General features: G+C 48.4%; 2 protein-coding genes across 2 annotated transcripts; one reads left to right on the top strand and one right to left on the bottom strand.

Moving 5' to 3' along the window:
- Positions 1-28,879: 28,879 nt before the first annotated feature.
- Positions 28,880-31,422, bottom strand: LOC135812828 (uncharacterized). The gene is made up of 3 exons (XM_065326044.1): positions 30,252-31,422; positions 29,877-30,146; positions 28,880-28,968 (listed from the first exon to the last, which is right to left on the bottom strand). Exons 1-3 carry the CDS (start codon positions 31,420-31,422, stop codon positions 28,880-28,882), a joined length of 1,530 nt encoding a protein of 509 aa, XP_065182116.1.
- Positions 31,423-41,436: 10,014 nt separating this feature from the next.
- LOC135812827 (uncharacterized) lies at positions 41,437-45,407 on the top strand. Its single transcript, XM_065326043.1, has 3 exons — positions 41,437-42,964; positions 43,030-43,804; positions 43,931-45,407. The coding sequence occupies exons 1-3, from the start codon at positions 41,437-41,439 to the stop codon at positions 45,405-45,407; spliced, it is 3,780 nt and encodes a 1,259-aa protein (XP_065182115.1).
- Positions 45,408-72,089: the final 26,682 nt, after the last annotated feature.

The raw sequence follows: 72,089 nt of genomic DNA, 5'->3' as shown, positions 1-72,089 counted from the left end.
TTCGTAACTCACACTTCCTGTGAATCCACACAGGCATATATGATCTTACCGGCTTTTGAAACTCGGGTATTGAGCCACTAATAAAAGTAGAAAGGAAAAGGACATATGGAAACGAGTTAAGGGGGCACATCACCCAAAAATTTCATATGGCATTCAATTGACCGTAACTTTGGTGTTTCTCAGTGGATTTGAGTGAAATTTTGACCACACACTCCTGCCACTATGCTGGCCCTCAGGACATGATTTACAAGTTCTTGCGCCTCACTGACAGGCTTTCCAGGCCGGAAAAACTCAAATTTCCGGCATAGTGCCACGGTGTGCGAGCCACCCAGGAGCCAAACAAATGCATTTACATTTTTTTCACATTTTCGTGCCCATTCTGTCCGTGCGCGGGACCCAAACCTAAAACAAGTCCAGAAGCAGCCATGGGTAGTGGGGTAGGGCCCCTCAACGTGGCCCTGGAATCTGTCACAACGGAACGAGTGGGCGTTCTCTCGCGGACTCCCACAGGCCCAAGTCAATTTTTGAATTTTTTTAGGTTTAGCACGTGCTACGAGGTCGTACCTTTGATACAACATCCAGTGCTGGGACCTCCACAGCAAGCCATTTCCACAGCGCTGCACACCAAATCCAGGATGCCCTCAGAAACCGGCAAAGACTGCCACTCACGTTTCACTACTGCCTAGTACTGAATCCTACCTGACTTCTGACACGACTCAAACTTGCCAAAGTCACTAAATCAACGTCAACTACAATAATCAAGCCACATATCTGCAACGTCACGAGGGTGCTGGCAAAAGTCCTGCTGCACGGCGGCGGGCTGTAGAACATGTACAACTGTATGGAATTTGAGGCGAACAGCCGGATTATTCCAATTTTATGCGATTCGTATGCAATCTGCCTCGACTTATGCGATTATTCGATTTTGGTAGGAATTATGCGAAAACATTTTGCTAGCATAATCTGTCAAGGCCTAGTGATGTTAGTGGATATTATAGCGTGCCTTGTAATTCCTTGGTCCTTTTCCTTTTTATAAATTTATGCTTTGCTCTCCATCCGAGTCCATGCCTGTAATCATATTACAATATCAATACGGACGTATGTTTGTGGACGATTATCTGCTCATCTCAACTCCAACATACATATACATGTATAGGACAGCCTACGACACACTGGCACAGTAATACTGAGAAGAAGGACATACTAAAGGCTATTGAACAACATATCGAAAGGTTGCACTCATAATTATACTGATGTACAAGTACCTTCAACTTTCTCGTCAGTTCTTTATATTTTGCATCCATCTTCTCCGGCAGTGTTACCCCGTTCTTGTCTCCGAGGAAACTGAACTGGCCCATTGTTCGTCATTACCATTGATTGAAATTTCTTACCTACACGAGAGACGAAAATCGCGAAATGGTTGTTGCTGACAACCTTTGTGCCCTGCCGTTTTCTGTTTACTTCGCCTTGACATCTGGGTGACCTATGGCTGCCATCCATGCATTTGGAATTGTCACTGCATTAAAACTACTTCCAGTAGGACCGCAACCCCACCCCTCCCTCCCCCATGCACGCCTATCGCCGCCACCACCAAAAAATTTAACCAAATGTTTACCTGCCCATGTTCTTCCAGCACCTAAGTGGTCATGTCTGCTGCCAAATCTCACCGAAATGGCAATTATGAATCTGGAATACAAAGCTTCTCACGTTAGGCTGAATAACGTCACCTATTTGATGTTATGTTGGTTGAATATTACTGCAAGGCTGGATATGATGTAATTGGGAACAAGGTTCAAGGATGCTTTGGCAATGAAAAGGAACCACTCCTTCCCTCACCGCCAACAGAATGCAGAGCTGTTACATGCCGAGTAGCTGACGTGCTTGCATGCCCCCATTCCAAACCACTCAATGTCTCGTCAAGATTTGATTATGATTCCTCGCTACCGATCACGTGTGCATCAGGATATTCGACCACCAGAAAAGGAAAAGCTACTTGTCAAGCTGATACAACCACACTAACAATCTGCCCAGACTGTCAACGTAGGTATTATTTTGATTAAATACAATAACAATGATAATGACATAGTGCGCGTACAGAATTAAGAGGATTTTTCTGTAAAAACCAAAACAAATCTCTGCTCAAGTCCATGCACTTCTGCCCATTGAGTTCTCCTCCGCGTGTCAAGCCGATGTCTGTCAACGTAGGTATTGGAAAGAGTAAACTGTGTGTGGTCGGTGTTTTGCCTTTTGGGTGCAGCGAAGAAATTAATCCAGACGTAATTTGAATGGTCTCTAAATGAATCGAATATCAGTTTATAGCAACTTTATCACAGCCTGACCACTTTGCACATTTTGATGGTTGCACTCGTCTTGCATCGTTGGTTGGTTTTTTAATTTTATTTTACTTCGCACATTCAAACGGGATGACGACCCAATAAAATGCTGGCGAAGGCTTATCCTAGAAGTGGCTATGGAAGAACATAGTAAAGCCTATGGAAGCACATAGTAAGAGATTACATAATTGCGAGTAAACGGGGGGGGGGGGGAACAGAGAATACGATGTATCTGTGATACTACGCATACAACACAACCACCACGTTTGGGATACTTAATACTTACACCGGTACTTCTCTTCCGACCTTCACATGTTTGTCACTCTTGCTGGAAAATTCCGCAAGAACCACGACTGTCAATTGCTTTTGTAACGTGTTCGATATGCAGGACGGCACAAAAGCAAGATGGTAAAATAATGGTCCCCTCCCCGTAGGAGTGTAGTGTGTCTTCGGGAGCCGACTTCGTAGTCCAGGACAGCTGCTTTTTTCCGCGCTCTGCTATAGTTTTCAGAGGAACTCTCCTTTGCTTGGATACCGTATTATCTCTAATATAAGCACGGTCCTTTATTTTTTCAATGTACCTCCGCCCCGTGCTATTAATGGAGACGTTCCTTTATTGGAGACTGTTCCATTATTATTTCAACCTCATTTCAGAGGCATGTTGCCATGCCAAATTCATGTCAGACACACACATTTCAGGGTTTTTTTCGCCAGTACAGATAATGAATTCACACAGTGTGCTTATAATGGAGACTGAGCACTTTATTTTTTGAATGCCGCCCCAAGGTGTTCTATTATTGGAGACGTGCTATTATTGGAGACTGTGCTTATAATAGAGATAATACGGTATTAAAATTAATAAAAAACTCTATTTACCTGTTTCTAGTACTTCCTCCACGTCATTAAAATTGCCGCTTCGCCCATCGCAATCTGCTTTTTTCCGCGCTCTGCTATAGTTTTCAGAGGAACTCTCCTTTGCTTGGATATTAAAATTAATAAAGAACTCTATTTACCTGTTTCTAGTACTTCGAAGTAAACCTTTCCCGCGATATTTCGGAATTATTTCTGCGCAGGTTTCTGTACCTGGACATGACCTCTGTAGACTGTAACTTTGCACTCTTGTTGCACTTTGCAACGTTACAACCATGACAGCACGTAACATTCAGCAGGTTTTTTCCTGTAACATGCCTACATATGCCTGGGGCATTAACTTCAGCCGGCATTGTAAGGTTATGCCGACCGTCTGGTCTCAGAAGTCCGTTTATGGAGGGTATAATTTTTGGCCTAAGCGAAAACTAGCCAAGCTTGCTTGGTTTTGTCACCGCGAATAGGCGGATAATAATATCAAGAGTGCATTAACAATTTATGGACTCTTGAAAAATATAGTATGCAGTCATTTGTGGCAGGCCTCATTTACTAATCTCCCACTGCTGTTAAATTAATTAAAGAAACAACCATGGCATTTTTATCCTTAACAGGTGAGAGTCGTGTCATTCCTACTGATTCAGAAGATTTCACGTGAACAGTGAAATTGATTTTTTTTGCAGCTACTCCGTGCAACGTGTCAAATTTCCAATTGCCCGCCAATGCTTATACAACACAATCGGGAACAATTGAAGTTTCCAAGCATCTCCAAATACACTGTGTGAAGGGGTACAAGCCAAGTGCAATCAACGTGACGTCATCAGCAGAGTGCCTATTCGGACCATTATGGGAAAGTAGTGGCACAAATTGTGAGCTTATCAGGTGTAATCCACCTCCACAGGCACCGAACAGCAATTTCACTCTGAGCAGTTTAATGTATGGTTCAACAGCTGCATATTCCTGTGCCAAACACTACATCTACCTTGCTGGTGACATAACGTTGCAATGTGATGCAGCTGGATACCAGGGAGTGTGGAAAGGTACACCGATATCGTGTAAAGGTGAGGTTAGCATCAGATGTATGTATAACGCATTGAATTGTGTCCCAAACAGCAACAAATCAGCACCGCATGTTTTCTGATGAATTTGAATTCACTACTGAAGTAGTTTGAGTGCAGCCTATTGGGGTAGCCCCTGATTTGGTTGACAAAATATGTAGATTTCCACAGAAAATATGCTCCCACTCGTAACCGTCATTTATTTTATAAGCATTTTGAGATATTGTCATCATGGCAATACGGAAAACTCGGCCTCCAGCCTTGTCACACATGAACGGTGAAATGTTTGTCGGCATGACAATGCTATGCTGCAGAAGATCACTGTTCAATCGCCCTCAGGCAAAAAATAAAAATCTTCATCAATTTTATCACAGAGTTATGAGTAGAAAGCGTGTGTCTGCTTCGAACGTCGGGGCTCGCGCTTCCTGCCTGATGACTTGACACTGTTGAGGGGTGAAGTCCCCCAAATCACTGTGTATTGAGCAGGGAGTGGTGCTTTCTTGCATGTTTGCCGAGTGGAAGGTTCTACAGGCATCTTGTGTGCTCCAGACGCATTTGTGAGTCAGTCAAGTGTCAAGTCAGTCGGCAGGAAGCGCGAGCTCCGACATTCGAAGCAGACGCTTTCTTCACTAATCACCGCAACATCTTTCGTAGATTTATGGGTGTTTGAACAAGTGAATTTTCATCAATTTATATCGAATACTCAACTTTCAAAGCATTTCAGTTCTGTTGTGGAGCCAGTGAGCGAGGCCGGGCATCCTCTGCTGAATGGTCATTTCGATAGGGGAACGATTGCTTTTCAAGTACACTTGGTACCATAACCACGTAGCAAGCGGAAAACAACACTGAAAATGCTGGAATATAACTACGTCGTACATTGCAGGAGAACCTCAAGCTGGTATGGAGTTTGCAATTTCAAGTGTTTCATTTTACTCTGCTTACAGCTAGTCCATGCAACGTGTCAAATTTCCAATTGCCCGCCAATGCTTATACAACACAATCGGGAACAATTGAAGTTTCCAAGCATCTCCAAATACACTGTGTGAAGGGATACAAGCCAAGCGCAATCAACATGACGTCATCAGCCGAGTGCCTATTTGGGCCAAATTGGCAAGCAATAAACACCACGTGTGACCTTATCAGGTGTGGCCCGCCTCCAAAGGCACAGGCAAATAGCAATTTCACAGTTAATGGTTTCATGTGCGGTTCAACAGCAGCATATTCCTGTGCGAAACACTGCACGTACGTTGATGGTGACACAACGTTGTACTGTGATGCAGTTGGATACCAGGGAGTATGGAAAGGTACACCAATTTCGTGCAAAGGTGAGATTGCGATAATTATGCTTTGAGGTTCGATATTGAACATCTCGCCTATTTTGTGTATCCATGACAGTAAATTAAACCTGTGAAGGCGACCACTCGGATAAGGCGATCACCTGTCCTAGAAGACCACTGAAACCAGGACCAAGGAATGGCATTTCCAGTCATATGACCCTGGATAAGGAAACCACCTGGTAATGGAGACCACGTTTTGAAGGGTCCCTGGAGCGGTCGTCTTAGATAGGTTTCATTGTACTCATCTTTACTGGTTGTGGCCACGGCACACCCGGCTGTAGACGAAGGAGTGCATTATCACCTAGGAATCATGCTCACTTGAGCTAGACGCGCAGCAAGGTTGGGGACGGAAATGTTTCGACCTGCGATTGCCGTTTCCCATACATGTACATGTACGTGCAGGTCCAGGTTGAGGTACAGGCATACCTGCATACGGCTTATAGCAAAACTACGTAATACCTTACTCTTGCTGATAGGGATGCTGTAAGCCGCACTAGCTCTAGCGCCTCTTACCTACATCATCAGAATTGACCATGGGTCGCTGTAAGGCCACGTAAGGCTATGATCAATTTTGTACCTGGTCTTTATATCAGTACTCATGACGCACACGAAGCCGACAGCGGAATAGCACATGTGACCATCGTGTGGTTGTTGTCCCATGAAAACGACTTTGTTTCAAGCAAGTCAGCAGCTGGAACGTATAGTGTATAACATGAATACTGGCTACAGTACAGTACAGTACAGTACAACACATTAAGAGATTACCCGTTATACCAGCGAACAGAGTTCAACACAACAATGCGCAGCACTATTACACTTTGCAATCTTCTGCTTACTCTGCAAACATTCTCTGCGTGTATACTGTACAGTGTAAATGTATTTGGTCAACGGGTCATGTTCATAATCAATTTGCGTAATGGCCTACTGGTAGATCATGGACACTATTGTTTTCTTTCACTTTCAGGTCAAGACTCAAGCGCATTTGGCCCCACTGAGCTTAGCAGCGCAGTAGTTGGCTCGCTATGCGGTGGATTTCTGATAGCTGTTCTACTCTGCTGTTTCGGTCAAAGGCGCTCAAGGACAGCATCAACTTTCTCGCCGCTATGTTTGCAACAGACCGCTGCTACATGCAAAGCTGACAACAGCAAACGCAACAACAACACAGTGGCAACAGGCAACCAGGAGCATAGAGCAATGGTGGCAGATGTCAACAGGACCAATCTTGAGGGTACCATCACAACAGGGGATGCACATAGAGACAATGACATCTGGGAAACGGAATTCCAGCTAACAGAATGCGATGCGTACGGGATTGTAGCTGCCAATCCGATCGCTTCTGATGCTATTCTCGTGCAAAGTGAAGCGTATGGAATAGTGGAAGTTACTGCACAGCCACAGTATGAAGTAAGTAGTTGTTCATCTCGAAGTTCCGCTCTATCTACTACGTCACTACCAGGGGAGTATATAGAGCTCGTGTGAACGTGATTTTCGCATCAGCTCTACCCAACAACATAACGCCGCCTTCTTGAAGCAGTATAGTTACCAACAGCCTGAGTCTCTAACCCCCCCCCCCCTTCCACACCTATCGCCGACACTTCGATTTGAGAGTAGCCCTTGCGGCGTCCGCCAACTTGCTCTCTGCAAAAGGAACATGCACCCAGAATTTCCTGCAAAGCAAATCCAGCACGGGTAGATTCTTTCCACAGCGCTATTATCTACAATGAAAGCCTGCATTTACTTGTATTTACACGGATAATCTAGGTGATGCGTTGTTTCAACATGAGGCATTTATGTACTTATGTATTTTACTTAGATAGTCATACACATGCATCTACCCATTGTCCTCGTTCCTCACTATTATTCATTTCCCCTCTTCCTCCCCTCCTCATGGTTTTACTGCAATATGGCGCGTTTTGTCTGCGTAGACACCGAGACCTTTGAGGTCGGCAGATCTGCAACCCGCCACCACTTCTCGCACATATTCGGGAATACTGGTGACTTTCGTATAAAATACAACAACATTTTGGCCCTTACTCTAGGTGGCTTCAATGCACCGGTTTCCCTATCTTCTAGTTTGAAAGGCGATAGCACATTGATTTTTGCCTACACACGAGCCTGCGATCACAATAATTCTCAAGGCCATTAACGAGTGAATGCAATGTATTATAGCCGCATATTACTTCCGTTTCTTCCTTGCAATCAACAACAGCATCCGTGCAACAATACTTCAAGCAAGATCGCTACAGCATTGCATTCTGGCGCATTTGCTCATCATTATTCTGCAGCCAGTGCTCGCCTGCCCCCGGCCCCAATTCCCAAAGCCAATACAGAATTTCCGCTCTGAGCCACGTGATGTGGTCCAAGTGCATTTTGCTCCATGTTACTTAGTGTATGATGATGTCACATCATTCCTTGCTGCATCGGGGATTGGAATTCTCCTCCCATGACACGCATGCTATGCATTTCAACAAGTCCATTCATGTGCACACGTTTTATAGCGTACAATACTTGCAGTTTCTGATACTTTATGCCATTTCTTTTCGATTTTTTTTAGAATTCCTGACCTTAATTAAAAGGTTAAAGGTTGGAACATTAAAATTACACATACATGTAGATACCGCATTGTATGGAAAGCGCAGTCATCGAGGGACAACCATAAATATACATGTACATGTACGACATCACCAGCTATTACCGTAGTAGCTGGCTTCTTGATGCATTGTTCGATATGAAATGTGTATGCGTGTGTGTATGTGTGTGTGTGTGGGGGGGGGGGGGGGCGCGCGCGCGTGTGTGCGTATGTGTGTGTGTGTGGGGATGGGGGGGGGGGGGGGTCTAAAATTTTCAACATGTCCCGAATATGAGTGTACAGTGCTGTACATGTATACACTAGAGAGGCTGGGCAGAGTCACGTTATTATTAACTATTATTATTATTATTAACTTTTATTTTACTAGGGTGTTTCCCACAGACCTATGGTCTTCTTACGGGAGCCCCTAGGAAGGTTATGCATGAGCGAATAAATGAGCGGTAATCGGTACAAGTACGAACAGTGGAAGGCAGCATATTCCACCGGTCAGCAGCGAGATAGCCAATCCGAGAAAAGCCAGCCGTACTCTGTGCTGGGGGTAATGCCAAAGAAAAAGACACCTGGGATCTCGTAGTGGCAGTGGTGTGAGAGCTACAGCAGCGGCTGGTAAAGATTTCTTGAAGCAAAGAGCTGCATGTTCCGCTATGGATGCACCGGAACAAAAGAATGAACAATTTCAAATTGACGCGCACCGAAATATGATAAAGGCTGTAAAGGCTAAGAATGTGTGAAGCACTGGTAAACTTATCAAAACCAAATACTATTCTGAGGGATCTATTGAACAAACGGACATACTTATCATAGTTCATAGAACTTAGGGAATGGATATAAGCGCTGCTTGCATACTCCAAGGTTGACTGAATGACACTTAAATAGAAGGTACGCCGAGCATGGTATGGCAGAAGATGGCGGGATAAGCGGTACGCACCAAGTTTCCTGTTGACAGAGCCTACAAGGTTGTCTATTTGTGGGCCAAAAGTCAAGTTTTCGTCAAGTACAATACCCAAGTAGCGAGCAGACTGCGTGCGGGGAACATGGACACCATCAATGGTGACATAGGCAGACATCGGGACATCGGTGGTCTTGCGGTGGAGCAGTATGAACTTCGTTTTAGCCGGATTTAATTTCATTCGCTTTCCTTTCAGATAATCCGATAACTTAATAAGATCGCCGTTCAATTTGTCCACGACTTCTTCAGTAGTGTCACCAGCTGCATACATGTTGACGTCGTCAGCGAACTGAAGTACAGATGAGGCACTCACACATCCAGGAAGGCCTCTTACGTAAATGCTGAATAGCACTGGGCCCAACACAGACCCCTGCGGCACTCCTTGGCTGCACGATGCACGAATCAGATTGTCCGGCGCTATGAGCTGCTGTGTCCTGTCACTCAGGTAATCTTTGAACCATGCCAAAGCCGCATCACCAACTCCACAATTAAAAAGTTCGTTCAGTAGCAGCTGATGGTTGACGCTGTCGAACGCCTTCCTCACATCTGCGAGAACGACGCCAACGACCTTCTTCGAATCGAGATCCCTTTGCCAGCTGTCGATCGCAACAGCCAGAGCCTCTTCACATGAGTGATGCCGTCTGTACGCAAATTGTTGTGGCGGGATGATGGTGGGGTTCTCCAGTAGGAGGTGAGTAAGCTGGCGATATACATGCTTCTCGAGGACCTTACTAGCAATGGGCAAGAGAGAGACGGGTCGGAAGTTTCGCGGCTCTGAGCGGTCTCCGCCTTTGAAAAGGGCTCTGACGGATGCGTGTTTGAACAAAGCTGGAAACTTGCTCTCCTCAATGGATGCCTTGAAAATTGCACACAGTGAGCCTGCTAGAACTTCATGGCAATTCTTAAACAGGATCGAGGGTATTCTGTCCGGCCCCGGAGCCTTGTGCACGTTCAGAGTGCGAAGAATCTTCAAGATGTTGGTGACTGTAGGCTGCGGTATGGATAACATTGACGGCTGGCGATGTGGACCGAATGGACAGAGAAGTGGCAACCTATCAGGATCAGTGACAATTTGTTGGAAAACCTGTGAGACTCCTTTGTGGTCGATTCCTTCGCCACTGTCCTTAGCCTTTCTGCGGAGCAATGCATTCATCAGGACCCATTGGTTCCGGGGCTGTTTCTTCACCGACATAAATTCATTCTGGTAATACCTGGAGCGGAGACGTCTGTTCAATAGCGTTCCTTCCCGCCGCACCCGACGGTATTCTTCTAAAAGGGCAGGATCGTTTGATCCTTTCTTTCTGACTCGACGGTGGAGGTACTGTCGCCGTGCAAGAAGAGACCTAAGTTCTCGAGTAATCCATGGCTTTGGCGATCGTTTAATCAGTTGAATGTTTTTCACTACATGTGGATCTAGCTCGTCCAGGACATCATTAATGCTGCCATGCCATTTGTCTGCAAGGTCATCAACAGTAGTGTCAGCGGTGATTTTTTTTCCAGTCTCCGTGAGGGCTGAACCAATTCTTTCTGACATCTCTTCAAAGTCAAGTGTGGAGAGAGGCTTCTTTCGAGTTCTGACACGGATATGTTGTGGTCTGTCCACCTGGCTTCCTATTTCAAGACAAGCCTTTACAGCAAAGTGATCACTAATGGGATCTGGGATGACATTCACATTAACAGCAGTGATATCGCTAGTAATGCAGATTACATCCAAACAAGACGTGGAACGGAATCTGGTTGGCTCAGCCACTACATTACGAACATTGTGGGCAGCACACATATCTCTGAAGTGGGAAGGAAGTGGATCGGATAAACAGTCTACATTTAGATCTCCTAGAATGCATAGCGAACCATGCTTGATTTGGCGAGTCACATCATCAATATAGCTAGTAAACTGTTCCCAGAATCCTACTCTTGACGACGGGGGTCGGTACACACAAACTATAGGCAGGCACCACGTGATGCGTCCGGGTCTGCGGAACTCTAGTACCACACTCGCTGCCTCAAGCTCGCTATCATGTGGGCTTAAGGTGGCAGTTCCCCTTTTCCGTATACTACACTCTTTGGACCAGAAGTCATGAACAGCTAGGAATATCCAAACCAAACTTGGCAGTGATGTTGAGGGTGTTCATACCTAGGTTCAGAATCATTTTTCACACATCTCACATATCTTGAAGTGCCGAACTTGCTCTCAGCCAAAATGCGTTCATATCGCACGTACAGGGCAAGGATTGAGCCAAAAGAGAACAGAGGCTAATGGTACCCAGCAGTATTAATTTGCTCAGAACTCATGCAGACTGACAGCTCGAGGTGCTAAACTAGACTAAACCTTGCAAACATATGTACAGTGGAGCATTGTGATTTTCAATTTTACAGATCAGAAACGCGATGTTTACAGATAATTCAGAGGCATGCCAGTTGAAAGAACCTCGCTGGGATATTGACAGTTCTGTTTAGTTTAGCACCTAGCAAATTTCACGTAGATGTGAATAATGCCCAAGATTATGATTCTATGACAAGTAAGCCCTGAGATATGTTGGCTCAAGCTTGTCGGAGTCCATGAAAAAGAGGGTCAAATTCAGGAAAAAGTACACTCCAGTTTCACCTTTCGAAAGCCACCAGCAGCATATGTTTCTTCTTCCTTGTGCTGTGCTTGATCCAGAAACCCTTTCTTCATTGCTCTGCAATGCTTCCTTGCCTTTTGCTCCTCTTCTGACGACTTTCTACGCTTGTGGTACAGTTTTCCTCTTGAAAGACACCTAGATTTCTCTCCAACGACGAACTAACAGTGCACCCCATACGCTGTACTACTTCGGCAAGCTCACTGCGGTCTTCATTGAACACGATCACTGCCAGGAACACAGCAGTCTCAACAGTTATGGAGCTACAGAACGATTCCTTTGGACAGAGATGTCAAATAGTGCCATTGAGTGCTTCATTGGCATTCTGTGTGGCACGGCGAACACAGCCCTGTAGGAGGGATTTGTCGGCAAGATGGACATATACAGGTTTAATTTCTTCAAAGACTGCAACAGGGATAGTGTTGTTTGACGATGAAGAAACTGCCACAGAAACATTGCCATATCCACACTTCTATTGCTGCCACCTGCACCCTGAGTCCTTCTGGGCAGAACTGATTGCATTTCTCGGCATCCTTGGACTGTACGTTGTGGCAAACAGATGCCCAAATAACACGGGCCATCGCTGTGACGAAGCCTGCAATCCTGCAGATAGCATTTCCAAAATAGTTCCGTAGGGAGTCTCCTTCCTTGTGCAGAAAGTACAATAGCGGGTCAACACTTCCACGTCCACAAAATGTGTGTGTCTCCCAAGCAATCACAGTCTGCATGCCATATAAGGAGCTGTATCCTCGTCGCATCCATGTTCCGTCCGCTGCGACGGCGATTTCGGCTGGTGATTCCTCCCCGGCTGCAACTCGTTGTGTGAACCCAACTTCAGCAGCATTATTCATGCTCAAACTTGCAGTAGCTTTAGCAGCTTGGTGAAGATTCTTCACGTGGCGCTGGTAGTTCTTCTTTGCAACCCGCGCTGGCAAATCGAGGAATGCACACAATTTCCGGAAATCCTCGCGGCCTCGTTCAAGCAGGCGCATAGCCAGTACGCTCTTTCTATTCAATTCAAAATAACTGGATGTCTTTCCCACTGCGGGCGGTGAAGCAACAGCAATGCAGTAGTTGCATGCAACTTCAATTATGGAGACTAGGCCAGCTCTTACATTTTCTGCAAACTGCTGATGTGGACAATAAATTCTGCAATTAAATTTAATTTCTGCAAACTAAAATTCCGCTTGTCAGAATCCAGGACTTCATCACTCTCCTCACTCGAGTCTTCATTGGAGTCACCAGCGCTCTCGGTATCCTCATCTGCAAGTAAGTTCAGATCGCCAGCCAAGGGTTCACAGCTACGAGACGTGTCAGGTACTCCCAATTGCTCAGAGTCACATTCAGTTTGAGCACGAGATGCAGACTCGTTTTCTTTCTCCAGATCTCTGCGCTTGGGGCTATGGAACTGGTTCCCGTAGAAAACACGCTTCTTGGCTCTGTAGTTAGCGGACTATCTCCTCTTATTGCCAATGACCAGAAGACAAAAGCTACAGAGAACAGCGGCCACGCCAATTTCCAAATTTTTCTGTACTTCCTTTGACGCGGATTTGCATTTTTTTTGTTCGTGCTGACAGTGACACCGTACCAGTGCTGACCTGCTGACTGTACTGCAGAGCTGAGTAGATGTACGGGTCGGTACGGGGTACAACTAAAAGCCAACACGGCGCGGCACACACACGCAAATAGCTGGCGGTCTTGGCACCCTCCGCGATCCACGCAGTGAACCGGAACGAAGATTGATTGCGCTTGCGAACTGCATTCAAAGTGGAGATCAGCTGATTTTTTACAAATTCGCAGTGGGAGTTGGTTTGAATTTTTAAAATTTCCCAACCGTCGTGTTGTTTACCGCATAAAAAATTACACCAGCGGAAAGTTCATCACTTTAGGAGGAAAATGAGCCGGATATGGCCTCATTCTGACAACTTTCATTTTTTGGTCCTTTTTTTGGACCCAAAAGGGGATCTGCCACCTTAAGTGAACGAAACCCATCCGTATTGTTCTTCGAACATACAGCAGTACACCACCTCCTCCCTTTCCTCCACATCTGTCCCGTCGAATGAGTTCAAAACCAGGCCGTGAAATCGTCGAGTCCGCGATCGACGCATCCAGCCAAGTTTCAGTAATGCATAAAATGTCCAATGTATGTGTAACGATTAAGTCATGTATATATAAAAGCTTGTTCCTAATGCTGCATATATTAATGTGGCAGATATTGAGAGACATGCACGTAGATCTACATGTACGTACCGGAACGACGGATGCATCGTCATCGTCAGGCAGGGCTGATGTACACCTTGAATTGGGCAAAGCGCGCACGCGACAGCTGTTCACTGTGTCCGGGCCCGCCATGTCCGCTGCCAAACCACCGTCGCACCCCTACGGAGATCGCGATAAGACCTGAGCGATCTCCTCATCGGTCATTGCTTTCCCCTTCAGCATGATAGTATACCTAGGAAGCGTACAGCGAATGTTGTGCTCCCTGAGCTTACGGAACGTAGGCCACACATCGTTGCGTTTACTCTGCTCATCACGGGTAAGATCATGTGCAACGTAAACCTGTGTGTCGCCAAGCGCTGCCTGATGTTTATTGCGCATCAGGTGATCTTTGCCTGCTCTTGACAGTCGGACGCGAACCAGGCGCGGTTTGTTCGGTCGTGATGACTCATTGGCCGTAGATCTACGATCTCTCGGTTTGCCCAGTCTCTCTGCGCTGAGCACATCCTGGGGGTTGAGCCCATTTGGGATCAGTCCGTGTACTGTCTGCACCAGCTGGGAAGATGTTTCCGCAACATTTTCTGGCACGCATCGCAGAATGACGTTATCCGCGCGAGCCACACGCTCAGCCTGCTCCTGAATGCAAGAATGTGCCAAATTTGGTGTCGACTGTGAGGAGACACATGCACACTACCAGACAGGTAACCATGACAACACTGGCAAGGCAATGCTTACACGAGCATGCAGTGCATGCACCTGTGTGATGACTTCCTATGACTCGTAATTATGACTAATGACAATGCTGGCCAGATTCGACGGCCCATCATGGAGCTCACCGTGTTATACGCCGTGTCATAATCATAGTGCACGAGTCAGGTGCAGTCTGAAGTCGCCTAAGTCTGTAGACTTGAGGCTATGCAGCAGCAGTTCCGGCGTGAATGATAATTATCTCTCGGGATTAGACATGAGAAACGTGTTGCTGATCACTGGCTATTGCTTTTCGTGCGGTTGAGTGGTTATCCTGGGTATTCGACCAGCTATAGTATACAATTCGCTAACTGGTGGCACAGCGTGGCTGCACTTGCACTAGCGAATCCCATTGCATACGTAGCACCCAGTAGAAAATCCGCTGACTGACGCCATGAAATCATTCACATAGCCTCTATACCCAAACCCAAGGTTGCTCGAAGTGGACATTTGGTGCGTCCATGGAGCTATGAAGCCGAGACCTCTGGTCGGCGGAGCTTAGTGGGCCCCACCACCACACTCTATTATTCACCCCAGTGTCTGGAGATATGATGGTACTGCGGTATTCAGTAAAACAATGTGGATTTTGTAGAAATTAAAACAAACAAAAACATCGTCAATCAAACTTTTCTTTCAGTGAGAGCAACATGTACATGTACGTGCCACTCACAAATTTAATGCCATGATCTCATCATAAATACATGGGTGAGCAATTGGGACCAAGGGATATCACCCCATCAGCTGTTGGAGCTAAAATTGTTTTTACAGACTGGCTCAATTAAAAAAAAAGTAAATTTAATATCGTGTCCGTTCCCGAAGGGAACTCACGACGGCCGCTAACACCCGGTAAACCCTACTGGCTCAATTCAACACTCGTATAATTGTACTGGGCTGAAAACGCATATCCACAGAGTAGACAAAGGTAGAGCAAAATACACTACATGTAGATTGGATCGGTGCAGAACATACAGCGGCAGTTTTATATTCCGTGGCCGTGCATGTCATGCCTGATAGCAACAGTACAAAGTACATTGGGCCTTGGGATTATGTAACCGGGGCTGATGTACTCTTGTTGACAAGCCATGGGTATGTATTTGCCGATCCGGATGGCACTTGGCAGCCGTGAGTGAGTCAAGTGTCAGGTACGAAAAGGGTGAGCTCCGGTGCGGCCCACTGTGGGGAGCAACCAATTTTCCTACATGTATAAATTATCCCCGAAGTCGCCCCCACTGCAGTACCGGTATCTCATTATGATCATCCACATGTGCAGTAAAACCTGTCAAGACGACCACTCTGATACGGAGATTACATGTCCAAGAAGACATCTTCAACTAGGACCAAGGGATATCACCCAGGATGACCCTGGACACGTAAACGAGGATCAATTGCACATAGGGAACACATTTGCATTTGTGAGGTCCTTTGAGTGAGCGGTCACCTTAGACAGGTTTCACCAAGAGCACATACATGTACATGTAGGTATCGGTAGTACCAACAGTCGAAGCTTCTATACTCTTGCTACTACGTGTACATGTACTTGCATTCAGTGGGTCAAGACATTGCCCATTTGGTCTGCAATACAAAATAGAATCTCAACAACAACAAGAACTCAACGGTGCCATGATGGTATGTCAACAACTCAAGGTAATCGTCACTCCATGCCGATGCCAAAAAATGATATTAATATATTTATTTAAAAGTCGGCGGAATAGTGCGAGCTCCAGTGTGGGGAGCAAACCTTTTCTTAATATGGGCCACAACCAGCTAAAACATGTCTTGGAGTGAAATTTTTCAAATTTTGTTTTCCTCCAGAAAACAGTTCTTGGGACCTTACTTGACCTCTTGAAGGTGATACAGGGCAAAAAGCAGTCTACAAGTGCTCCAAACACCGCTTTCAAAATAATTATGTACTTTGAAATAGTAAATGACAGTTTTCGTGCAGGCTGACACAAAGAGACAAACTATTACTTAGTGGCTTTTGTGGCGGAGCACAATACAACGGAACTAAAGATGTTGACACAGACTTGAGCATGTCAACGACATCAGTTCAAAAGCATGGCCCAAGTTCTTCCTGGAAAGCACCACGATGCTCTGGGAGGCGTTGCACTTGCATACTCTTTCGACTCTGGCCGTGACACTTTCGATCGTCGCCTGCGCTTTCGAGACTGCGTCAGACGACTGATGAGCGCTGAACGGCAAGTAACGTCGTAAGGCAGCCAGTTCGCCGCCTAATGATTATGTACTCGCCCACAACTTGTGCCTCTTCGCTACTGGAGACGACGGGGACGATTCAGCTTCGCTGTCGACATCAACATCACTGAGATCCCAAAAATTGTCAGCGTCGCTCAGCAGACCCGCCGCCACGGACGTGCTGACACCTGACCAAACCTGGGCCATGCACAGCGATCGTCTGGCCCTGTGAGCTGCTCTAGTGTCACTAGATACGAACATTGTCAGTCTTTGCTCGCCAGCTACTTGAACTAGACCGCCAAACAAGTGTTCGATCAAAATTTGAGAAGATGATCGTCACATCATGAACGAAGTGCAGAGTGAACGCGCTCGAAAAAAACATTTCTTTTCATTTCGTCATTTCTCAACTTTTTTACGAAACCCCAAAGACATGTTTTAGCTGATCGCGGCCCATATAATATCTTGACTAGTTTGATATTTATTTATTTATTCACAATCACGTGGCACTAGCCAATGAAAAGGTGATGTGGGTGATAGCCAGCCATGGCGGCAATAGAGCTAAAGGGGAGAAAGACAAAAGATAGAGCACTAGACCTCTGCTCTGGACAGCTAGCTGTTTCTCACCAGCTGAGCTCAGCGTGCTTGATCGAACCAATCACAATGCGATCTAGAGAACAACGAACCATATTTAGGTGTACATGTAGTAGGCGTGAGCTGCAACAGCTGGGGATCACCATAGTAGGCATGTGCACTTTCATAAGAAGAGAAGAAAAAAGAACGGACGGAGGAGCGAGACTCGATGAGACTTGCCCGCAGTGTCTGGTCCACACACCGTGGGATCGAAGGCGTGTGTTTGCGGAAGCGGAGCAATCAGGAAACAGGAAATATATGTAGGTTTTCGCATGTTACTGTGCTGTGTTGTACATGTAACGTTACATGCACTAGGAAATACATGTTGAGTCCTGCACTACAACACAGACTGTGTGACTCTATAAACTTGCAGTGCGCGACTACTACTTCATGTACAGTACTACAATTGGCACGTGACTTGATAATAGCCGCGTAGCATGGTACAATACGGAGCATCAGCAAATCGAATATTCGAATGAAATTCGAGAATCGTCACGAAAAGCACTCAATCAGTCGAAACTAGGGCTTTGTTCGACTGAAAAATGCCCGCAAACAGAAAATACTTTTCGAATACTTTTCGAATGCTCCGCGCGTGCTCTAGTACACGGCGCACTACGAGTACTCATTCTTGCGCATGTAGCTACTAGTTCTTACTAAAGTACTAGTCAGGACTTCTTGTCAATCTTGACGCTTTCCTCTCTCTCGAACTGTGAAACGTTTTATCAAGTGTGCATTTTGTTTCATTTAAGTATCCTGGAATCATGGCTTTGTCACCAACTACCAGCCCCGGTATGCCTCCTGCTCCCAGTACTGCAGTAGCCCTGCTGGCGTTGTCTCGGCATCTGCGTCTATCGTGAGTTCCCCGCAGGGAGAGGGCAACTCAAAGTGTGCCAAATATTTGAGGGTCGACCTTACCATGGATCTCATTCTGCTGAGGCAGTGTAGGGCCCACCCTCACCTATTCGTCCGCAAATCTCCTGATATGCAAGGGATAGCGGAGGAGCTCGGCCGAGATCCGCCTTTTCAAGGGGTCTCCAAGAGAGATCCTATCGCCAATAGCCTGAATCGGATGAAGCATCCGCCGCTTCGCGTCATCCCCAAAGGCAATGAGAAACAACAGCAACTCCGTTCATTGCACATCCCAAAATCCCAGTCCTCAACTGCTCAAGCTAAAAAAAAAACTCGATTCGAAAATACTGGACTGCGCTACATGCTGAACCTCTTTTTCATTCGAATTTTCTCTCTGATTTTCTTTTTGCCATTCGAATAATCAAATCGAAAATTCGATTTGCTGATGCTCCGTAATAACCTTTTCTTCTTCTTCTTCTTTTTTTTTTTTTAAGAATTGCTTTTCTTTTACCTCGAATGGTTTACATTTACAATCTGCATCACAATTTGTAGGTTCATCAATATAAGGGATGTGTGCAGGTGGTGGGCACTGGTGGTGGTGGTGGTGGGGGAGGGGGGGGGGGGGGTACTCCAGACCCTGACCAAATGGGTGTGTGTGTGTGTGTGTGTGTGTGTGTGTGTGTGTGTGTGTGTGTGTGTGTGTGTGTGTGTGTGCATGTGTGGGTGAGGGTGTGCGCGTGTGCATGTGTGTGTGTACGTGTGTGTACATGTACATGTGTGTGGGCGTGGGAGTGTGTGTGGATGTGTGTGTGTTTGTGTGTGTGTGTTGGAAGGAAGGAAGGTGTGTTGGCGCTGTGGCTATCCTTATTCGCCCCATTGTCATTGGATACTTTTTTCCGTTTTTGGTCAGGGAATACAAACAAAAACAACCACTCAATCACTGTGCCAATGAAATGTGGCGACTACAATAATGAGTATCGGTACATGTATTGGCTCTGATTTCGCCACGGCGTCACCACCGTAGAACACGGGTAGAATTTAGCCAGGCACTGTCACGTCAGTGCACATACCAGGAGCACCTCTGTGAGCTTGGCCTCATCGTACTGTTTTAGTTCATGGTTTCGGACTGCTGTGGAGACTCAAACTGATTATAATGCCGGGTATCACGAATGCTGTACTGGACGTTGCGAGCCTATTCACCCAGTCACCGACGTGTACATGTATGCACGCACAGATTCAATGTCCATGTACTCGAGGCAGAGAGTGACTTCGCTCTCACAGTCGCGGAGGATTCGGTATGAGTGCCGGTGTACTGGTCTTACGGGCATATTCAGTCGCGATCAGACAGTGTCTTCTCGGCACAAAGTTCTCAGTTGTGACCGTGTTGGACGCAGAATTCGCACTGCAGCTGAGAGGTAATCCTGTGGATGTGGAAATGGCCTAGCTTCACAAGGAACGGTACAAGGCAACAACTTGAATCCCGAGCTTTATAGCTCTCGTGAATGCAGCAAAATCGATGACTTTGAATGATCACGGCATAGAGCAGCGGGCGTGGAACTTGAAGCATACCGGAGAAGGGAAAGAGACCTTACAGCACCTTGCCTATCGACCATTTTTAAAGGTAAGTGAGTTGCAAATGTACTTTGTGAACATGCCAGCCAGGCCCGCTGAGCTGTCGTCGCGTTAATCCGACAGCCAACCATGCGGTAACTATTCAGGAAAATGGTTTTCGAAAGAAGAGACATGGCGGTCAAAACACACCTGGCGAAATGGCAGCAAATACACAGACACATCTGTCCACACAACGCTCTCTAACTGTCTAATCTGAACAGTTATGTCTGTAGTATATGGTATTTGTCACACTATTGTCTCTTTCCGTACTGTCTCTCTCTCTCTCTCTCTCCGCACTCTCTCTTCCTCTCTGTCTCTCTGTCTCTCTGTCTCTCTGTCTCGCTCTGTCTCTCTCTCTGTCTCTCTCTGTCTCTCTGTGTGTGTCTCTCTCTCTATCTCTCTCTCTCTCACTCTCTCTCTCTCTCTCTCTCTCTCTCTCTCTCTCTCTCTCTCTCTCTCTCTCTCTCTCTCTCTCTCTCTCTCTCTCTCTCTCTCTCTCTCTCTCTCTCTCTCTCTCTCTCTCTCTCTCTCTCTCTCTCTCTCTCTCTCTCTCTCTCTCTCTCTCTCCGTACTCTCTTTGTGCATAACCACTCTCGCTGTCTCTCTGCCCCTCTTTGTTACTCTCTCTCTCTCTTTCTCTCTCTCTCTCTCTCTCTCTCTCTCTTTCTTTCTCTCTCTCTCTCTCTCTCTCTCTCTCTCTCTCTCTCTCTCTCTCTCTCTCTCTCTCTCTCTCTCTCTCTCTCTCTCTCTATCTCTCTCTCTCTCTCTCTCTCTCTCTCTCTCTCTCTCTCTCTCTCTCTCTCTCTCTCTCTCTCTCTCTCTCTCTCTCTCTCTCTCTATCTATCTCAATCTCTCTCTCTTTTTTCTCTCTCTCTCTCTTTCTCTCTCTCCGTACTCTTTCTCTTTATCTCTCGTCTGTATTACGGGGTGTATCCCGTCCCACATCACCCCCATCACAATCCATGGACAGTGTTCTCCTTGCTAAGCACTGCAGGCAGTAAAATGCATGCTCTGTTTTCGAGCAGTGCTGAGAGATGTGTGGATAAGGTATATTGCTGTTTTCTTACTGTGAATGTAAATCTTTTAAAAGTATTGCTTAGGGAGCTACTTTGAAGTAGTTGGTGCCTACAAACCCCTTTTGGTGCTAAAGTGAGTGTGCCCTTATTCCAAAGTATTATACATGTATGTCCCAGTATGCGGATGTGATATTTCATTGAAAGTTGGAAGTGATAATGACTATTGGCCATATTGATTTCAGAATGGCCGTGAATGCCTGTATCAAGAACAATCAGTGGTTTACTTCAACGCTCCTCAGCTTCACAATAGTACTACAAGCGGTATGTACTTTTGAAACATGCGCTGCAACAACTATCGGTAAATGTAAGTCGATTCCGACCACATCATGCATTACTCGTTTTTGTCCGCCTCCGACGCCGAAACTTCTGTACTTCCGAGTCTCTAGTCTGAGTAATTGTTCGCGGAATAGGGGGCAATAGCAAACCGCTCACGGAATACACTGGGAAACAAAGAACAGCTGCAGAGAGCAGAGATGAGCGAGGAGCTTTTAGAAAGACAATAGAAAGAATACACCTCCGTATTTATGATATTTATGACCCTCCCAACTTGGGTGGGTCATAAATATCAAAGATAAGTAAAGAAGCGGAAGCTTTGCGAAAACGAATTATACAAGCCGAAAGTCAAAATCCTACAGTACTCCTCATGCATGACATAGTGATGGACTAGTTGACTACAAAACAAGTTGTTTCACAAGTTTCCAAGTTGGGTGGTGTGCTGCTTTGCTGCTTCGAATTGTAGTTAGACCGCTTTGTCAAATATCCTACTGGCCTCGTCATAGTCCAGTAACAATCGACATTCTTTGTTCTGTTGGGACTGTAGCTTGTGCTCATTTTCGTTGCGCTTGCCTTCCCCTCTTTGGTCTTACCATAGCCTTGAACCTTCGAAGTTGGAAGGCTGTCGGTTAGCGCTACAAAGATGTGTTGAAGCTAGGTGTCAGGACGTCGAATGTCTCAGTACTCTGTCAGTTTTGTGCCTAGTTGTTGCACTTTCTGACTGTATTAGAGTATCTGGTTGCAGTGATGGAGAGTTACTCTCAACTCGTATTTATATTTCTTTCCTTTCTACATTTATTCAATTTTGGTAGGAATAATGCGAAAAATTATGCTAGCATAATCCGTCAAGGCCTACTGAGTGGTGAACAAGAGAGAAAACAAACATAAACATTACAAAGTAGGAAGCCGGTTATTAACGTGGTAATTCCGCGGTATAACATCTAAATCTCCTCTAAAAGAACGACGGGCAATATGAAACATGACCCATCACTGAACCAGAGTTCAGTGACGGGTCCTGTTTCATATTATGGCGACGAGTCCTCAGATGCGTTGGACATAAGAAAACACGATCCATCGAGCCCTCGGAATGGGCAAAACCCCACTTGGACACGATAAGCCATTGAAAACGATGATCCCTTGGATAAGGAGAGTGACATTATTTTTACGTACCAAGCACTAAGAACTTCAACACCATTCACAAAATCACCATGTCTGGAACAAACTATTGAATAGTTTGTAAACCATCATGACATAGAAGCTGCAACGAACTGCTGTCCCGGGGGAAAATTGTGGAAAAAAATCGCAAAAAACACGAGGATAAACGCGGCATAATATGGCATAATTTGCGGCGAATTTGCGGTAAATATGCGGTAAATATGCGGTGAATAATATTGATGTGCGGCAATTTTCAGTGAGTATGTAGTGAAATCAATCAGTTACAAGTCTCTGGTGTAAGCACTCGTCATATTTGAGTAAAAAGCCGCCACGATGAGATGTTGCTGACCGAACAGTGCACTGTGTGTACGTGTAGTGCAACAAAAAAGTTCAAAATACGCGGGAAATCGCGGAAACAGGGTCTTTAAAAAAAAGTTGTGTAAATCCAACGCTAAGGCACCGGTCTTGAAAGACTCTCAGCTAGCGAGTACTTCTAGCTCTGCGAGTATGTCCATTGCCACGGAGCCCGGCAAGGCTTCTTCGAAATCCACCGACAACAATTCTCAGACTGAACAACACGATGATAACCCTACTAGTCAGAAGCCTTGTTTGACACAATCCCTTCCAGTTGCTGAGCATGGGACTGTTGAACCTGACAGTCAGCCGGCCGAACAGTGCTTGGACAAGTGCGCTTCTGACCAAGCCAATTCACAACCTGAGAAACCTGTTCACCAATCGGAGGATAAGTCCCTGTCTGCCTCCCAGGACCTTCGAATCAACAAACTCCTGAGTGATGCCGCTGACCACGATTGGATGAAGGAGTTTGTAGAAGTGCCTCCCCTACGTCGTGGAAAACGCCATGAGTCATCGCCAACCAGTAAATCCACAGAACCTTGCGTGGCAGCTCAGGGAAAGAAGGGAAAGCAGGGAAAAGAGAATGTTTCTGGATCTCGCTTCAACAACCTTTCTGTAGAAGCATGAAAACCGTAAGAACTGTTAGAACCCGCGATATTCATGTTAAAACAAAATGGCGTCACGATTTATTGAAAGTGGTATAGTTGGTGGTACGAGTGTTCAAAACTATTTGAACTTCATACTGTTCGTCTTCTTTTTGACATGCTCTCTTTCCATCGTCCTTAGCTTTTGTTTGTTGAGAGCTGTTTTGGCTTTCTCCTATACCTCTGGGGGATGCCAAGCGATGGTTTTGAGAGACTGGTGATGGCTGTGAGCGAGAGTTTGCCGATCGGCGTCGTCCTCGCTATAGCGATGAAAATACTAGTTACTGCGCACCTGGCAGATATCACAACACGTCGGAGCGTCCAGGAGCAAAGGAATCTTGGGTTTTCACTGGAATCTAGTTCCTCCAGCATCGTGTAGCCCACCGTCGGTGAATGGCGGTCCAGAAAGGTCGAAACTGGTCTTCTGCAGCATCTCGCAGTCCTGCGAGGCACACTGAATACGCCTGTCATGTATTCTACAAATAAAAATCACGAAGTAGTGGACTTTACAGTGATGAGTCTATCCTGTATGCTGCAAAAGACGCAGGAAATGTCACTGGTGTCTGTACACTCAGTGACTGGACGCCAACACCCCAGTCTTCTCCTGCAGGATCTGTTTGACATTGACATTATGCAGTAGGTCGGCATTGACCTGGTTTGGCAGCTATCGTAATAGTATCTGCCTGGTTGGATGTAGCAGGTTGGTGTTTGCTCGTCGTCCAGTCCGGAATTTTCTTGTAACTCACGGTGGAGTACGCGCAGGGCTTGTGATCATCCCTGTTCACTTCAATATTATCAAACACAACGTTCCCTTTGTCACTCATCTTATCCTCAGTACTGAATTTGCTGACAATATTGCACCACACTTGTCACAACCTACCGCCACTGCTGGCGGTGGCTACTGGTTCGTCAATGGCGGTGACCAGGCTGACTGACTAGCTTCGAGACAGCGGCCTCGTTGTCAACCCCGCGGCAGCCTAAAGGTTGATTTTATCGATCCAGCCTCAGCGCCATGTTGACGATGCCCTAGTGACTGTGTGTCATGGATTGCCTTGCCATCAGCGGTCATTGCCGTCCACCTTGATGCAGCCCTCAACAACTGGCTCAGCCCATGGGAGTCTCAAGTGGACAAAGTTGTTGCCAAAGTAGCTCAGAAGATTGGTGCATCGTGGTGTGGGTGAGCACATAACTAGGACTTCCCAGCGCCTATTTGTCCAGGCTGCGATACTATGTGACATGCTGTACTGCACATTCTTTTCAGCACTGCAAGGCCGGCAGCTGGACCGACTGCAGGCCGCCTGTTGCCAGTGCAGCATTCTGGAACGTTCCTTCCTTCTGAGATCTGTGGAATAATAACTTTCTTTGCTTCAAAGCAAGTTGCTTACCTTTCTGTTGTGCTCCCAGTGTCCTTACAACAATAACCTACAGCAATGTTTTATTTTCCTTTCCATTCCCCAACCAATGAATACTACGATGTCGATTCTATTTCTTCATACTTTGGTGTGTGCCCGCGCACGCACGTGTGTGTGTGTGTATACCTCACTCGCCACTCGAAGTTCTGTTCCCCATCACTGGAACACTGCCTGTTCTTTCAGGACCTGCCATCATCTGCGGATGGGCATTCAATGATTGTATTGTGTGTGTGTTTCATTCAGAATCAGATCCGCTCTCGTTGCTATTAGAGAGAATCTGTGGGTTCACATCCAGTGCATATTTAGATTTGCGTGCTTTTCTCGCCACGGGCGCATACAAGGGACATTGTGTGTGTGTGTGTGTGTGCGTGTGCGTCTGTGTGTATGGGGATATTGTCTGTATCGGCTTTTGGTACTAATGTTCAGGTCTGTGCTTGCATGTGGGAACATGAAATTGTTCGGTTCTGTGCATGCTATTGCTATGTTGTATATTATTGTATGTATGTGTGCATTTCCACGAACAGTGTAGACGAGCGTGGAGAGTGCATTCATCCCTCATCAACCACTTCCCCTTGGGCTCACGAGAGTTTTTTCTGCGTACCTCTCATTTTTGTTTGTTTCTTTCTGATACTGTATTGATGCCGGTACCTGTACCTCGATGTGTTCCTCTATCTGCAGTCGCCTTTAACCTTCAGTCAAGTTAACGTTTATTGTGCTCTATTTATCGTGCGAATCAAAATAAACAATAATAACACAAGTCGTGCTAGAGTGACGACATGTGCGTGTAGTCACTCTAGCACGACTTGTGTTAGTGGTTGATGCGATGGGACGTTATAATTAGGTGGAACAGAACACACATTGGGCAGATTGATTGGGCATCATTGATTGTGCTCAGTCTAAACAGTGAACATAATAATTATCTCCAGTGACAGACTGTAGCGGCTAGCCTCCAATAGGTAGCTGGCACTAGTCGCTACTGCTTGTTTGACAGGTACTGCCAGAACCCCTGTTGTGTCATGCTATAGATGCACATGCCCTGTTCTGGGGCATACTGAGGTACTTTGATTTTGTTGACTGCATGTAGACAGGCGGGATCCAATAGTAGTTCTCGTAGACCTTGGCTCTTTGTAGGTCAACCACCATCGCATGGATCGATCGGTGACTATGCACTTGGAGGTTGGAATAGCCCGCGCTGAACAGATCTTGCCATGGCTCAGGGAGTGAACTCGCTTACTCGACTATCCCGGTTTTAGTTAACCAGCATGAGTGGTGCAATTTGTTCATACCATGTTGCGAGCTCACAGTTGTTTGGGCAGGTTTTGAGCTGCAACACGAAACAAAGCGAAATAACGGCGTGACTGTAGAGCAAGGAAGCGGCGAGACGGCACTTCCAGGACGAGACAGGCAGTAGAGATGTGTTCACAGCACGAGCAACTTCTCAAACCCTGCCGGTACTCCACAGTTACAAGAAAATGTCAGACTGGACGCCGCGCCAATGCAAACCTGCTACATCCACCCAGGCAGATAGCTGCCAAACCAGGCCAATGTCGACCCACTGCATACCGGTATGTCAATGTCAAACAGATCCTGCAGGAGAAGACTGGGATGATATTGGCGTCCAGTGTACGGACACCAGTGACATTTCCTGCGTCTTTTGCAGCATACAGGATAGACTCATCACTGTAAAGTCCAATACTTCGTGATTTTTATTTGTAGAATACATGACAGGCGTATTCAGTGTGCCTCGCAGGACTGCGAGATGCTGCAGAAGACCAGTTTCGACCTTTCTGGACCGCCATTCACCGACGGTGGGCTACACGATGCTGGAGGAACTAGATTCCAGTGAAAACCCAAGATTCCTTTGCTCCTGGACGCTCCGACGTGTTGTGATATCTGCCAGGTGCGCAGTAACTAGTATTTTCATCGCTATAGCGAGGACGACGCCGATCGGCAAACTCTCGCTCACAGCCATCACCAGCCTCTCAAAACCATCACTTGGCATCCCCCAGTGGTATAGGAGAAAGCCAAAACAGCTCTCAACAAACAAAAGCTAAGGACGATGGAAAGAGAGCATGTCAAAAAGAAGACGAACAGTATGAAGTTCAAATGGGTTTGAACACTCGTTCCACCAACTATACCACTTTCAATAAAATTAATCGTGACGCCATTTTGTTTTAACACGCATACGGTCCACTATAATGGCTTATTAGTAATGATAGATCATCAGAACACAATTTCTTTAGCTGTATCTTTTTTAACCCTTTCCATGCCAGCATGTTTTCCTGTGTTGGCCACGCATTGTTCAGGCGCTGAGCTCAACTGTTCAAAGCTGCACGCGCAGCTCAGAACGAAATTTATTGCTATTTCACTATACCTTGATGGATATTCACGATCCATGGCTTGTTGGAAAGATCTGGACACCAGGAAGCCATTTCAGGGACTCACAGCGCGACAGGCATACCAGGGCCACTTCCATCTCCTCTCAAAGTCCCCCTACCATGCCTGAAAATAACAAAACGACTGCCTCTCATGTTTTCTTTCATCTTCTTGCTCATTGTGAACTGATTTTCACGATTCAAACTGCGTTGGAAAGCTGAGATTCAAGCGCGTTTGTTGCAGCTGACTGCGCAAGCGCTGTGTCTAGGGGAAATCCCTAGCCCACACGAAGTCGCGAACAAAAAATTTAAATCGATCGCCAAAAAATGAAATTTGCGCATTCTGGCCGTTCAATTTATCGCCGCTCGGTCATACCTTGTTGTATCGCGAAGACCTTTATATTCCTGGAAAGCTGAGCTCAAGACCTTTCTAGCGGTGTCTCAACCTTAGTAGTCCGAGATATTTTGACGGAGTTACGACAGTTTGTACACTCGTCTATAGCGCGCGATACACATGTACTGTACAGTGTACATTGTACAGTCTAGGCAGAACGCGTAAACGCGTCCATGGCCGATCGGCTCATACTAAAAAAACGCGTATTGGAAAGGGTTAAAATGTATGTAGTCAATACCGTTAAATGTTCACTCAGACTCCTTTGCACCAATGCATTTAGCTTAGGAAACAAGCTAGCTGAGTTCCCACACACACTGCACCAGCATAATCCCGACATTGCAGTAGTGATGGAAACAAAGTTTTCCTCTGAAACCGTCCCACTATCCGACCCCACATTCCCTGGCTACACCACCTTCCGGCTGGATCGAACAGCACGCGGTGGCGGAGTGGCGGTATGGATCAGATCTACACTCCCAGCCATGGTAATTGATGAGTTATTTTCTCCACATCACGAACTCATTTGGCTATCCATTCAATTGTCCCCTGGACAAAAGATAGTCTTGGGCGCTGCTTACAGGCCAGGTTCGACGGGGCCCAGTGACCTTACGCTCATTAACCATCTTGATGACATCCTTCCCTCTGCTCGTGCACTTGGTGCCAACCTCATACTCGCCTTTAATGTGCATAACCGCAATTGGCTCCATAGCTCGAAGACCACACCTGCGGGGGAAGCCCTCGAAGACACATGCACAGCCCACTTTCTCACGCAGCACGTTCAGAGTCCTACTCGCGGGGATAACACACTCGACCTGGTGATGTCCACATTCAACTCTCCAGTGACCACGCAGATAATGTCCCCTATTGGTCGATCTGACCACGCTGTAATTCTTTCGGACTTCACAGGTGTTTTATTATTATTATATTATATTTGAGGATTTCCCAAAGACGTAGTCTAAATTGAAGGGAGTTCCATTATAATGGGAGGCTGTAGGGTTGAGATAGCAGACAGTGGAGGGCTAATGATTCGTAATGAACAGCCTAGCAAGATAAATACAATTATGCTGAATGTTCCAGAATAGTCCTTTACTCAATGATACCTATAGCCTCGGGGTATGCCTTGAAATACGAAATGTACCGAAACAGAAACACAAAAATTAATAAGAATAAGCGCAACGCTCAAAGAAGGAGGACAGAGGCATGTCAGTGAGGGGTGGCATTGTGTTTCGTGTCAGAGAAGTGCGTGCAAATGTGACTGTGAAACAGGGACTGCGAGGCTGTGGCTCTCAGGTCTGCGGGCAAGGCATTCCAGACAGTAGCGGTGCGGAAGAGAAATGACCTCCCGGCGTGTTTCCCAACCCGTGGCAGAGTGAATGCGAGTTGGCGGCGGCGACTACGCGTGGGGCAGTATCCCGCTGCTTCAAAAAGTTCTGGTTGGGTGGTGACCAAATGGAAGAATTCCATAAGGCAGGCGATCTTCCTGCGCCAGGATAGACTTGGCCACCCCAGCTGTTTAAACAATGATGACTTGGGCTCGTCTGATGGGCAAGGGCATCTATCAAGCCGCATGACTTTGCGAGCTACTCTGGCTTGCAGCCGTTCAAGGGTGAGCCGCTGTGCAGCAGAGAGGGAGGACTCCCATACTGGGCGGCGTATTCTGCTGTGAAGCGGACATACGTAAGGTACAGCTTCCTGACGATGTCTCCTGTTAAACGGTCAGCCATATGGCACAGAAGAACGCAGCGCTGTCTAAACTTGCTTATTGTCTGTTCAATATGCTCCTGGAAGCTAAGTGTTTCACTCAACAACACTCCCAGGTGACGGTGACTGGTTGACGGCTGGATACCGCGGATGGTCTCTGCAGCTCCTTCCTCAGCGAATGAGATAACAACAGTTTTCGATGGGTTGAAGGTTCCGCCTACTCGGTCGGCCCAGGCAAATGTGTCCTGCAGGGCGGTCTCCATTGGGCTGGTACCTTTGGTTCGTGCTTGGCCGACGGCGGTGTCATCCGCGAACAGGTAAACATCAGCGTGCTGGTTGCGTTTCGAGGCACTGGGTAGACTGTTGATATGTACCAGGAAAAGCAATGGCCCGAGGTGGGAACCCTGGGGTACTCCAGACTTGACGGGACGTGGGGAGGACAGATGGTGTTGGACGCGGACGCTGAATGTACGCGTATCGAGGTAGTTCTTAAACCAACTCGTAGCCGGAGCATCGCAGATAGTCCCGAGTTGCTGGAGAAGCACGCCATGCGGCACTTTATCGAAGGCCTTTGCAAAATCGAGAAATGCAGCATCGTAAGGGATGCGTTTATCCAGAGTCGAGGCGATCTTAGTAGTGAGCTGTATCAGCTGGTCAACTGTGGAGCGATCACGGACAAAGCCGAACTGTTCCGGGACAATGATGTTGTTGACCTCGAGATAGTGACCGAATTTGGTGGCGATAATCTTGTCTAGTGCTTTCGCAATAGCTGGGAGTAGGGTTATAGGGCGGTAGTTGGAGGTATCACACGGGTTACCTTTATTTTTAAATATGGGGATTACTGTTCCCAGCTTCCAGGCACTAGGAAACTCACCTAAGGTGAGGCTAGCGTTAAACAGGTTGGTAACAGAGGACGTTATACATGGTGCGATCTCTCGGAAGATCCTGTTCGAGATGTTCCCGCCTGTTGCCTTATGCTGCGGGAGCCTTCGGAGCACCCGGTACACTGAGGATTCGGCCAAGACTGGCAGAGAGAATAATTCATTCGGACAGTCGTCGGCTGGTGCTGGTATTGGACCTGTACCGTGAGCAGGAGTGCACTGGCGCTCAAATACCTTCGCGAGCATTTCTGCTTTCTGCATTTCTGCTTTCTCTGGTTCGCTCTGTGCCGTGTGGCCCTCACACGTTAGGTGAGGAACTTTATCTTTCTTACAGGAGATGTTGGCAAGTGTCTTGGCTTTCTTCCACCAAAGGTGGGCATCTTGCTCATCGTGAATATTCTCACTGAGGCGCTTGAAGTACAGGGTCTTGGCATTTCTTAACTGGTTCTGATATGCATTCCTCTGGGCCTTGTAGGTTAACCAGTATGTTACTGTTTGGTGGCGCTTGGCGGCACGGAAAAGGCGCTGCTTCTGGCGATGAAGGTGATGCAGATGCGGGGTGAACCAAGGCTTGGTTTGCTGTCTTCGAGATGAAACTCGTCTGTACGCTAAGCAGCTGGCAATGGCTTGTGTGATGCATGACTCCCATGCCCACCACGCACTCTCGATGGTGGAAGCACCGAGCATACACTCCCGGAGTGGAAGAGATGAAAGTTTCTGTCGTAGAGATTGAAAGTCAGTGTTCGCGTAGTCTGGTACAAAGCGGGGCGGCGGGTGCTTTGGGGTGTGCTTTCCTGAGAGATATTTAAAGATTATGGGACAGTGGTCTGATAGCGGATCTAGGACTTCAAGGTCGGAGATACGATGCTCTGCGTCTGTGATAACCAGGTCGAGAAGTGATGACTGGCTACCCGTAGCTGAGTATCGCGTTGCGGTGTTTCGGACAATTTGCTGTAGTGCAAGGTCGTCTAACAATCCTGCTAGCTGTTTGCCCTCTGCCGTATCAACATCTGTTGCGTTCCACTGTCGGAGTTTGGCATTGAAATCACCGAGAATGACTGTCGTGCCTGAGGCTGACAGTGCGTTGGCAATGGTGGACTGGAAGGACACAAAAAAGTCATGTTTTTCTGCTGATGATGATCGGTGAGGGGGCCTGTAGAACATGTGGAATGTATTCTTTCGACTGTTCTGCGATTCTATAAATTCCACGCAAATGTGCTCCAGTTTGCATTCAAGGTCGGTCCGCCGTTGGAAATGGCACATAAGCGATTGTCGAATATAAACAGCAAGTCCTCCGCCTATCGCGGAGTGTCGGGCACCGTCTCTATCTTTACGCAGGAGGCTGTATCCGGGAATTGAGATAGCTGCATCCGGCAGTGATTGGTAGAACCACGTCTCACAGAGGAATAGGAGGTCAAGGAACGAAGTGTGTAGTAGCGACTCAATGACTGGGATCTTATGAGTGGCGCTTTGGCAGTTGAGTTGGCCTATCCTAAGGTGGAATGAACGTGTTATGGGCGTGTAGGGTGGATGGCTAGATGTCACATCAGCAAGAAGGGCAGGGAGGGGTTCTGCATCGTGAGTAGGACATATACTGGTAGGCCTGGTTAGATTTGACTTAGAGGGGAAAAAGCTGGGTGCTAGGGGATTAAGAGACGCCATTTGTAAGAGTGTCGGCAGAATCCGCACAGTAGTAGAATACAGATTGATATGCGCAAAAATGTTCCTGACCACTATTACTAGGATGCTTACTTGCTCAAGTGCCGTTGATGCCTTGCTCCTACTCGTACGTGTCGTCGATGACTTGCGGCTACTCGTTTGGCAACATCGGCCATCTCTTACGCGCTGGCCTGCTTTGCCCATTGCTGTTGTATGTCGACATTGAATGCTGGCTGCTGCTCGGGGATCAGCTGGGTGGGGGTCAGGACATGGGGTGCGAAGGTGTGCTTTCCCGATGCTAGGGTAAAACCTTCTTCATCTGGAGATGATTGGGCGGCTTTACCTCGGGATGGTGGTGGCAGCGATGGAGCAACAGGTGTTCTTCCTACCCATGAAGCGGCGGTGCAACGAACTGTCTGGCGGTATGAAAAGGCAGACTGGAACCGCCTCCGATCCTTTTTCCGCCAGGTTGATTGGTCAACCGTCATTACTGCCAACCCAGAAACTTCGTGTGAGCACGTTACTGCCACAATCATGAAAGCCGTTTCCCAGTTCGTTCCATCCAAGACACTGACAGTGAAGTCAACGGATCCGAAATGGTGGACACCTGAGTGTGCAGCCGCCATGAAGGAGAAGGACAAACGCTGGCGCACTTGGAGGAAGCACCCTCACGATTTTGCACTGAAACATGAGTTTACCCGTTCTGTAAACAATGCTATCGCATTCCTCGCTAGATCTAGAGTTTCCAAAGAGAACAGCCTCAGACATAGCTTGTCGAATGGGTCCCTGAAGGAGAAGGAATGGTGGACGAAGCTAAAGTGCGCTTGTGGCGAGGGTCGGAACACTGACATTCCCCTGCTCGTTGATAGTGAAGGTTGCGAGAGGGCCACAAGGTATGAGAAATCGGAGGCTTTCGCACGTTTCTTTTCCCACAAGTGCAGTGTGCAAGGCGGCGACCTTACCACGATGGACTTACCGGACACGGCATTCGCTGACGCACCTGCACTAACGACAGTCCACTTTCGCCCCGATGCAGTCCACCGGCTTTTAGCTCGCCTGGATGCCTCAAAGGCGACTGGACCCGACGGTATTTCCGCTCGTGTCTTGAAGGAATGCGCCAGAGAACTTGCCAAGCCACTGTGTCAGCTCTTTGCTCTTTGCTTCCAGCACGGAGTCCAGCCACAAATGTGGAAGACTGCCAGCGTGGTTCCAATCCACAAGCGATCTTCACGATCCGCCCTAAGGAATTATCGTCCAGTTTCACTGCTGAGCATAATCTCTAAGATTGTGGAGAGCGTTATCAATCGTCAGCTCATGAATCACCTTGAGCGTTACAAACTCATGACACCCCACCAGTTCGGGTTTAGTCGCCGCCTCGGGACCTCAGATGCGCTACAGGCTCTACACCACGCCTGGATCACAGCCGTCGGACGAGGCGGTGCAGCACGTATTCTAGCCGTGGATATTGCCGGAGCATTCGACCGTGTGTCCCATGCTGGCCTCCTCCACAAAGTCCGCCATCCTGGCATTGGCGGCCCCTGCATACCTGGCTCTCTTCCTACCTAGGTGGACGTCTATTCAATGCTTGGTGGGCGCCCAAACCTCATCGCTGTATACCATATCAGCAGGAGTTCCCCAAGGGAGCATACTCGGCCCTACACTCTTCCTGATTTACGTGAACGACGCCTCAGAGACCCTGTCACCCGGAGCCCACCTGGAGGCGTACGCCGACGATACTACCTTGTATAGCCTGATATCCCTCGACACATCCCCAGCCGAGGCAGGCAGGGGAGGCAGCATTGAGCCTCCAGACTTATGTTGATCGCTTGCATCAGTGGGGCCGCAGATGGCGCATCTCCTTCGAACCGTCGAAGTCCCAAGCCATGACCGCCACTCTCCGCAGAACCTCCATCAATTTGCCTCGCATTGTCTTCGGCGGCACTCCTGTCCTTGAGGAGAAGGCTCTCTCTTTACTTGGAGTGACCTTTGACTCGAAGCTGTCATTCAGCACTCATCGCGCAAAGCTGCAGGCAGCGACCAGGTTCCAGCTGCAATCCTCAAACACTGTTCTCCTGTCCTTGCACCGTCCCTCACCATACTAATCAATGCATCTCTGGCTTCTGGTGTTGTTCCTGCATCTCAGAAGATTGCGGATGTTCGTCCCCTCTTCAAGTCAGGCGACAAAGCTGTCGCTAAGAACTATAGACCAATATCGTTATTACCAATAATTTCCAAAGTCCTAGAACGGGTAGTCCACACGAGACTCTGTAAGTTCCTCTCCGGAAATTCCTTGTTCCCCGCAAACCAGTTCGCATATCGCCCACTTCACTCCACAGAAGATGCCCTGACATTGGCTGTAGACAGATATTTGGAGGCAGCGGATCAGCAGCACCATACAGGTCTTGTACTTGTCGATATGAGCAAGGCTTTCGATAAGGTCAAACACCAAATTTTGGTTACAGATCTATTTCAGCTTGGTATTACCTCAACGGCGCTCAGTTGGTTCATGAGCTACCTAACTGACCGCCGTCAGCGAGTCGTCCTGAGCAATGGCAAGTCGCCCGCCCTCTCTCCCTGTGAGTGTGGTATTCCTCAGGGAAGTGTTCTGGGTCCTCTTTTGTTCTCCATCTACACAATGGAAATAGAACAGATCACAGCTCCAGCCCACTCACAGCTGTTTGCTGATGATATCCTGCTAGACGCCATCAGTCAATCCGTCGAATTCTTGAATTTAACCCTCTCCCGTTCAGTCCCCAACCTGGCCAACGTTCTGGAAGAAAGAGGCTTAATACTAAATCCCTCCAAAACCCACGTTCTAGCCCTTCATGCGTCTCGACAAGCGATGTATCCGCTGCGTTGCCAACCAGCCATTCCCCTCAAACACAGATCCCATCTACACCCGTCTAGGCCTCATCCCCATCATCCAAAACGCCCACTGTAAACTCCGCCTCCTCATGCTTCGTATCCACACCGCCAGAATTAGTAATCTCCTGTCCAAGCGCCTACGTCGCCAGACTGAAGGCGTCACTCGGATCAACGATCCAAATGCGTATGTTGTCCCTGCCACGAGGCGAGTCTCTGGTGACTGTCGGCCGCTCGTTTCTGCTGTTAAATTATGGAACGCCCTCACGGCTGTTAGCGGCACTTGGATCGCGGCAACTTAGTTTTCTGCACGTGAACCATGAAAAATCAATGCATACTCATGCATAACCAGTCAGCTGGCCTGCTCGCCCACGCATTTGACAGGTAACAATTCCATCAAATTTGAGATATCGCTTCGTTCGAAGTCTCAAAACAGTTCTAAAGTCACCAAACCACGCTGGTAATCGATGGCTATTCAATGTTAACATCTTCAGGAAGACTTCAGCCGTTTCCCGAGAGTTTGGGCATCGTTGCCGTTATTTTTCACGGTGTTCTTCTTCCTCCTGCCTGGAGCTGCAATTGCATCCTGGAATTATTTGAAAGGTATTTCGTGCGGGATGTGGGAGGTTCCAACAGGCATAAACTGACATTGCTATAGGATAACTGGTAACTTTCACCCTTCAAGGAGGTAGAGCAATGAGAATTTTTTTGTGGCGGTCGTCCAATTTTTGTGGCGGTCGTGGCTGTATTTGTGCACTTCCAAGGCTTTAATTCTGCCTGATACTACTCTCTACTGTATGGGAATCGTTGTTTAGGCACATGTAGCTGTCTTATTTGGTAGATCTGCTGTTGTCAATCACTTGGGACACTTTGTCTAGCCTATTTGTCTTTCGTTCGTGCCATCTATTAGTTTTGTGGGGTGCCTAGGCCTGTATTTGTGAAGTTCTCGAGTAAAGACCCTAATTCTTGACTGGAGTCACGACTTGAATTGTATTTCAACGGCTGGGCGAGCCCTCGTTCACGCAGTTGTCCTTATTGTAATACCGTAGAATCCCGCGGATAAGCCCACCCGCGTATAAGCCCATGCCCGCACATAAGCCCAGGGAAAGTTCGAACATCACAAGGCTTCGTCGTACAAGCCCATGGGCCTAAATTGTACCATGAGTCCATAAATTATGGACTCATGGTCGTACCATGTACATGTACGTGTAGTTTTTTTTGTTTTTTTGTTCTTTTCAGCACAATCGTCGGTTGTTTTTGTTTGCACAGTGGCTTTCAGCACTTCTCACTTCCTAAGTTCCTAGGTACTTTTCAAAGCACAATGTTGGTGTCAGCGTATAAGCCCATGCCCGCGTATAAGCCCATGTTCTCGTATAAGCCCACCGAAATGTCCTTGTGAAACAGATAAGCCCATGGGCTTATCCGCGGGATTCTACGGTACCGTACTGGCAATATATGTTGCCGCGTAACGCGTAACGCAGGGGGGGGGGGGGTGCGGCGTAACGCGCGACCAGGCTAGTGCGACAAATTTTCGTTGAGTTCGTAACGCGCGTCCGGCGGGGTGCGGCGATCTTTTCATTGCAGTTTGCACTGCAAAAAAAAAAGGCTGAAAACTGTGAAAGCACGTGACCGCGTGGTGAAAAGTTCAAAACTGGACGCAGCAGGAAGTCCTCACACTCGAAGGCGCATCATTCAGTGGTTGGCGATCTCAATGGTTTCTTCTTTCCCGAGGTCGTTTTGCACTCTGATAGTTAAAATATACAGTCTTCTATTGATATCGTTGTCGCCCTTTGCCGTCGGGTTTGTAACAGTTGGATAGCAACTGAATTTCTGTGCCTTCAATGTAGATGACCAGGCAGGCACAGTGGGTTGGTCAAAGACCATGATTGAGATACGAGAGGTACCTGGTTCAAGTCCTGCCTGGGAGCGGTTTTTCCAGCCGTGCTGCTACCCACAGTCAACTGGGAACTTGTGGCCAGGCACAAGGGGTACATGGATGCAGCTAATGGGGTCGTTTTCGGCACTTGTGCCAGTGGTTGTGAGACTTGCCCACTCACCCCCACCGTTAGGCGCTGCATCTGCCGCTAGGGTTTATCGGGTGTTAGCGGCCGTCGTGAGTTCCCTTCGGGAACGGATACGATAATTTACTTTTTTTTACTTTAATGTAGATGAAAAGAAAAAATGATGTGGCAAAAGCAAAAAAATGATGCGGCAATAGCAAAAAAGTGATGCGGCAATAGCAAAAAAAGGACTGCGGCAATATAGAAACCTGTGTAACGGCTCCTGTGCGACTTTGCATGTAACGCCCTGCGTGCGGCAAACATGTGCCAATGTAACGCTTCATGGCCTCACTGCGGCAACATAATATTGCCAGTACGGTAGTCAATATCTGCTTGCTGGACGGACTAGCAGCTAGAATAGGGATGACCAAATGGTCCAAGTGTGTACTAGTACACGATAATTGTTTCCATCATCGTGAAATGAGCGTTGTGGAATTGCAGTCGTCTGCCTTTGGCACTGAGGACATGAGGAGAGTTGATTGTTACTTCTGCTCAGCAATGAAGCGATCATCAGCTCTCTTTGTTCTAATTATTGAGAGGATATACCGGCATCGCAATCAAGTAAAGATTAGGCAAACCTCGCCAACCTCCAAAGAGAGTCGAAGATATTTTCTCCAAAATGCGAAGACGATCTTTGTGAGTTTGTGACTTGCATTTGCGTGCATACATGAGCAAGTCACGGACCACGGCACGTGCGCGGTTACCATGCCATCTCGAACCGACGCCATCTTTCTAAGTTGCCGCTTCTTGTCAGCCGTGTCCTGCCCCAAGAGTTCAAGTCCCTCGCCTGCCATAGATCATTCAAGAGACTTTTAAAGGTTTATTTTTATGGTTAGCCAGCATCTAGGCTTTGACTTTTGAGTCGTGACTCAACTGTGACTCAACTGTGCTTTCTTCTTCTTTCTTTTTCTTTTTTTCCCTTTCTCTTTTTCTTTTTGAGTATTTGCAGTCTGTGTTTTCTGTGTTTTTCTCTCTTTCGTGGAGGCTTGCTTGTTGTATCCTTGGCTCTCGGCCGTTTCTTTATCGCCATCATAATATTGGGCACCATTGCCCGTTTGGTCTGCGATACAAAATAACATGTCAACAACAACAACAACAACAACATCTCCGGAAGGTTGCCACTCGAGCCAAACAACGCCTGGGCTTCCTGCGCCGTGCAGCGCACATTCTCTCTCCAGCCGGCCGCACCACAGTATACAAAGCATTTGTTCGACCAGTTATGGAGTATGCCCCCCTCATCTGGATAGGTGCTCCGCCCAGCTACCTGCAACGCCTGGATCATATCCAACGCTGTGCTCTGCGAATCATCGGTCCAGGTGCACTATTACCTAGCCTGGCCATCCGTCGTACTGTTGCCTCGCTTGCCTGCCTATACAAGCTGCATTACCTGCCTGGCCCTCCGCAGCTACTCTCTGCCTGTTTTGCCACCGCGCCATTTCCCCTCATCCAGCCCCAGAACTCGCAGCGAGCATGGTAGCGTCATTGGCCATGACCACCAGCTCCAACACCAGCTGCTTGCATCTGTCCCGCAGGCATTAAAGCGCTCGTTCCCACACTGCAGTATTAGTGACTGGAACTCCCTCCCCGCCGCTCTTCTGTCCCAGCCTCCCCACAGCAAGGGAATACAAGCATTCAAAACTAATGTTTATCGCCATCTGCGAAGCACAAACTGGCTCTGGGCAGTCGACTCGCTATGATGATGCTCTCGTCGTTCTCCTCTATCCCTATCTATGCACCACAACTGGCTCAGACGACTGACTCGCCATGATCAGCCATGATGATGCTCCTCTCAGTAACAGCCCTTGTAATTTGTTAATAGTCTCACAGTTTCTCCCGCTCACTCGCTGGTGTTAACCCTTCCTTTCTTTTCATTTTGCTGACTCGTACAGCTCTATCTTTTGTTTTTGGTGCGTGTTTTTGGCCGTGATGCCGAGACCTCAGGTCGGCAGAGCCATCAATGCCCCACCATCACTGCTGCGTCTCGCTGCAGCCCCTGCTCAATAGTTGTCACGTTCGTCCTAGTCTCAGTATCATTGTCTTTCTTTATTATATTCGAGCTGGGAATGTGAACATAGTAAAAAAAAACAAAAAAAAAACAAAACATGCCCGTGCCTGTGCGGCTGCACGTGTCGCGTGACCGATGCAAATCACTCCAGATTCCCGCGCTGCGCACGTGGAGGCTTGTGGTACTGCGTGTTTCGGTTTGTCGACCAGTTGTTGCTTTTTGCTTTGCTGTTCGCTCGGTGTGTGTTTCTCTTGGAAGACTTCAAGTGTATTCCATTCTTGTGTTCTTGCTCTATACGTTGTAGTGATGCGAGTTGAAGTTGGTTTCTGTCCACACTGAAAGTGTCCATCTGTGCGTGGGGAAGATTCTTGCGTAGTTTGTTTGTGAGAGTGTGTTCCGAGCATTCTACAACGAATTGAAAGTAACATTTTTGGCACCTCCGACGGGATACGCAGTTTCCTCGGCCATGGATGGATTAGAGCAGGACCGCTCTACCCAAGATGGGACCAGTGAAGACAACCTGGACGCCTCGGATGGCTCAGCCTTTGGCGACGAGGCAGCGCAAGCAGCTGAGGCGAAGGCTGACGCTGTGCCTAAAAGGATTGTCGAGTGAATTTGGCAAGTCGAGTCCAAGCCGCAGGTACCTTGGGAAGAACGTACGCAAGGCTGAGGAGCTCGTGCACGCCATTGAAGAACTGCTCCACGGACATAGGGAGCTACTGGAGCAGCAACAGGATTCTGCACGCTTGGACATGTTGGACAAGTGTGAGGAAAAATTCCGAAACGATATTAGCTTGCTGGCTGATGTGAGCGCACTTCTGGAAGAAACGCCGGATGGAGGTGACCAGTCGCAGCAACACGATGAAAACGCCAGAACCGAAGAGGAGCACGCTTTGGAGAGCAGCTCAGGTGCGGGGCGTTTGGATTCTATGCTGGATCTCACCTCATCCGTTGGACAGTCTGGTGCAGTCTCAGTTAGTGCCAGCAGATCACAGTCAGTTGGACCAGCAGAGACCTGCAGAACTGGCAGAAGCGGCATTGGAACTGGCGCTCCACTGGCCAGGACTACATCCGGTATGCAAGGACGCATCTCAGCGCCTCTGCTTAGTGTCCTTTCATCAGCCACAGACACAGACCATGCAAGCAGTAAGTGGTCTACATGCACCCATGGCATCTGCTGTGCAAAGTGCTTTTCAGCCACTAGGACTTGCTGTATCTACACACACTGCGCCCAATGCATCTAGTGCAGCCAGTGTACAGGTAGCACCCATGCAGTGTTCCCTCATCAATGCCAGTGTTGGCATCAACAGGATCTCTGCCACGATCAGTGCCACCTCAACAGCTGCCTATGAGGGCAGCACCCCCAGTCATTGGGTTTGGATCTGCGCCACCACAGCCAATGCCGCCCATGCCGATGATGGCGTCACTGCCAACATTTGGACATGCGCCAACAGTTGTGGGTAGTACGATGCACCAAGCCAGTCAGCCGCCAAGGATTTCCACCATGCCCATGGCCTCAGGGCATTCAACCCTGAACGTGTGTGCACCGCAGTACGTGCCGAAGACCAGCAGCACCCTGCCTCCGCAAAATTATCAATTTGCGCATTCTGGCTACATGCCACAACAATCGTTCATGAAGCCTCTGAAACTGCCGGCGTTCAGTGGCAAGGCGCATGATTATCAACGTTGGAGGAATTCCTTCCTCCAATACATTGATCCACGCCTGCCAAACGAATACAAGATGCCCAACTGAGGGAGGCCATTGAGAACAGCACAGTCAAGGATCTTGTTGTGGACCTTCTTGACGGGCCAGGCACTTACTCCGTTGCCTGGGGTGAGTTGGAGTCCTGGTTTGGAGGAACAGACAGGCATCTAGAGCAGCAGTTACGAGAGGTCATAACGCAGGCAAGAATTGCCAAAGAGCGAGATCTGGAAGGCCTGCAAAAGTATGCCGTCAAGCTCCGCAGCACAATTGCTAACATTCGCACCATTGGCAGCACGCAGAGTCAAGAGCTGTGCATACTTGAGACGGAAAAAATTCCCAAGTCCATGCTGATCAAGTTCTTCGATAAGCATCGAACTGGCAGCACTGACATCGATGCGTTCGCCACGTGGCTATTAAGTTACGTCAAGAACTTGAAGCATGCCGCGGACCGGCTTGGGTTGCTCGAGAAGCAGGAGACGCGATCCCAGAGCACTTCGCAACCTAAACCGAAGATGAAGCATCAGACATTGGCAGCGGCCAGTGTCCGCCGGCAGGACAAAAAGTCGGCAGCCACAAAATCTCCAGCACGGCAACAAAAGTGCCGAAAGTGTAATGGGCCACATCAGTTGCGTCACTGCAACGAATTCAAGGCGCTAGGTGTCAACAAGCGCAATGAGTTGGCTAGGCTGCTGAATCTATGTTTGAACTGCCTGGGTGATGGCCATTGAGCACGAGAGTGTGAGTTAGCTGCCTGCACGGAATGTAATGGCAAGCATCACTTGTTGCACCACACCGAGCGCAAGCCTGCTTCTGACAAGGCGGAGAAGGCGCCACAATCCACAGAAGAGACCACACATCATGGAACCGACTCGGCTGGAGGGTTGCCAATGACCGAAGACGGCGCAAGCGGGTCAACATCATTTATGACAGTTCCTGTCCAGGTCATGAACGGGGCACATTCCGCCATGGCGAATGTGCTACTGGACTCTGGCTCGAGCTGCAGCTATGTGTCAGAGCAGCTCGCAAGGCGAATACATCTTCAAGATAACGACAAGGACGTGAGTGTGACCGTACTAGGTGGCAAGGTTCTGCGCGGCCGACGGCGCTTCGTGAAGCTGCACCTTCGCCACCATGATAGCAAGGCCACTACTCAACTGGAGGCCTATGTGATGCCCAAGATCACGAGCCAGCTCCCTGTCACCAATTGGAATGCCGTGCGGAGCCAGTGGCCACACCTATCCGACATTGAGTTTGCAACTCTAGCTCACGCCAAGGTTGACATACTCGTCGACTTGAATGCCTCTGTACTTCACGTCGCACAGGAGCGAGTTGGCAACGACGGCGATTACATCGCTGGACGAACGCTTCTCGGCTGGGTTTGCTTTGGTCCCAGCATACGCTCCAAAGGCCCCAGCAGTCACAGCACTTTCCATGTCGCAGAGGCAACGCGCTCAGGACTGGACACACTGGTGAAGAAGTTTTGGGAACTTAGATCAGTCGGGATGGAGACATCAGATGAGTACTTGACACCGGATGAGCGCCAAGCTGAGAGTAACACCCGCCAGTACATCTGTCACGTGAATGGGCGCTTCGAGGTCGCCATCCCGTGGAAGACAGAGGAGCCACCTGGGGTCAAGAGCAATCGAGTTCAAGCTGAGTGTCGACTCAGATCCTTAGTACGTTCCCTGCAGCGACAGCCAGTTGTACAAGTCCGCTACGCCAAGGTACTGGAGAACTACCTTCACAAGTCGTACATCAGGATGCTGACAGCACAGGAAAAATGCAGCGGTGCTACAGACGAGTGGCTACTTCCACACTTCCCTGTCGTGCGAGAGGACAAGGCCACCACCAAAGTCCGTGTCGTCTTCGACGCTGCTGCTCAGTTCAATGGAAGCAGCATCAATGACCACATGCTGGCAGGGCCCAAGCTCCAGAACGACCTTGTGAAGGTCCTCATCCGTTTCTGTGAGCACCCCATCGCACTGATCGCCGACATGTCGGAGTTGTTTTTGCAGGTCGGCCTGAGACCTGAGGACCGGCGCTACCACTGCTTCCCATGGTTCGTGGATGACGATATACGTGTGTTCGAGTTCACTCGCCTCGCCTTCGGCATTAAGGCGTCGCCATACCTGGCCGGACGGGCGCTTCTAGAGACGGCTGAGAAGTTTGGCAATCAGTTCGACACGGAGACGTGTAGCACCATCCGCCAGTCCTTCTACGTAGACGACATGCTTAGGTCGCTACCAACTGAGCAACAGGCGATCCGGGTACAGGACCAGCTCCAACGTCTGTTAAGTATGGGCGGCTTTCACCTACGCAAGTGGATGCCGAATAGCCCGGTGGTCATGCAGTCCATTCCTGAAGAAGACCGAGCATTGGACATCGCGAAGACCTTCACTGTGCAGGATGGGTCCGGCAAGGCGATGCGGAAGGCTCTGGGAGTCTCGTGGATGACTTCACTTTCCACTGCCGGAATCCAGCCCCTGTCACGCTTACCAAACGTGGCGTTCTCAGCTGCATGGCCTCACCATTTGATCCCAGAGGCCAGATTGCACCGTTTACGATTTTCAGCAAGATCATGTTCCAGGAGCTGTGCCTTGCCGGAAACGGATGGGACGACACACTGACCGTTCACCAACGTGAGTCATGGCTCAAATGGTTCGGTGAGTTTGAGCAGTTGTCCGCGCTAAGGATTAGACGGTGTTTCAGGGAAGCTGGAGCAACCAATGATGTCACAATCCATGTGTTGACCGACGCATCAGAGCTGGCATACGCAACAGCAGTGTATGTACGGGTCAGCAACGCCGACGGAACCGCAACCGTGACTCTTGCACTCGCCAAGGCCAGACCTGTGCCGATCAAGCGCCGTACCATCCCGCTACTAGAACTGCAAGGAGCTGTCCTGGGCTCGCGGCTGGGTGAGTTTGTTTGCAAGACCCTCGGCATTGCGACATCTGATGTCTACTACTGGACGGACTCGATGAACGTGCTGTATTGGGTCAGGTCGCCCAGCCGTAGGTTCAAGATAGAGGTCGGGAATCGTGTTTCAGAAATTCAGCAGCTGACCATGACCGGCAACTGGCACCACGTCCCCGGCAAGCTCAACCCTGCTGACTTTCCTACGCGCGGACTAACGGCAGAGCAGCTAGTCGACGAGTCGAGTTGGTGGGAAGGCCCACCATATCTGCGGGAGCCACCTTCGCAGTGGCCGCAGAGGCAGATTATCGTGCCACAGGTGCTACCAAGTCAACTGAAGTGAGCTGACGTCACGCTTGCATCTACTCCGGCTGCGACAACAGACAATCGGCTCCACCCCGAGCACTATTCGTCATGGACGAGGCTCGTTCGTGTCACCGCGTGGTGTCATCGTTTCGTTTCCAGGGCTCGCTGCACCAAGGAATCTGATGCCCTACTAACTGAGGCACAGGTCCCTGTTGCCACCGCTGAGTCCCGTACCGAGCTGGTGCCCGAACTGTCGGCAGAAGAGTTACAGGGCGCGGAGCGCCACTGGATTCGTGTCAGTCAACGAGAAGTCTATCCTGTTGTTGTTGCGACCCTGGAGAAGGGTCACGAGCTGCCACCTAGTGCGCCGCTTCTGAAGCTTCGGCCGTTCCTAGATGACGAGAATGGAGATCGGCTGTTGCGCGTCGGCGGTCGACTCCGAACCGCGCATCATTTGTCATCGGAGTTCCGTTCACCGGTCATCCTTCCACCGCGTCATCACGTGACGGAACTCATCATCCAGCATGAAGACCGGCGCTGTCGACACAGCGTGGGTACTAATCACCTCCTGGCCAACCTCGCAGATGGCTACTGGTTGATAAAGGGAAAGCAGATGGTCAAGATGCACAGGCATAGCTGCGTAGGATGCCAGAAGGTGTGGCGAAAGCCTGTAGTGCCACCGATGGGTCAACTACCAGATTACCGTACCCAGGGCACTCTACCAGCATTCGCTCGGACGGCGGTCAACTATGCAGGACCCTTCTATGTCAAGAGAGGGCGTGGAAAGAGTCAGGAGAAGCGCTATGTGGCGGTCTTCACATGCCTGCTGTCTAGAGCATGTCATTTTGAGATGGTAACATCCCTGGACACTGAGGGCTTCAAGATGGCTCTCACTCGGTTTTGCTGTCGTCGCAGAACGCCTCAGTTCATCCTCACCGACAATGGCGGCAACGTTGTCGCCACGGAGCGCGAACTGAGAGAGGCAGTGTCGCAGATCAATCATGCCACGCTAACCGCTGACTTAGCCGGCCAAGGAGTGGAATGGCGGTTCAACCCTCCGCGTTCCCCGCAATTCTTAGGGGTGTTTGAAAGGATGGTGCGCGCCATGAAACCGGTTCTTCAGACGGTCCTCTATAAGGCAGACTTGGCGGAGGAGAAGCTGTTAACTGCTCTTGTTCAGGCAGAAGCAGTAGTGAACTCGCGTCCCTTGCCAGTTGTTTCCGATGACATAGATGATCCCGAGCCGCTAACACCCGCGCACTTCCTGATTGGCCATACATCAATGACAGCGCCCCTGGAACACGTGGAGTCTGACAGCCGTATCAACCCCCGACATCGCTGGAAAGTTCTACAGAACCTCATGCAGCAGATCTGGAAGAGGTGGATGAGGGAGGTTGTTGCACGTGCAAACCTCGCCACGAAGTGGCTTAAAGATGCCGTCGATCTCGACGTCGGCACAGTACTGATCGTTGCTGACTCCTCGCTACCCCGTGCACGTTGGTCATTGGGCAGAGTAGTAACCACATACCCCGGCAGAGATGGACGTGTCCGTGTGGTCGACATCAAGGTGAGCGGCAAAGTCTACAAGAGAAGCGTTCACCAGCTTGTGTCGCTAGATGTGGCTCCGACCGGTTAGAAGATGGCAGGTACAGCTGCAGTGGATCTGCCTGAGTTTGAATAACAGTACCATTCATAGTATACTGTCAAGCGTACTGGTTGCATGACTTCAATAGCACTGCGTTCTCGCTGTCGTTAGTTTAGCCTCTCAATAATAATAATTATTATTATGTCCATGTGTCGTACTTCACAGTAATCATATCTAACCAGTGTCCATGGTTCTACTTGTCTTATTCGCTCATAGTCCTAGGTTCGCTCATGAGGGAGGTATGTTAGATTCAGTTCACTGTTCCGCCCATGTCACTGGCACCTTTCATGCATTGCTTGCATGCGTTTTTTTACATGCACGCGCCTGTGTGGCTGCACTTGTCGCGTGACCAATGCAAATCACTCCAGATTCCCGCGCTGCGCACGTGGAGGCTTGTGGTACTGCGTGTTTCGGTTTTATTGGTCTGGCTTCGTCGACCAGTTGTTGCTTTTTGCTTTGCTGTTCGCTCGGTGTGTGTTTCTCTTGGAAGTGTATTCCATTCTTGTGTTCTTGCTCTATACGTTGTAGTGATGAGAGTTGAAGTTGGTTTCTGTCAACACTGAAAGTGTCCATCTGTGCGTGGTGAAGATTCTTGCGTAGTTTGTTTGTGAGAGTGTGTTCCGAGCATTCTACAACGAACCCTTATTGAAAGTAACAGGCTATTTGAAAATAGTTTGAAACACTCCTGTATATACAACATGTATCTGCTAGCATCCAATTTGCCTCTTTCCCTCAAAACAATGAATAGAACATCTATCCAAGAACGAATTTACTCGCCATGGGTTGTGAATGCGGGCTAAGGGCGCAGCGTGATGGAGTGTTTCATAATGCACAACGTGAACCAAACGAAGATGGGTGCTTTGACCTGATGATGGTGAAATTCCGATACATCGCCAAGACAGTGGTAGTAGTAGTTAGTCTTTAGCCATGATTGGCTATAAAAACCCTGCAATCGTCACGCAAAGTGGTCATTGGCTACCCCAGCCATGTATTGCTTGGTATAAAATAAGTGTATAATGGAAAAGGAAATATAGATACGAGTTAAGAGTAACTCTCCATCACTGTAACCAGATACTATATACAGTCAGAAAGTGCAACAACTAGGCACAAAACTGACAGAGTACTGAGACATTCGACGTCCTGACACCTAGCTTCAACACATCTCCGTAGCGCTAACCGACAGCCTTCCAACTTGGAAGGTTCAAGGTTATGGAAAGACCAAAGAGGGGAAGGCAAGCGCAACGAAAATGAGCACAAGCTACTTTGTCAAATATCCTACTGGTCTCGTCATAGTCCAGTAACAATCGACATTCTTTGTTCTGTTGGGACTGTAGCTTGTGCTCATTTTCGTTGCGCTTGCCTTCCCCTCTTTGGTCTCTCCATAACCTTGAACCTTCCAAGTTGGAAGGCTGTCGGTTAGCGCTACGGAGATGTGTTGAAGCTAGGTGTCAGGACGTCGAATGTCTGAGTACTCTGTCAGTTTTGTGCCTAGTTGTTGCACTTTTTGACTGTGTATAGTATCTGGTTACAGTGATGGAGAGTTACTCTCAACTCATATCTATATTTCCTTTTCTTTTCTACACTTATTATTGGCTCAACATCCGAGTATAAAATAAATAGATACAATTTATTGTTTTAATGAGGGAACCCCACAGAGGGTGTTGTCTTACTACAGATGTGTGTTTTGTAGCGAGTTTGTTGGTTCAATCGCCTTCCCATTAAAATTTAATGAAACTGCAATAAACTCCAGTCTTTTGGTTTACTTCTGAACAGGGTCGTGTGATTCAAATCCGACTCTTGTTCTTCTCTCCTTTGCCCCTTTAGCCATGCACAGAGATGTGATTGTACCTGAGAATCTGGATGCTGGAACTACACTCATGAGATACACGGACCAGAACTTCACACAGGGGAACCTGAGCGGATCGCGTCAGGAGGGATTTGTGTGGACGCTGATATCAATATCACCTCTAGTTGTTGAACTTGCAACTTACAAGCAAATGTCATTCGCACAAAATATATCAGTTTCGGCCAATTTTTCAACCAGAATTGGATCAAAACACGCTGGATCGCATCAGATTACGTTTTACTGCCGACTATTGCTAAGGAAGCCACCTCACGTCTGGGCTGGCTGGGCGACTTCCTGGCAACTTCAGTATCTGTTCTTTTATCGACATTCCATTCGGTATACACTCTCTCCACCTGCAACTGCTGTAAAGTATGTGAATATATCTATGACCTCTGGAGATTGTGCAACTTCTATCCCCTCAAACTCCTTCATTTACAGTGGTTCCTACATCCATTTCAACTTGGAAACGCCTGATCATGAGTGCAGGCAAGTTGAGGAGCACGTTGTGTTTAAGGTCGCGATGGAAGACAATGGAGATGGGAAGTACCTGTCTGGTGCCAGAGCTGTGGGGAATGCAAAGTCGGTTTCCAATCACACCTTCATTGTCACAAGTACGTTGACCCTGAATATGTCAATTCATTTCATTTTCTTTTTTTCTGTCAACAGTATTAGTTTCTATGTTTAGGAATGGGTTTGCTCCCACACTAGAGCGCGCGCTATTCCGCCGACGACTTGACGCTTGACTGACTCACGACTGTCATCCAGAGAACACGAGAAGTCCATCGAACCTTCGACTCGGCAAACCTGCAAGAAAGCACCACTCCCTGCTCAATACACAGTGTTTCGGGGAATTCACCCATCATCAGTTAAGCTTGAGTAGGCTGAGGAAGATTGTGCCTGAAGAGCACCACTTATATAGTGCTGTCCAGGCACAAGCATCACCAGGTTTACAAACGTCGACGTCGTAGGTTCGATGGACTTCTCGTGTTTTCCGGATGGCAGTCGTGAGTCAGTAAAGTGTCAAGTAGTCGGCGGAATAGCGCGAGCTCCGGTGTGGGAGCAAACCCATTCCTAAACAAAATAATCGCCGAAGTCACAACCTCTATTTAGTATTAGTTTCTAAAAGAGTTAAAAAGGTGTGTAATTCCAGAATCGATTTTCTGTTCTGGTCATTCGTGAAATTTGCGGAACCAGTTAGGCGGTGTTTACATGAGGCGTTTCAACCCGGGTTGAGTTCGACCCGGGTCAGATTTCAACCCGCCATGTGCATAAAATGAATTGCGCGTTTACATGACGCATTGCGCTTGACCCGGGTTGAAATTTCGCCCCGGGTTGATTTCAACCCTCCCCCCAAGCCCTTCCAAGGGGAGGGTTGAAATCAACCCGGGTCAAGAAAATCGTACAAACGTACTTCTGTGCGTATCTCGCGCCAGGTTTGAACGGCACTGCAGATGCAAATTTCGCGCGAACGGATTCACGTGACCATACAGGACTGTAGAAGTGGACTTTTGGCGGCATATCAGTATTTGACCCGGGTCAACTGTCTTCATGTAAACTCTCACCTCTTTTGTCTATCGTACAGACTTTCAACCCGGGCTGAACTCGACCCGGGTTAAAATTTCTCATGTTATTATTATTTTTTAAAAGAGGTCGGAGGCGGATAATACTTTAAAACGAAGGTAAGTTATGGGTCGCAAATATCCACGCAAACACACATCCAGTCATAATAAGGCACTTGTCATAAGTATCCGAACGTTTTCGGTCCCTTCTCATCAAGGATTATACAGGGAATGGCTCAAGCTGGAAAGACTAAAACTTATATAGCGTAAAGATAATTAGATAACAACACTCGTGACAAGGTGGAAAATTATCAAGTTTAGCACGACACAAAACTCGAAGGAAAATAATAATAGTGACAACAACATAGTGAGCAAATTAAGTTACATTGTTACCACCTCGACGAGGAGTAACACCAAACAATTGTAGCGACAACACATTTTCTTTCTGTACGCAAAGTTCAGGATCCAACTTACGGATATACAAAGCTTCTAACACAGCCAAATGTAACGCACATCTACCACGTGACAATATTGAGAAAACATTATCACTGTACAACTCACGACAATTGGTACGGGCTGACAGATGTTGCTTGATTGACGAAGTGCGATTCTTAGCTCCATTGGGTGTTGTCTCCTCCAATGTCCCGTCATCTCGCCTCTTCGTGGCATCACCACTATCTGTCTCTTCGCGTTTCCGCGGCCTTCCACGTTTCTTGACACTAACCGTTGGGTGCGCGATACCCGGTGTCCTTTCCGTTACGTCTCCTCCATTGCGGATTTCTATTGAGCTTCTTACTCCAACTTGTCCGGTGTCCGATATTGAGGTTAGTTTTCGCGGTCTACCACGTTTTCGAATATTGACTGTTGTTGTCACTTCCGTTGTCGTTGTACGTTCGTCCTCATCAGTCCGTATTTTCACTTGGCTTCTCGTCACCCTTTCCGACGCCGACAGATCCTTTGTCAGTTTCGGTGGTTTACGTGTGGGTCTTTCACCATCTTTTATGCTGTTCTCAGCTGGCCCGTGTCCTACACACGCAGAGGAGGACGGGCATACAGTCACATCTTCACGGGAAGAGGACGATCCACCGGTGGACTGGACAGCGTTTGGATTGTGTCTGCCTTGAGAAAGGACCGATTCGGCACATGTAGCGATCATTATGATACTATTATTAATCTTGCGATATCCCTTTGACTCAACTACAAAAGGACGTGCTGTGTGGCGGTTTAGATTTTGGCATTCCTCCTAAACTCCACCGATTGGAGATGTTGGCGGAATTTGAGCTGCTCCAGCAGCAATTGTCCAAGGTACCAGCAAAATCTGACGAAACAGCAGCGGCTTGCCGGGCGTCTCTGGCTGCCGAGGCACACAGGTTTGCGCAGTCCTCTCCTGACACCCGGTCTTTTTCACTCACACGAGAGCACCTCAAAGTCATGAGGGAGCTCCGAACAAATCCGGATATCATTATCTCCCGCCCGGACAAGGGTCGGGCAACGGTTATTATGTCAAGGGAGGACTACCAAACCAAGATGATGGTCATACTAGAGGATAAGACAAAATTCTGCAGACTCGGACCGTGCGATGTATATGACCATACAGAAAACATCGACACTAAACTTAGCAAATAACTATTGTCTCTTTCAAAAACACATCAAATTTCTGATTATGAGTACGACCATCTGGCGCCGACGGGATCAACACGACCACGAATGTACGGGCTCCCAAAAATTCACAAGAAGAACATTCCCTTACGACCAATACTCAGCATGTCTGGGTCACCGCAATTTAAAACATCCAAGTGGCTAGGTGCCATGCTACAACCGGTACTCAACCTCTACAATAGCCACTGCGTCAAAGATACTTTCGAGTTTGTAGAAAAGCTAAAGGACGCAAGCTTTGAATCGAGCGGATTCATGTGCTCGTATGACGTGGTGAGCTTATTTACTAACGTGCCACTACGGGAGACCATTGACATCTGCGCAACAACACTGTACCACAATAAGTCCATTACTCCGCCGTCTTTGAACGAAACGGAGTTTGTGAAACTCATGTTAATGGTTACGTCGGGCGTTGAGTTTTCATTTGGCAACGTTATGTATAAACAAATAGATGGCGTTGCCATGGGCTCGCCGCTTGGTCCTGTATTGGCTAATATCTTTGTAGGGTTCTGTGAAGCGTCCATTAGTCCATCATTGTGGCCCTCTATGTACTGTCGTTTTGTAGACGATGTGTACTGTCACGATGAGGATGAGGATGTCTGTGGGACTTTTCTACTAACTCTGAATAGTCTCCACCCGGCGTTGAGATTCACGTCGGAAGCGGAACAAAACGGCAGCTTATCCTGCTTGGATGTACAAATATCACGGAATATTAACACTAAGAGTTTGGACACCACTATCTATAGGAAGCCAACGTTCACCGGCCTCTACATTCCGTGGGGGAGCTATACTCCAACGAAATCGAAGAGACATCTTGTGAAGGCGCTAGTTTATCGTGCACATAGAATATGTTCCCCTCATCTATTGCAGGACGAATTAGACAGACTGACATCAATATTTACGAACAACGGCTATCCAAAGGAATTTCTGGCCAAGCTAATCAACGAAAAACCGGTGACAGACAAGCCTATCCCATTTGGACCTGACCGTTGCCCAGTGGTGCTCCGTTTACCCTGGGTTGGCACCGGTTCTGCGCGCGTGGAGAAGGATGTTCGTGGTATCGTATGTCCATCATATCCGTGCGTCAAGCTGTACGTCATATTTGGGACAGTGCGTGCGTTCAGTGTGAAGAAGGATGTTCTACCTACCCTTAGTAAAAGTAACCTTATCTATTTCTTTCAATGCCGACAATGTGAAGATCGGTATGTAGGTAGAACCCTTCAGCACCTGGGCGCACGCATTCGTCAACATGTGCCGTTAAGTTGTGTTCCGCTTGATGCGCGCGATTGTCGTCCTCGCCGTGGTCGTCCTCCAAAATGTGCTGTCCAGTCCACCGGTGGATCGTCCTCTTCCCGTGAAGATGTGACTGCATGCCCGTCCTCCTCTGCGTGTGTAGGTTACGGGCCAGCTGAGAACAGCATAAAAGATGGTGAAAGACCCACACGTAAACCACCGAAACTGACAAAGGATCTGTCGGCGTCGGAAAGGGTGACGAGAAGCCAAGTGAAAATACGGACTGATGAGGACGAACGTACAACGACAACGGAAGTGACAACAACAGTCAATATTCGAAAACGTGGTAGACCGCGAAAACTAACCTCAATATCGGACACCGGACAAGTTGGAGTAAGAAGCTCAATAGAAATCCGCAATGGAGGAGACGTAACGGAAAGGACACCGGGTATCGCGCACCCAACGGTTAGTGTCAAGAAACGTGGAAGGCCGCGGAAACGCGAAGAGACAGATAGTGGTGATGCCACGAAGAGGCGAGATGACGGGACATTGGAGGAGACAACACCCAATGGAGCTAAGAATCGCACTTCGTCAATCAAGCAACATCTGTCAGCCCGTACCAATTGTCGTGAGTTGTACAGTGATAATGTTTTCTCAATATTGTCACGTGGTAGATGTGCGTTACATTTGGCTGTGTTAGAAGCTTTGTATATCCGTAAGTTGGATCCTGAACTTTGCGTACAGAAAGAAAATGTGTTGTCGCTACAATTGTTTGGTGTTACTCCTCGTCGAGGTGGTAACAATGTAACTTAATTTGCTCACTATGTTGTTGTCACTATTATTATTTTCCTTCGAGTTTTGTGTCGTGCTAAACTTGATAATTTTCCACCTTGTCACGAGTGTTGTTATCTAATTATCTTTACGCTATATAAGTTTTAGTCTTTCCAGCTTGAGCCATTCCCTGTATAATCCTTGATGAGAAGGGACCGAAAACGTTCGGATACTTATGACAAGTGCCTTATTATGACTGGATGTGTGTTATTATTATTATTTTATTCTTCTTTTACTAGGGAATTCCCAACAGGCGTCAGCGCCTTTTTACAGGGAACCCTAGGTATAATTTGATGGATGAGCGAAATTCAGCTGGTGAACTAGACATGCGGCAAGCCGGTGGAAGTGTATTCCACCTGGCAGCGCCCAAATAAGAAATTGCACTAAAGCCATATCGGGTGTTAGCGGGGGGCAGAACAAGAGCAGCAGAGACTTGGCCACGGGTGGTGGCTGCAGTGCGAACACCATGGGCGCGCAAGGTAAAGCGGTCTCGCAGAAGAGGACTAGCAAGTCCATTCAGGCAGCGGTAAACAAATACATAGGTTTTGAAGTTGAGGCGTTTCTCAAGGGCGTACAAGTTAGTATGACTGTATAGAAGAGTGGTGGGAGTCATTCTATCCAACGAAAATATTCTCTTTAATGCTACGCGGCTGGCAGTAAGAAGCTTGTCATATAGGGTTTGTGATAAGCAATGAATATATGCAGTGCTGCCAAACTCAAATGTGGACTGAATGATCGATAAATAGAAAAGTCGTTTGCCAAAAATGCTGATATTCTGCTTTGCATGGACAAATGCTCCGACCTTCCTATTGACAGTTGCACATACTGCATCCACTTGGGTTGAGAAAGACAGATGTTCGTCAACCAGTATTCCTAAGTACCGAGCGTAAGCAGATGGGGCTATGGAAGTGCCCCGGCAGTTGACTGCGGTGCCAGGTGGCAGCTCCTTGCCCGGTCGCCTGAGCAGGACAAACTGAGTCTTGGACGGGTTCAACACCAGTCCCTTCTGATCTAGGTAGCGATCCAGAGCGGCAAGGTCAGCACTCAGCTGGGTTGTGATGGTCTGGATGGACGTGTGCCTGATATAGAGTGTGATATCATCGGCATAATGTAAACACAGCCTAAGGGTATGTACATGATTGTACATGTACGCTAACGTACGAGGATACGCTACAATCAAGCAAGGCAGGGATACTACACAAGTAGCGCATTTTAGGAATTTGAGAACACTTTGTTCTTGCCATCGTCAACTTCAGCACTTCATATCCAGGAGATACCAGGATTCTTATACCCGAGCTTGCAGTCTTGATAAATGCCCAAGGAGCGATGTGGGACGGCACGAACTCCAGAAAAACGATGTGCGCTCTGGGGCGTAATAGTGCGGAGCTCGATGAATTTGCTTGGTGCGGAAGAGAGCTCCGGCAAAGTCCGAGACCACCATGGTTTCAGGAACAAGTAGACATAGCGCAGGAATGGTCGCACCAGTGTTCGAACACAGAAAACAGCGATTCCGACAGTCTGACTGAGACGAGCCAAGTCACAAACATTGCGATGTGCGAAGCGACAATTTTAATGATGCGGAGGAAGTATGTGTGTATGTATTTATTTAAATGTATGTACATGTACATCACACTCCAACAAGCCTTGATTGTCCTTGTTGTTCTGTTCTGTACATTATACGTGTATGTATGTCTGTAAAGTAAAAAAGTTTGCACGTCCACGTTACCACCGGCTATACAATTGCGTTGAGAAACACAACCAGCTTAGGAAGGTTCGCATGTGCCAGGCCACCACCATGCCTGTGCTACCGGGGTGGCAGATGCAGCTCCTAACGGCGAGGGTGAGGTGGTAAGTCTCACAACCAATGCCCAACAAGGGGGCTAACCTCGTTAGCTGCATCCATGTAACCCTCACTCCGAGTAGTGAGTACCCAGTTGACCGGGGGTGTCGGCGCAGTTCACTGCATGTAAAGTGGTTCACGCGTGCATCACCGCATTTGCTAGCACAGTACACGCTCCCTGCTCTCAGCGCGGGTCTCGAACTCGGGACCTTGTGATTCGCAGGCAAGCTCACAACCACTCGGCCAAAGCGCTGGTCTATGTATGTATGTATGTATAAACCATAACCACTCTGGTTGTAGGGGCGCTATGTGTGTCCTAAGGTAGCAGCATCAAAAGAACAGAAACACTTAAAGGGGAAGTTAAGGCAAAAATTAAAATTTCACCAGTTGTAGTCTTCGGGGTGCTGAGTCGAATGGTCGTGGTCCGAGGAAGCTGAGACGCTCCCTTCCTACTTGAATCCCAATCGAACTCGCGCACTTCCACCGAAACTGGGTGACTGCGCCCTACTAGATGGGGATTTGTATGCAAAATGTCACTAAAAGCGCCATTTCGTTCTTATAAAAGCACGGATGACCGCGATTGGCCCATGTGTTGTAGTCTTTTGGACGCTGAGTCGACTGGTTTTGGTCCGAAAAGGCTGCGATGCGGCGTTCCTCCTTTATTCCCAATCGAACATGGTTGAAGAAGCGGTCACGTGCTCCTGCGTACACCAGTCACCTGGTCACCGTGCCTGCAGGGTACAACTTACTAGCCTGTTTGACCTTTTTTGGGTGCAGTCCTGTCACTCGAGTTGAACCCGAGTTGAACCTTGGTGTGAAAGTTGTCACCTGCTGGCGTGGTGACCAGGTGATTTGGGCACCCAGGACCACGTGACCGCTTCTTCAACCATGTTCGATTGGGAATAAAGGAGGAACGCTGCATCGCAGCCTTTTCGGACCAAAACCAGTCGACTCAGCGTCCCAAAGAGTACAACATATGGGCCAATCGCGGTCATCCGTGCTTTTATAAGAACGAAATGGCGCTTTTAGTGACATTTTGCATACAAATCCCCATCTAGTAGGGCGCAGTCACCCAGTTTCGGTGGAAGTGCGCGAGTTCGATTGGGATTCAAGTAGGAAGGGAGCGTCTCAGCTTCCTCGGACCACGACCATTCGACTCAGCACCCCGAAGACTACAACTGGTGAAATTTTAATTTTTGCCTTAACTTCCCCTTTAACTACACTAAAAAACAAGCTGCCTACACCTATCACGATCAGCAGCAACGAGAGAGAGAGAGAATTGTAAGGTTCATTGGTGCAGTCTTTGATATTGGTGAATCAATTGTGACCACGGGGTCTTGATCCAGGCACCATTCCATCCAAGAAATAGTGGGAGTACCTATCGTGATGCCTTGCTACATTTCCAAACTACTTATCTTGATGCGCTTAACAGTAGAATCAAGAGTACTTGGTCCGACTTATTAAAATGTGCGCTTCACTTCAAAACTCAAGCATATGTACAAAGGAGCACCTGTACTAAAAAATCAACCAAGAGACGGTAGATAGATAACTACTGTGTCGTTTCTTGGCCTGACCTTCTAGTTTTCATCGCTGCTGGTGTCTCAGGGCGCATCTGCAAGTGCGTCAACCTGCAAAACGTCGACATTTTTTCATCTCCTCCAAGCTACACTGCGCTTCTTTGATTTTTTCACTCCATAGGCACGATTTACACGATCGACTTCGCCTCCTCCTCGTGTAGTACGACTATCAGAATGGTGGCTGTAGGTGTTTTCGCCTGAAGCTCCCACGACACCTTCAAATGAGGCGAACAAGTAAACCACCACGCATAAAAAAATCACTTCTGACCATGTACCACCGTGTACCGCGCGCGTACTGAGTCTGAACGGTGTCGACATGTCATGCAGTCAGACCATGCGTGCTCTTCCCTGCCTGTTTCACGAATCCACTGGCCCCGGAGACTGGCGATCTTGTGACCCATCGCGATCGCGGCTCCGCGCGCGGATCCGAGGACTCCGCACCGTATCCGCCGGATAATTCACTCTTTCTGCGCTTCAGTTTTCCAGCCAAGTAGTTGTCGCCTGAAAGTCGACTTCAAGGCCGGTTATTTATTTCGATCAACTTCTCGACGATCTCTTCCGTGATCTTGATTCGTCGGCTGCCACATCGTGAACGACTGCGAGAGAGATCAGCAAACTGGACGAAGCGATGCTGGTGCTTTCTGCACGAGTTTCTGGATGACGCGTTTGCTGAAATTCAGCCAAGGAAACAGCGATTGCAGCGATTTCAATCCGCCAGGAGCGAGAATGATCGCCCAGGAGGTTCTGGTATTCCGTGACAATCCCCCATCGCAGCGGGGTGTTGATTTCAGCACCAGGCCTTCTCTGTGTAGCGCGAGAAGCAACAGGAGTCCTCTGACGACAAAATTTGCACGTAAAATGCTCGAGTCGACTAGGATCCTGAGCCGCTGCCTCCGTTGGAGTTGCAGCCATTTCTTCTTCAGCATCACAAATTGACAACTGAAGGATAGTGTTAGGTAGCTGGAAAGTTTATTCCGTCCTGAGATTATTTGAATTTGTTTGGTTGACGTTCGAAGCGAAACGCACATTTTAATAAGTCGGACCAAGTATAAACAAACAATAGGAGGACAGAGAAAGTCTTTTTACTCCGAGTTTCACGCACTAAGCGATCATCAGAAAACAGTAATGAGAAATCTGGATCAGTATTGGTTTATATACTCACAAAGCAAGTGTACATAGCTGCAGCATGGCGCAAATCTAGAAGCTGTTAATGGCGGCAGTGCAAAGCGTGGATGACTGCATCATGAGGCAAATCTAAAAGTAAAAGTGTGAATGGCAGCAGTGGTGAAAGGTAACAACCACTGGAGCCGGTTGTCTCTTACTTGGTGATGGTTGTGGATGATTTGAAGTTCCGAAGGTAGTACTTATTCTCGTGGCGACACTTTGACAAAAGCTCACTCCTTTTGTTGAGAGAGAGGTGCTTGTGTGCTTGCGCGATTGCCAATTTTTCCGCCAGACACAGGTGGTACCTTTTGCTTTTGTTGCTGTAGGCCGCTGCTCTGCGGTGTACCGCCCATCGAATGCTGAATTCCTTCCCTTCATCCTTCTTGGCCCAGACGAGCAGCAGTGGTGTAGTACGGTTCGACTTTTTCTAGCTCCGTAGTTTTTCGTGCGATTTCTCAGCCCAGCCGGCACCAGGCCGGTCTGGAGGTAGTTACAGGGTAGAAGAGAAGAGTGGTGAGTAGTAGATAGTCTAGGTAGTACTAGTAGGTAGACACAGGTAGCTATGCCGGCCAGAACTGCCACTCGCAGCCTGACGGAATCGGAAATAAAACTTTTGAGCTCCATCCCTGAAATTGAATCGTCCGTCTTTGAAATTGTCAAGACGCTGTCAGCGCTCGTGTCAGAATCTGCAAACCTGGAGGTCCGTCTCAAATACCGGATCGACGAACTGGTCATGCAGATAACAGGACTGAAAGAGGAGGTTGTCGCCATGAAGGAGTCCACCATTGCAACGGCAAGTGTTACCTCTCCTCCGGCTGAACAACAGCCCCAGAATACAACGAAGCGGAAGGGATCTCGTAGCCGTACCCGTACGCGAAGAGACCAGGTCACCAAGTGCACTGGTGCAGCAGTAGGAGAACACCGTAGCGCTTTCAAACGCGTACACGTGGATGACACTGGCAGTGATCGTGAGATCTCGAGTGAGGAAGACGAAAGTTTTCAGACTGTTGGGCGCCCCCTAGTCAAGCCCCAGAAAACATCGTTCGACCCAATCGCTGATGAATAGTGGAAACTAGTATCCAAAGAACCCTACCAAACAAGGAAGGCAGTCGTGTATGTGAGAAATCTGCACGCGGATTGCACAGAGGAGCCAGTGACAGAGTTCACTCAGCAGCGATCTGTGACCATGGCGAAATCCGTCAAGGTCCATGAGTGCAGCATGCACACCACGGAAGACGGGAAAGTATCCGCCCGATTGACGCTCGACGCCACTGGCTTAGAAACAGTCACTGCTGCGAACTTCTGGCCACGACCGCTTTACGCTCGAGCCTGGCGACACCGCAAACGGCCGCAGGGTGACAGTTCATCTGGTGCATCTGGCGCCGGCAACGTGGGCAGCAGAGGCGATAGGGACAGTGAGGAAGAGGCTGCCTCAGCTGGAGCGATTCAGCCACACAAACACCAATGAACACCAGCTGCGCAAGGACATACCCAGTAATGAAGCTCCTGCTGACAAATGCTTTTGGGCTGCTGTTAAAGTTTGGAGCCTTCCAGCATACTGTTGCACGGAGCAGATCTGACATCGCCATCGTAACAGAGACTAAATTCACCCAGGAGAAAGCCTCACTATCTGACTCCTCCATGACGGGCTTCCACCCACCCCTCCGACTTAACCGATCTGCTCAAGGTGGCGGAGTTGCAGTCTGGGTCCGGGACTCCCTCTCCTTTGACCACCTGAGTGACATCAACTGCCATGGCCATGAGTTCATCTGGCTTCGCCTGCTACTGGACAATGGCCAGAAAGTAGTTGTATGTGCAGTGTACCGACCGGGGTCGTGCCCTGGACAAGATGTCTCTCTGCTTGAGTATCTTGACTCAGTCATGGATCAAGCTCGATCCCTCGGGAACAGCTTTGTGATAGCCGGGGATTTAAATGTTCATAATGAAAGCTGGCTATGCAGCACGAAGACTACACCAGCTGGTGAATACATGGAAGAACTCTCTGCATTCCACGGGCTCCACCAGCACGTTACTCAACCGACACGTGGTGAGAACACCCTGGACCTCATACTCAGCGACTTCTCGGAGACCTCAGTGGTGGTAAATGTACTGGACCCCATTGGAGCATCAGACCATGCCACCGTTGTGGCCACTTTTGATGCCACCCCACTCGGCGAACCACCGACTAAAGGGCGCGTTTGGAGGTATGCTCAGGCAGACTGGGGCCGGCTTCGGCACTTCTACTCAACAGCAAACTGGGATATATCAGAAGACTTTTTTATATTTTTTTATTTTTTACAAAGATCACTTAATGCCAAACATGAGATGCAGCTCCGAGGCGTCCTGCAGATCAGTAACCGCTGTTGTCATGGAAGGCATGAATCGCTTCATCCCTCACCAAGAACTTTCGACGAAACCAACAGATCCATCCTGGTGGACGCCGGAATGCTCAGCCGCTACCCAGGCAAAGAAGAATGCATGGAACCGTCTCAGGAGACACCCCACCTGCCACCAGCAACTCATTGACTACAATAGAGAGGTGCATAACGAAATTCGTAACTTAGACGTAGTCTGGGCACGAGTAACGAAAAAGGAAAGGAACTTTCGCGAGGATGATCGCGAAACTTGAAGATCTTACGTTTTGAACTTTCGCTACTTTCTCGCAAGCTTCTGTATACATGTAGCTGTGTTGATGCACGTGGTGTCAAGATTTTTTCGCTATGGCCTTTTCAAGTCGTTATGCGAGTTCTTCCTACTCGGCATCCTGTGGAGCTGATGGATCTCTTTCCCGCTCGCTCAGCAATCCTCTGTCACCTGGACAGCGCTCGGCTAGTTCTGTCAGTTCTGGAAGTCCTGTCAGTGCTCGCCCTGTGACAAATTATTCTGCTGAATCCTCGCAGCAGAATTCTGCCACTTCGGCGTCTTCGTCTTCCCCTGCGACGTCACAGCGAAGGACATGTGATCTCGCGATGGACCTGGCCCTTCTCAGGCAGCTTCGTTCTCACGACCAACCGTTTCGACGAGGGTCTCCAGCCATGGAGATCGTTGCCTGTGAGCTGGAAAACTATTGTTACTTGAGCCCAACTCAGTTCGGTGCATGGTGTGCCTACACGTACACGTGGGCCGGAGTACACGCTTGATTCCAAAAAATTGTTCACCACGCGCGCAAACAGCGGAAAAAGTACTCGAAAGGGTCACCGTGGTCACCGTGGTCACACTACGTTTTTCGTTGAGCACAACAGATTTTCTTTACGAATTTTCGTCACTTCCAGATGGCTCCGATTCCGAAAGATCTTTACGAATTTTCGTTATGCTCATCCTCTCTAATGCCAAAGTCCGAGCCTCTGCCAATTGCCTTCGTCTCGCAAAGCAGGCAGAATCTGCCCGCATCCGAGATCGGCTCAAACATGGATCACTGCGAAACAAGCAATGGTGGTCACTCCTGAAGCAAGCTGCAGGCTCTGGCCGCAGCTCGTCTATCGCTGTCCTACGCAATGCCCAGGGCAGAGAACGTGTCACCAACCAGGAAAAGGCTACTTGCTTTGGAGAATTCTTTGCGAGCAAATGCAGTCTGGGTGATCAAGATCTACAGCACTCCGACCTTCCTGACCTTCCTCCTAGGTGTACATCTGCCCTGACAATTGTCCGATTTCGGAAAGCGACAATCCAGCGCCAGCTCCGCCAGCTGGATCCAACCAAGGCTACCGGACCCGATGGCATCCCTGCCAGAGTTCTGAAGCAGTGCTCCAAAGGTTTGGATGCACCACAAGCTGTTCTCACTCTGTTTTCAGTGCCATGTCCAACCCTCTCTCTGGAAAGTAGCCCATGTGGTCCCGATACACAAGAAGCAATCTCATTCTGCTGCTAAGAACTACCGACCTGTGTCCTTGTTATCTGTTTGGAGAAGATTGTTACCACTGCCATAATCTGTCATCTTGAGCATGAAAAGGCTCTGTCCATCCACCAGTACAGATTCCGGCAGGGGCTCAGCACATCTGACCTTCTCACGTCTCTCAACCACTCCTGGGTCTCCGAAGTCAACCGTGGTGGCGCAGTCCGCGTGCTGGCTGTAGACATAGCAGGAGCATTCGACAAAGTTACACACCGAGGCGTGCTCCACAAGGCTGCGTCATACGGCATCACTGGTCCCCTCCTCAACTGGCTGGCTGACTACCTGTATGACAGGAAGTTGCAGGCAGTAGTCGGCGGAGCATCTTCAAAACCATACAAGATTGATGCTGGGGTCCCACAAAGGAGCATCCTTGGGCCCACACTGTTTTTGCTGTACGTGAATGACGCCTGCGACGTCCTACCGGAAGGGATCACTCGGGCTGTTTACGCAGATGACGCCACGCTTTATGCCCACATCCCAACGCCACATGCTGTGACAGAAGTGTGCCGCAACCTCCAAGCTGGTGTGGATGCACTTGCTGAATGGGGTGCTCAGTGGCGCGTCACTTTTGAGCCAACGAAATCACAGGCCATGACTCTGTCCCGACACCGCAGACCCTGGGAGACACCACCCATCAAGTTCAACAGCACAGCGGTCCCGGAATGCTCGCGGCTGAAGCTCCTTGGAGTGACGTTTGATGCCCATCTAACATACTCGGAGCATCTTCGAGGAACTGCAGTGCGTGCCACACAGCGAATTGGTTTCTTCCGGAAGGCGTGCCATGTCCTGGACCCACCGGGCCGGGCCACAGCACACCGGGGGTTCATTCGGCTTCTAATGGAGTACTGCCCACTTGTATGGATGGGAGCTGCGGCTACCCATCTCTCACAGCTGGACCGAGTCCAGCATCGTGACCTCACCCTGATTGGGACAGGGGCTGCAATGGACACTCTGTCCCTGCGGCGCCCTGTGGCCGGCCTCACAACTCTGTACAAGCTCCATTACATCGCAAGCCCACCAGCTCCTGCAGCAACATGCCCAGCCAGAGCCATCGCACCCTCCATCGCGCCTGCCACACGTCGCCGTTCGGCTACCAACCTTGCGCACGAGCTTCAACTGCCTACCGAGATTAGGATATCTGAAACCCGTGGTGTATTTAGCCGGCACGTTAAGTCCCATTTCCACAGGTATAGATCCCATCCTCGAGGTTTTTTCACTTCCTGATTACCCCCTTCTTTACCAGTACCCTTTTCGCTTGCTTCTACTCAGACTTCTTACTTAACCTCTTCACATTAATCTTTTTTTATCTTAATATTTTCTTCCTTTAAAGAATTGCACTTTATTGTACACGCATTGTACACGTATATTTATTCTCGGAGACCCCCTTGATTTAGGCTTCGGCCTTTTGGGAATCCCTCAAATAAAAAAAATAAAAAATAAACTCCAGACAGCCCTACCTGCCAGATCCTGCAATGTTGCGCTGCGCTCTTTCCCGGAGTGCTTCATCGAAGCCTGGAATGAACTGCCAGCCACTCTCCTCCGCGATGCACCGTCTGCCAAAGGGATGCAGCAGTTCAAGGTTCTGACCTACCGCTACCTGAAACGGTCGGGTTGGTCATTGGCCACGGACATCGCCCCCTAGGCTACTGCCAGTACTACCCTGTTGATGTTCTCGGAGCACTCCCTTCTCATCAAACTCCCAATCCATCTGTCTTTATCTCTCTCTAACTCTCCTCCATTCTCACTCTAATCTTTCGTCAAATCTGCACGGCAATCAGCCTTTACTTTCGCCTCAGCATCATGATCTTGATACTGCTATCTTTGTACTTGTTTTCGTACTTGTTTGCACTCACATCTTGGAATAACAAGTTTCCTGGCTTCCTCCCCTCCCTCCTCTCTTTCCTACCCTTAGAGTTCTTGCTCTCCTGCTCCCCTCCCCGCCCTTCCAATCCCCATTTTGTTTCCTTTGGTGCACATGTGCAGCTGTGATGCCGAGACCCTTGGTCGGCTGAGCTTCACAGGTCCCACCCACTCCGTCCTGCTGGATATGTACCATTGTGTCGAGTTCTTCTCCTCATTTTAGTTCATCATGCAGTGAGTGTTCAATAATATAAAAAAATAAAATAAAACGTACTGTGATAGGCGGGTGTCCTTCTCGTGTTGTCTGTGGCGGAATGAGGGTTGGTGGTTATAGTAGCGTTGTTTGAATGTTGTTGCTGTTAAACCAGTATACTCCTTCTTCTCCATACCTGCGGTGACTCTTGCCTTATAACCGATGCTCTCCGTTAGACACGCTCCGTCCAGTGGACATGAGTCTTTCGCCCGACAGTTACAAGTCTTGGTGTCGTTGTCACCTCCGTTAGCTTGTTTCTTGGGCCGTAGAATCGTGTTATTGTGTTGTTTGATGATAGTGGCCATATTCTGCATGCAACTGTAGCTAACCTTTACCGAGTTCCGGTTGAAGATTTTGTTGAGGCTTGAGCCTTTGGAGGAGTGTTTGGCTACTAGCTGGAGGAAGCGATGTCCGACGTCGGTGGCAGCGTTCTTGCTAAATGGTGGATTGAACCATAATTATGATGTTCCGGGGGCAATTCCTTTTCTTCTTCTTTGTCTCGTCCGTTTTACGCTCGTCAAAATACTGTACGTTCTCCCGGTATCCACTCTTCCTCAGCGCGTCACTGTAGATCGGAGTCGCATCTCCGAATCAAGAGTACATACATGTAACGCCCAGGGGGTTATATACTCTTGGTAGAATCAAGGCGTGGGAACGGGCCAATGGCATTTTTGACTTCCTGCAGTACTGACTTATTAATTTGAACGATGATGATAGCAGCTTACGCAGCTACCTGAGCTCAAAAGCTCTACTTCGATTTAGGATAGTTTGTGAGATGGTCCAGGTCTGGCAGCCATAGAGTACAGTAGCCAGAACGATAGCAGTTAACAAGCGTATTTCAATTTTAAGGGATATACATGCACATGTAGTTCGGCAAGTCTAGAACGTCTGGACCTCTTGAAGCTTTGATGTTGCTATCGCCAGTCTTTTCTTGACTTCGACGTGCCAGTAAGTTTAAGCGATTAATTAAAAAACAAAGGCTAAGTAGTCGCGTGGTGAATGGACACATACATTTCTGAAATACCTTACCTTACATTCAAACATTTTGGTACCCACTTACCAGAGTCACCATCTGCCAGTAATAATTGTACTGCTGCGACACCCACCGTGACCTGGGTACTCACTTGCTCGGTGTGAGAGTAACAAGGATGCGATTTACGGGGTTTTAGGGCCTTTACACGCCCGCTTGTTGAGAAACTTATCCCCACTCTCCTGCCTCACTTGGGAGGTCTGCGTTCGTCACTGAGGATAGACAATGGACATGTACATGTATGTAATGACCGAGGAGTGGGCCAAACATACTATCAGGATTCTACGATTCCAGGGACTGTATAGAAATATACCAGGAGTCCAGATACCCATTATTCACCTCCATCACACAAAGAGATCCAAAGCTTCACTCCTCAACACACAAAGAGCGAAACGATCGAGCAACCAGCCAGCTGAGCATGAATGGTTCTTCAACAACGCTATTCATTGACGAGACACATCGACGCCACAGCACACCCTGTCTAACGATAGGAGCCGAAATACAACGCAGATAATGCAGCAACACACGGACACGACACCTCCCCCCCCCCCTACGAACTAAACATGTTACATCCTCGTAACAGAAGAAAAGTAACGGCAATGAAATAGAAAGCAAAACCATAAAACTCTTGAAGGGAACCAACTTCTTCTTACCCAAGAGCCAAAGAAAACATAATGCGTCAGTCTTACACAGACTCATAACCTAATCAGTGTTAAAAAAATAAGTTACCGGTATGCCGTTACGCTCGAACAAGCTATTGCAGTATGGGTCAGCCTGCAGGGATTGCTTCTGTGTTACTATCACTATGAACTAATAAGACAAAACAAGACTAGACGGGTAACAAGACCAGAACCGTGTCCAGGAACTGGTAACTGACCCGAACTAACTTCACTCGAAATCCATGCAGCTCCCGTTTGCGTGTTACCTTCATCTTGACTTCCTCGATGTACCTCCTATCCAGCTCTGGCTACGTCCAGCAGTTTAACGTCATGCTCCGGGACGGGCGAGACGGTGACGGTGACCAACCGCGGTCGCCAGGGTGAAGTTTATCGTCGTGCCGAGGACGGGCTGTCGTGTGGTAACGATGGCTACTGGCAGCGATCCCTCTCGCTGCCGAGGGTTCGACATGTTAGTGTCACTGGACATCCTGGTGTGGTCGCCAAATGTCGTGACTGGGGAGTGGGCCAGACATACTATCAGGATTCTACGATTCCAGGTTCTTTATGGAAATATACCAGGAGTCCAGAAACCCATTCTTCACCCTCACCACACACCAAGACCAAAGCTTCACTCCAGGACCAAGTTCCAGGCAGAAATAACAGAACAGCAGCAACAACAACAACAACGACGACGACGACGACGACGACGACGACGACGACGACGACGACGACGACGACGACGACGACGACGACGACGACGACTACGACGACGACGACGACGACGACGACGACGACGACGACGACGACGACGACGACGACGACGACGACGACGACGACGACGACGACGACGACGACGACGACGACGACGACGACGACGACGACGACGACGACGACGACGACGACGACGACGACGACGACGACGACGACGACGACGACGACGACGACGACGACGACGACAACAACAACAACAACAACAAACAACAACAACAACAACAACAACAACAATTATTGTTATTGTAGTTGACGTTGATTTAGTGACTTTGGCAAGTTTGAGTATTGTGTCAAGAAGTCAGGTAGGATTCAGTACTATGCAGTAGTGGAACGTGAGTGGTAGTCTTTGCCGATTTTTGAGGGTATCCTGGATTCGGTTTGCAGCGCTGTGGAAATGGCTTGCTGTGGACGTCCCAGCACTGGATGTTGTATCAAAGGTACGACCTCGTAGCACGCCCTAAACCTAACAAAATTCAAAAATTGACTTGGGTCTGTGGGAGTCTGTGAGAGAACGCCCACTCGTGCCCTTGTGACAGATTCCAGGGCCATGTCGAGGGGCCCTATCCCACCACCTATGGCTGCTTGTGGACTTATTTTAGGTTTGGATCCCGCGCGGGGACAGAATGGGCAAGAAAATGTGAAAAAATTGTAAATGCATTAATTTGGCTCCTGGGTGACTCGCACACCGTGGCACTATGCCGGAATTTTGAGTTTTTCCAGCCTGGAAAGCCTGTCAGTGAGGCGCAAGAACGTTTTAAATCATGTCGAGAGGGTCAGCATAGTGGCAGGAGTGTGTGGTCAAAATTTCACTCAAATCCATTGACAGACACCAAAGTTACGGTCAATTGAATGACATATGAAATTTACGACCAGGCTGCTACCTTAAGCCGAACAGAATAATAATAACAATAATAATGATAACACACACATATGCGACGAGGGAAGATGCAGGGTCACTACCGGCAACATATCTATAAGAAGAGGCATATTTCAAGGTGACACATTATCCCCGTTACTGTTTTGCCTGGCGCTAAACCCAATCAGTTTTGAGCTCAACCGATTGCCTTTGGGATACAGAATCAGCTGCAGAGACGCCGAGTTGACTATCAATCACTCTTGGTACATGGACGACATTAAACTCTATGGGAAAACTACAAAGGATGCGACTACCCTCGTGTCTACCGTGTGTGGCGTTGGTGATGACATCGGCATGAATCTCAACCCGGCCAAGTGTGCCGTGCTGCACGTCAGGAGAGGAAAACCAGATGAAGGATGCTCTATCCAGGTTGGCGATGAGACCATTGCAGAGTCACTACGACTCAATGAAACATACAAGTACCTTGGAGTAGTGTAAGCAGCCATGATACCTCACCCGCAGCTGAAGACGCAACTCACTGCAGAATACAAAAAGAGATTACATTTGCTTCTTAACAGTGGATTGAATGCGAGAAACATGATCAAGGCCATCAATACGTATGCTCTGCCGGTTATGACATATAGTTATGGAATCGTAAATTGGACCGAGGCTGAAATCAAGACCACAGATCGAGCGACAAGATCAGCCTTGACTGCGTCTGGATTTCACCACCCCAAAGCCTCAGTCAACAGGCTCTACATGAAGAGGGGAGATGGAGGCCGGGGCTTGGTCTCTTGTGAGGATATGCACGGCCGGAGCATGTGTGACCTGGCCCGCTACATGAGTACCAGCCCAATAGACCGAATTAGCATGCTTTATCAGAATCATCAACAAAAACCTACAACAAAAAGCCACTCAATAACTGCAAAGGCCGCTAAGTTCCTGTCGAGTTTGGATCTGCCAGCAGCTGGACCAGCGTTACCCAATAAGCATACCATTAAACAAGCGTGCGCAGAGCGAAAACCCAAAACACTTTCAACTATGCCGCTGCATGGGAGATATTGGAGCCGCTTGGAGGAAAATCGCCTCGATAAGGAGCTTACCTTCATGTGGCTGAAATCAAGAACACTGAAACCTTCAACTGAAGGCATGATTATGGCAGCACAAGACCAATCCCTCAAAACGAATAATTACCAATACGCCATAATGAAGTCAATTGCTCGAACTGATGCCAATTGCAGGCTTTGCAAGGGCAGCTTAGAAACAATTGACCACATTGTCAGTGCCTGCCCAGTTCTTGCTCGGACCAGTTACATCGAATGTCATAACCGGATAGTAAAGTATCCGCACTTCGAAATGTGTAGAGCACGAGATCTACCTACTGGTGCTTCACGATTCGACCACCAGCTCAAGGCATTGGTCAAAAGTGATCGGTATCGGCTGTATTGGGAGTATTCGGTCCCAACTGACCTGAAACTATCAGCAAACAGGCCCGATCTGCTCCTTGTTGATGACAAGGAGCGCATCGCATACATTATAGACATCAGCGTTCCTGGTGAGAGCAACATCAATAAGAAAATGGCTGAAAAGCGCTCGAAATATCATGACTTGAAGCGGGAGATTTCCAGAATTTGGTCCCTCACCCAGGTTGACGTGGTCCCTGTGGTTGTCGGTACCCTGGGAGACTTGGTGGGGGAGACTCCTCAATGCCTCCGGACTGTGCAGGGAGGAGACCTGGCTATTGTGCAACAGGAGGCTATCCAAGGTTCGGTTAAAATACTAAGAAATGTCCTTAACATGTAGATGCACATCTGCTGCGTTTTCATGTTCAATAGCCAAGAGACTTGAACAACGACTGATAAAGATATTTCCTTTGTAATCGCCATAACAACATCAACGTCCTTATCATTTGTACAATACCTGTCTTTGTACAATACCTGTCGTTGCAAATTCTTTATTATTGTTTTGATGTTGGAGTTTGGATTGAGCTTCTTTCCTTTCTTCCTCTTCCTTCCCCTATTTCTTGTCCCTTTCATTTTTGGCTTTTTATTTTTTCACTTTCTTTTTGCTGTCCCACCCATGGAAATATTTCCCGGTGGGTCTGGCTTATCGCCTTCGAAAGAAGTGAATAAAGGAGACATAATAATACAGCACGCATATAGCTCATATGAAAAATCAAATGAGGGTCATGCATCTGTCGACAACGTCGAGCCAGTACGTTCTGTCTGAGGCAAGCTGCTCCGCTTCCAAAAGAGACATATTGAGAAGTAAAAGGTCATTCCTAATGTTGTCTACCCATCAGATCACTGGGCGACCTCTGGGCTTCTTTATAATCTATTATATTCATTGCCATGTGATGGGCTTTGTAGGACACAGCGTCCTTCCCTTCACGAATGACATGTCCAAACCATAATAAGCGCCGGCGTCTACAGACTGCACTTATTGGACATTGAGCAGTTTTAGCATAAAGAGCATTATTCGAAATTTTATTGGGAAGTTTGATTCCAAGTATGTATCTGAGTTAACAGCGTAGCCATACATCAAATTTGCTTTCTAAGGCTTTTGTTAGAGTCCATAGCGCGCAGTTATAATTAGGAGAACTGGCAAAAAGAGAAAGTTGAACATGCTTAAGCGGGACTGCTGGGTATGGCGTTTCCATGATACACTGGAAAATGCCCGGTTCGCTGCTATTATAAGTGCATCAATGTCCTCCGCTGACCCCAGACGAGAACCCAAAAGTTTGACCGACCTCCAGAAGTCATCTGACTTTGTAGCTGTTACAAATTGGGTTTTGCTGATGTTTAGTTTTAAGTTGTCCTCTGCGAAGATGGGTTCGCATTTCTCTACGGTTGCTTCAACGGCTGTCCGGCTGTGGTCATGCACTTTGTATCATCTGCATACAGGGTGAACTTAGTAGGTAGATTGACTTGCTCTGGGCAGGCTTCTCTGATCCTCTGCATTGCACCTTCTGCGTAGACAATAAAGGGGGTCCCCCGGCACCACTCCAACATTAGTTGGAAATGACTGACTGAGCTGCTTTCCCAGCTTCACGCGAGCAGAGGTTTGGGAGACTAGTTGTTTTAGTGCTGACATGTGCATCTGCCAAAGCAAGACGGTCAACAGCAGTCTGCCTGATTATTGTATCAAATGCGCCACTGAAATCTAAAAGTGCAGCTGAGTAACTCCAGTCTCCTAGCAAGGCCCTCTCGCGCATCATTCTTGTGAAGAATACTCCGTCCGCAGTCGACCGCCCAAGGCGGAAGCCAGCCTGGCTTGCAGGCACAAAGGAGTCCACGAATGTAGTGCAGCGCTGTGTGAGAATACGGGTCAGGACCTTTCTGACCACCGACAGAAGCATAACTGGTCGGTAACTTTTGGGGAAGTCGGCTGGCATATTTGGCTTATAATAATGGGCACGATCAAACCGCGTCTGTGGTTTTCTGGACAATACGTTGCCAGTTGAACAGCGTTGAAGAATGTTGTTAACCAATTGGTGATTGAATCTTTACCGGCCTGCAGCAAAACAGCGGAAACTCCATCCTGTCCAACAGCACCACCCGGTTTTTGACGTGAGATTGCTGCTCGAACTTCTTCCTGAGTAAATGGCTCCTCATCAGGTGTTACCTCTCCATCTGCTGGGTGTTCGTCATCGCGATGGAATACGGACAAGTAATACTTGCGGAATTCATCGAGATTCCACTGGACGTCCGCCATGATTTCACCATCTTTGTTTGCAAGTCTGACAGGTGGCTGGCTGACTGAGGAAGGAAGTTGGCGGATGTTACGAATTGCATTGTAGTATGACCGTGCGTCGGGCCGTAATGCATCTGCTTCTGTTGCTTTCTCCTGCCAAAATTGGTCACCCTCCTTTCGTAATATTGACTGTATTTTATGCAGTATTTGATTGCAGTATTTGATTGCGTTGACGAACAGAAAAGGGATCTCAAATTTACAAGTCGGGTCATCGTAGCATGATTCTATGGAGCCTTATCAGCAGGTTACGAAAGCCATTACATTTAACCGAAGTAAAATACGCGTAGCATGCGTTTGAATTCACGGACAGATACTATGGACTTCATACAGTCGGGCAGGCCATTTCAGAGTCGGCAGCTGGCTAGAAGCGGTCGGCATGCGCCAGAAGCACTGTGGGCCTGGGGAGGGGAAGGTTGCGTCCCAACTGACCTCGAGTGGTCATGCCTGTCGGCGGGTCTTGCAATACAAGTCAACAGCTCACTGACGAGTGACGATTCCAGAACGGATTCGAAACGTCAGAAGGCGGAGCTTGCATTCCCCTCGTTCCAGAACTGGGCAGACACCCAGCCTTGTGTACAGGTGAAGACTGTGGGCCAATGGATGCTCATCGGCCACGCAACGGATGCAACGTTTATCCAGTTTGGCTACTGTGTTCCGCTGCTCAGCGGACAGTCCTGGGAGAAACGCAGTCGACGCATAATATAATTATGTGAACCAACCCTTTTGCAAGATCTGCTGGCCTGTACACACTGACCCCATGCACTGTCACCCCTACTGTGCGAAAGTGCATCCCACACCTTAGCGCGAAGAGCGCTTTGCTAAGGTAAACTATGTCCACTTTCCTGGTTTCAAAATCCCTTTGAGCACTAGCCACGAGCTAGCTCATAGTGATTTTATGATGGTTGTTTTATTTCGCAAATCCAAAGGGGAGTTTCTTCCCAATAACAAAGTAGCGAAAAACAGAGTATTTCAGGAACCAAATACACTTCTGTCGGTGTTTCAAGCCATCATTTCCAAATCACACAACGCTCTATGGCAAGTGTTTTTCTCGGGCACTTCAGGGTTTTCAACAAGTTAGCAGCGACTCTGTAGGTGTAGCTGGTACTAGCTTCTGTGACATACCCTGTTCGACTTCTCGCCCAGCTTCTGACCCCGGCACAAGGCACCCCTACCCGCCATCAGCAGTCAAATGGCCTACTAAGCCAGGCAAACCGTAGCGGAGATTTTCTGTTGCTGGTGCTCCGCTGTGGAACGCTCTCTCTGGTGAGGTCCGCACAATTACCCGGCTACCTGAGTTTAAGCATGCATGTGTACCATACGCCTGTAGGGAGTAGTTCGAGTTGCTGCTGATCGCTCTGCTCTCCCTCCCCGTGCAGTTCAGTAATCCTCACGTAGTATCACAGATACATCGTATTCTCTCTCTCCCCCCGTTTTCTCGCAGTTATTAGTATCCTCTTACTATGTGCTTCCATAGCCACTTCTAGGCTAAGCCTTCACCGTCATTTTATTGGGTCGTCATCCCGTTTGAAGGTGCGAAGTGAAATAAAAACCAACCAACCAACAACCAACCAACTTGCAACTGCAATACTGCGACCAGTCAAGTCGTTGAATGACGGTTCGTCAGAACAATGACTGTTCCGCTCTGAAAGCGCGACACTAGACATGGTTAGCATTTTACCGTTCACGCTATTTTCGACGCTCAGCGTGTAGAGGGCGAGTCAGCCAAGTCTACTGTTTTTGTGTGTTTTCAAGACACGGTTAGCCGTTCGGCTTCTGAGTCCTCACTCCTGATACAACGATCGACTTGTGACGTAACCCTAGTTGTAATCTTACCGTTTCGTTCTCCCGCTAAAAAGAGCTTTCTATCGTCGAAACGGTACCAAACCGACGGTA

The sequence above is a fragment of the Sycon ciliatum genome, chromosome 3 (assembly GCF_964019385.1).
Source record: "Sycon ciliatum chromosome 3, ocSycCili1.1, whole genome shotgun sequence".
Classification (NCBI taxonomy): Eukaryota; Metazoa; Porifera; class Calcarea; order Leucosolenida; family Sycettidae; genus Sycon; species Sycon ciliatum.
The sequence above is the reverse complement of the archived record's forward strand: the minus strand, read 5'-3'. Positions and strand labels throughout refer to the sequence as shown.

Bases quoted from the DNA above. Each gene is read 5' to 3' on its own strand.
- LOC135812828 (XM_065326044.1), bottom strand. From the start codon at position 31,422: ATGTTCTACAGGCCCCCTCACCGATCATCATCAGCAGAAAAACATGAC. The intron at 30,147-30,251 runs GTGAGTTTCCTA...CCCTACTCCCAG, and splicing joins TAACGCTAGCCTCACCTTAG to CTATTGCGAAAGCACTAGAC. The intron at 28,969-29,876 runs GTTGGTTTAAGA...CCTTGCCCGCAG, and splicing joins CTGCGATGCTCCGGCTACGA to ACCTGAGAGCCACAGCCTCG.
- LOC135812827 (XM_065326043.1), top strand. From the start codon at position 41,437: ATGACCGAAGACGGCGCAAGCGGGTCAACATCATTTATGACAGTTCCT. The intron at 42,965-43,029 runs GCAAGGCGATGC...GCCGGAATCCAG, and splicing joins CACTGTGCAGGATGGGTCCG to CCCCTGTCACGCTTACCAAA. The intron at 43,805-43,930 runs GTGAGCTGACGT...TTTCGTTTCCAG, and splicing joins GTGCTACCAAGTCAACTGAA to GGCTCGCTGCACCAAGGAAT.